Source organism: Nicotiana sylvestris, chromosome 2 (genome assembly GCF_000393655.2).
Source record: "Nicotiana sylvestris chromosome 2, ASM39365v2, whole genome shotgun sequence".
Lineage (NCBI taxonomy): Eukaryota > Viridiplantae > Streptophyta > Magnoliopsida > Solanales > Solanaceae > Nicotiana > Nicotiana sylvestris.
The window spans coordinates 22462473-22534561 of NC_091058.1; the positions used below are offsets into that span (position 1 = coordinate 22462473).

The following is a 72089-nucleotide window of genomic DNA, read 5'->3' on the forward strand; positions in this document are numbered from 1 at the left end:
ACAAAAATAGGCATCGTTTGCATTTTTAGCATTTAATGTCCAAATATACAATTTTACGCTTAATTAATACTTAATTGTGCGTTAATTGTTATTGGGAGTTAATTTGCGCTTTTATAACTTAATTTAATTCTTAATAATAGTTTAAGTATTTTTATAATTTAGTTTTAGAGAAATAAAAGAAGAAAAAAGAGCGAAAATATAAAGAAAGTCGGAATTGGGCCTCTTCTTCAATTTCAAGCCATAGGCCCAAAAAATGGCCCAATCTTCCCTACGACCCAGTCCATTTCGAACTGGGTCGACCCAGTCCATAACCCAACACCCCTATTATCTTACAAACAACACAAAACAAAAGAAAAAAAGGAGAAAAAACCCTAAAAATTCCTAACTAATCCGCCACCCCCCCCCCTTTCCTATCTTCTTCTTCTTCCTCAAGCTTCAAGCAAGCACCCATGGCAGCTACCCTTTCCCCCTCTGCCTCACCCTCATCGCCACGAACACCTCCTCATGTCGTCACCACCCTAGCTTCAACCACCAACGACCTTCCCCTTCCGCCATTGAAGCCCAACGTACAAACAACCATAGTTGCCATCACCATCGTCCCAAACGACCATGGTTGCTTTTCAGCTCGCGCTGCTGCTCCGTTCTCTTCTCCGACCAGCCCGACATGCTGCTGCTTCACCACTGCTTCAGCTGCGTTGCTGCTGCCTCAGTTTTGACTGCCATGTCCATGACGTTGCTGCGCCGCTGCTGCTGCCGTTCCGCCGCTGCTGGTGCTGTCGTTCCGTCGCTGTTGCTGCTGCCGTTCCGCCGCTGCTGTTGCTGCCTACTGCTGCCAGCTGCTGCCTGCGTTGACTACTACATCTTCTCTGCTGCTCGACGTTGTTGCTTCTCCATCAAGTTTAATCCGTCGAAGTTGTTGTGTGATGTTTTGAGTTCGTCAAAGGAAGGTGAGTTTATCGTTGAAGGCAAGATTTGTTAGGGCGTTGGTAGTTTTGATGCGATATTTGTTTCCGGGCAGATTTGTTTCCGTTCAAGTTCGTCATTATTTCGATCCGGTTAGTGTTTTTTTTTTAGTTTTATTTTTGTCCATATTTTTGTTTGATATTTTCCGGATCCAAAATCGTTAAAGAATTCAATTTTTGTTTTGTTTGTCCGTAGTTGAAATAATTTTAGTTTGTTCATATGTTTCGTTAAATTAATTTTCAGATTTCCAAATAGAAGTTTAATTAGTTGTTTTCATGTTTATTTCATGTTTGTATTATTGTTTAAGTAAGTATTTGTTAGTTTGTTGTTTGTTAGATTCAAATTGAAATTTAATCAACTATTTCTTCAATTTGTTTCATGTGTTTATGTATTGTTAGAAATTGTTAATATTGTTAAGTTCAAGTTTAAGTTCATAATTGTTTCTTCGTCGATCTTGTTATTTGTTTAAAGAATTTAGTTGTATTAAAGGAATATATTGTTTTAATCGTTTAATCCGTCATGTTTGTTGTCTTAAAATAGATTCATTCATGTTCATACTTTGTTTGGATGATCTTGAATCCGAATTTTGTATAGTTTGATTTCTTGTTTACCATTTATGATTATTGCTTGAATTGTTCTCATAATCTTGTTTAAAGTTTAATATAAGAATTGTTTGTTGTAATGTTGTTAGAGTTGATTTTAAGTTCAATATGATTGAATTTAGAAATCTTCATACTTTGTTTGTTGTTGTTGTTGAATCCGAAAATAGGATTGTTTGTTGCTATAATATTGTTCAATCAAATTTTAGTTGTTCTTGGTTGTTCAATTTGTGTTCATGTGATTTGTTGTTGAAATGTTGTTAAAATCATGTTCATGTGATATTGTTGTTATGATGTTCATCCGTGTTCATATTGTTGTTTGAACATTGTTAGAAATTGATCATATTGTCTATATTTTGGTTAAGTTTGATTAATTGATGTGTTATAGCTGATGGGTAGTTTGGTAAATTTGTAATACGTTCAGGGGTAGTTTGGTAATTTCAGTAAGGTCAGAAGGGGTAGTTTAGGAATTGTACATTTTGTAATTGTTTATTTGAAGCATGGGGGACAAAATGAAATGGGGTGGGTTGTGATATGATTATTTAATATAAAGGGGGGACAAGATTTAATTTAAAGGGGAATCTTGCATTATTTTAAATAAAGCATGGAGGACAAAATGAAATGGGGTGGTGTGATATGTTATTTAATGTAATGGGAATGAGTGGGAAGATAATGGGTTTGGTAGAGAAAATGGGTTGATTTTAATTAATGGAAAGATTTTATGAGAGGGGTTATAAGAAGTCTTGAAATCAGAATAAAAAGGGAGATAGAGAAAAATACACAGATACGAGAGAGAGAAACAAATCTGAAAATAAGAGAGAGAAAAGGGCTGAACATTTAAGAGATAGAAAATTCCGAAAAATATTTAAGCTTTCAAATAAAAAAAACTAAAAAAATATTCTGCTTTCTTTTGTTGTTTGAAATCAGAATTAATTGTTGTTTCATCAAAGCTGGAAGCTTTTGTTTTTTTGGATTACTACTCCACCGGTCCGTTACTGGGTTGTTACTGTTGCTGGGCTATTGTTGCTGTGTTGTACTGATTTTACTGCTGCTGCTGATTCTCATATTCATTTTCTTTTGCTTCCAATATCAGGTACACAACTGAAAAGCTGGTTATTGTAATCCGAAATATGAAGCGTGAATACATATGAAGAATGAAAATTTGAAGTTTTAATTTCGTTTTTTTTCTTTGTTCCTTTTGTTGATTGTATTTAAGCTATTTCATGAATTACTAAATAATAATTGGAATAAGAAAATAATATCATAAGTTAGTCTGTAATAAATCGGTTCGGCAAAATAGGTTAATTCACTAGTTATGAAGGCTTCAAGATTATAGGTTGATCATGAACAAGTAGCTAAATTTAGCTAAGACACGAATTTAAATTAAACATCGTAAATTAGGCATTAAGGCATGACTTGAGCTTAAGCAAGATTAGAAGAACGTTTAAGTCTAATAAACTTTCTAATAAGCTTTAGTAATTATGGTTAAATTTAGTTTCAAATGATTGTGAATAATTAATCTCAATAATATTTTTTTTAAAAATAACAATGCTAAGTTTTAATCTAGCTATATTTGTTTATTTTGAATATTAGTTGTTGAATTTTTATTTAATTTATAATTTTCGAAATTAAGAATAAAATCCCTTTTTCATCAATATTTGTATGAATCAAGCAATTAGCGTGTCATGTTTTCTTAAATAATAATAATAAAAAAACGTAATTAATTAGGATTTTCTTTATTCATTTTAGAGACTAATTTTAAATAGCAAAATGTAGTCGCTTTAAGATTTATCCATTTAGGAAAATAAATGAGATGAGCCTCGCTTAATAAAATGTATAGATTGCGGGGCCCTCAATAAATGTACATTTAATTGCTTAGAATTAAGGAGGAGTCGTTTTAGCAAATTTCACGGCCCTACCCCAAAGTAATAAATCGCTAATTGCTTTAGGCGCGATATAATAATAATACATTCTTAAACACGGGTATGCATTTATGCGACCCAAATCCAAATCCCAAAACATTGAATAAAAATACGTTCCGGATCGTGGATGCATTTTATGTGACCCAATCCAAAGACATGTTTTTTTAAACGATGTTCACATTCTTTAAAAAATATAATAATGAAAGCGGTAAAAAGATAAAACTTGCACATGAGTCCATATTTGTATAAAATCAGATAATCAAGCCAAATATAACAGTTGAGCGACCGTGCTAGAACCACGGAACTCGGGAATGCCTAACACCTTCTCCCGGGTTAACAGAATTCCTTATCCGGATTTCTGGTTCGCGGACTGTAATACAGAGTCATTTTTCCTCGGTTCGGGATTAAAATAGGTGACTTGGGACACCCTAAATCTCCCAAGTGGCGACTCTGAAATAAAGAAATAAATCCCGTTTCGACTGTCCTTTAATTGGAAAAACTCCCTACGCCCTTCGCGGGGTCGGAAAAAGGAGGTGTGACAGTCAAGTATGTTAAGAATCACCCTGGGCAAGGTGTACTTCTATCTAGTCAGAAGAGAAGTGTTATCTCAGCCTTCTGTGATGCTGATTGGGCAGCATACCCATTGACTAGAAAGTTTGTGTCTGAAAAATATGGGGACTCATTCATATCATGGAAATCAAAGAAGCAAAGCACTATCTCTAGAAGCTCTGCAAAGTCAGAGTACAGAAGCATTTCAACAACAGTGGCTGAACTAGTGTGGATATTTGGGTTACTCAAGGACATTGGAGTGGTGTTTGAATTGCCAGCTACTATCTTCACTGACAGTAAAGCAGCCATACGAATAGCTGCTAATCCCGTCTTTCATGAAAGAACCAAACACATAGAGATTGATTGTCATTTCATAAGACAAAAGATTCAGCAGGGACTAATCAAGACAGAGTATGTGGGAACCAAAGAACAGTTAGCAGATGTGCTGACTAAAGGGTTGCCTAGAGTTCAACATGAGTACTTAGTGTCCAAGCTAGGATTGCTGAATATCTTTACACCACCTAGCTTGAGGGGGAGTGTAGAAACTGATGCAGTATCTTAGCAAGAAGGAGGAAGTTGTTAGTTAGATAGTTAGTGTACAACTGTCATAGTTGTTTGAAATATAGTAGGGACCACTAACCTATTAGTGGAGGTTAATTATGTATATGTATATAAAGACAAAATGTACTATTACATTGAGATATACATAAACAATTTCCCTCATTCTCTTCTTCTTCTTCCTCAGCTCATTCCCTGCCCATGTTTCCTCCATGTCTAGGGTTCTTCATCTCACGCATGCACTGAGTTCTAACAGAAGAGTATGTAGGTAGCTAACCAGAATGGGAATTGGGATTTTGGATCCAGTTCACACAAGAGGATGGCCATTGGATCAGGTGTGACAATTATTACGAAATTGTTAAAAATCAAAAGAGGGGGCTGGTGCGTTTGGTACGGCAGATCACATTTTCCAAAAAATGTTTTCGCAGAATAAATCATTTTTTGAAAAATAAAAAAAGTTCTTGATAACGTCCTTTAATTTATTGCTTGGTTTGTGAGTGAAAAATAATTCTTCGAAAGACATTTCCTTAAATAAATGATACTGTTATAAAAAAAAGATTGTTTGGATGAGATTTTTGAGTATTAAATTTATTTTGTACCGAGAGTGTCTAATTATAATAGGAATTATATATATATATATATATATATATATATATATATAAAGAATCAAAATATTGTAAAGGAGAATAACTTTTATTGAAAATTTTATTTTGTGTCTCATACAACTGATACTAGTTATTTGAGGTATTTTTTTGTCTCACAATTTTGTGGACTTAGAAGTGTAAGATTGGGGTCCACAAATTTGTGAGACAAAAATGAGTCTTACACAACTAATGTCACCTGTGTGAGGCACACAATAAAACTTCTCAACTTTTATAATCAAGTACGAAAAGTCATTTTTCTTGGATGACAACTAATTATAACAAAAAAATATTTTTTTTTGAGAAAAATATTTCCTCCATATATATCAAGCACTTACACACCCTTAGGGCTTGTTTGGTTGTATGTAAGAATAAGGCGTTGCAATTCCTGCATAAAATCCAACACTAGCATTGTAGTGTTTGATTATCGATTGTGGTGCTTTCAACTTTACAATATATTGTTTGGTTGTCATTCTTGTTGACACCATAAATATTACATGCATAAGTTGGGTAAGATGTATTATTTTTATGTGAAATAAAAGGTGTAACAAGAATATAAGAATTAGTGATACTTATACTAAACCAAATAAAATAACCAAATTAATCCTTATGCATTAAACTTTTTATTTATTAAAAAAGGTAAACAAAATAATATTTTAATCCATGCATTATAAGTCATGTATTATCAATTATTGTATTACTAATCTCTACACTACAATCCTTGTATTAATAATTCTTGCATTGCAATCTCTATATTATTAATTCTGCATAGCGTATCTCTAAACAAACGACCCATAGTGTCGAGAAATATCAAGAAATGCTCTAATGAATTGGTGGAAGATGCGGAGGAATCTCTGGGGTATGGAGGAGCTAGAGTGTCAGGAGCGGATTCTGTCGAATCCAGTAATTTTTGTTTGAACCCTATATTTATTTTAAAAAGTACATTAAATATATATGAATTATTAATTTAGAATCAATAACTTAAAACGATTAGAATCTCGAACTCATAAACTTGAACTTCGCCGGAGGAGTTTTGTTATATAGTTTTAGTCACAACGCCCTCATTGATTTGGCGGTCAATCATTATGAGATTCGTCCTTTCCAATCTTAAGACAGATGTTATTACACTGTCCTTTGGTTTGGCCAAATATCCAATATATTTGCCCCTTTTATCATGCCAATGGTTATACCACTGTTTCTCTTCTTGATATATTCCATTTTAATTTCTGTATTGGTACTGTCTCCTTCGCTTTGTGGCCGTTATTTAACATCTTTGTTTGTTTTTTAGCCTTTCTTTTTGTAATTTCTCCTAAGAATATTTTACCAGCTTATATTAAAAATGAAAGTGAAGTTGCTCGACCACAGAGCTTATAACAGAGGTAAGGTGGGCTCTCAATATGCACAATATAATGATCGATGTCAGTAATAGCAATCATAGGCTAAGGTGGGCTCTCAATATAATGATTTGCTCATCAATACAAATAGCAACAGCCCCATACATATTACTCCTATATCATAAAAACCTGTCAAGGTTGGGACTACTCAATTTTCAGAAGTAATAGTAATAAGTAGGACAAAAATCTAAAGAATAAATATTTTTAATTATCCATCAAATTATTGTCCCTGGCTCTACTACAATGCCAAAACTTCAGTGGACTTCTGATCCATGCAACAATGAAGATAAACCGAACAAAAAATTATCATTACAACTTAATTATAATAATTATTCCAAATTGAGTTATGCTCTTTCATGTAATTAGTTTTACATGTATACCTGCTTTGGCTTCTCTCCCTTCAACTTTACAGGGAACAATAAATCTGAAAATGGTTAACCTGCACAGGTGGGCAAAGCTCTAACTTGCTAATAGTCTGATACACAATGTGTTTATTGACTAAGATAAAAAAAAGATCTTTAGTGAAAATAAAGGAATTTCTTCCATAATTCAGGTCCTTTTTGTGCTTCTTTCTTTTAGTTTTCTATGCTTCATTTTAGGAGAAACTTACACAAATGTCACAAATAAGTCCTAACTTACCAACCTCTAGCCATTAGTCATAGACTTAGCAAAACCAAATAAATAAGGTTCTTTCTCTCAAAGAATCACATGCAAAAATCATTTTCCATATTTTTAAGCGTGATTATCAACAGTAAATGCAAAACCGAAAGGAAATTTTATGGATGAGGTAGCAAATAAGGTGATGAAATACAAAAAAAAAAATACAATATTCCAAAAATCTAAGCAAAAAAAGGAAATTTTTAATGGGTATAGTTGAAATTTATTGAAAAAATATAGATAAGTCAATATACAAAATTTGAGGAAGATTGAAGGTGATTTGGACTGGTTTTGTATCAAAATTCGTATTTAAATCGAGTTCAAACAAATTCTTCTGCGACACATGTATCACGCATGTATCTCACACAAAGGTATACATGAATATACTTGTGATACACAATTGATACAAATATGATACATATGTGATATACAAATGATACACATATCAATTTTTTTTATGTTAAGTTTTTACTTCAAATTTTTAATTCAAACCACCTCAAAACTTCACTAAATGATCCCAAAACTGAGATTCAAGCTCCTTAAGATGTACCCAATCAATTCTAATAACACTCACTCAAAAGAAAGCAAAAATTTGATATTTTATTGCTACAAATATCTAATTGGCTAATATTAGTAATATTTGGCTAATATTAATAATATTTTATGAGTTGGCCAATTTTTGTAATGAGCTATTATTTTAGCCCCGTTGTTCAATTATTGGCCCGTACACGAACAACATATGTGTCTCCTGCACTATTTAAAAGGAAAAATAGAAAAATAGAAAATAGATTATTTATTTTTCTTCAATATGGGACCATATGTATACTTAGCTTGCCCTGGCAAAATATGAAACTGATTTTGAGGATCATTATTAAGAAAAGAGAAGAAGAAGCAATACAAAAGAAAATACGGAAGAATGACCCTAGTATAATATAGGTAACTGTCTGTGAAAATGAGTTGTTAACCTAGCGTGTAAATATACTTTTTAAACAATGTTAAAGTTTAGAACATATTTTTTCTTATTTATTTGGTGGGGAGTTATATTTGGGAAGGGGCAAATTAATTTTCTCTAGTTGTTTAAAAGATTAAAATGTACGGATACAAAACATTTTGCTTTTGTTTTATATTGGCTTCGTTTTTGTGAGTGTTTACTTTATCTTGGGTGTTGTGAGAGAAGCAATGTCAAGATTTATGGATAGAGTTGAACCAAAAAAAGCGATCAAATGAATAGATCAGAACTCTCCAGAAATTGGCATCAGAATGCAAGCTCAGAATAGACACATCCTGCAAAAATTAGACAGCCATCAATTCATTTGTCGTCGTCGATAATTGAAGCTGTAAATCCTGTTAATATGTCGTCTCTATGTGAATTATTTCACCACATGTCTATTCTTTGCACGTTGCAAAAAATAATACATAAAATATTGCCACTTTCTTTTGATATTTAAAAACCAGATAGACTAAAGAAATAGACATAAGGGAAAGAAGAGAGAGAGAGTGTCTGCGTTGGCTGTGTAGTTTTTTCACAAACTCTGTTAATCAGTATGAACTGTTATAGTCAATTGATGTTGATGTTTGACGATGGATCGGTTAGGTCTGACTACGTATAAGTATATAGCATACTGCGACAAAAATAGTACTTTCGTGTGTCCTAATTTACATGATTTTTTTTTGGTTGTTTAAAAAAGAAGGAACCCTTTCTAAATTTGAAAACAATTTAGCTTAAACTTTCAAGTCTACCTTTAATGAGAATCTTTATAACCACACAAATACTCTGACACCTTCTTAACTTGCTTAGGACCAAAAATTTCAATTTTTTTTTTTAAACTTTGTGTCCAATCAAACAAGTTTACATAAATTAAAATGTAGGGATTACTGACATGCGTTTCAACCATAAAATTGGTTGATGCTGTGGCCTGTGGATGACCATTTTTTCCCCTAGCTAAGAGATTATCTTTGGTGATATTGTATGTCACCGCCGGCAATTCTCCAATAGAAATCCCTAGCTAGAGTACTTTGCATCTTCGTTTCAAAAATCGAGAAAAATTAATTATGCTAATCTTTCACTAGGGGGATTTGCATTTATACCCACATTTTGTGTCACGTTTTAACTTGTATCCGCTTTGTAAAAAAAATCATAAGTGTACCCACTTTTTCGCATAACTTCAGCATACGGGGCTGAAGTAGCAAAGACTATCACGCAAAACTTCAGCATTCTAGTAGACGGGCCTGAAATAGCAAGTGTGCTGAAATTTTTGTTTGTAATTGCTGAACATAAGCATAGTAACTGAAATTTTGTTCTCTATTTGCATTGCTGAAGTTTTGTTTTGTAGAGCTGAAGTTCTTATTTTGTGACTGGTGAACTTCAGCTCTTTTGTTTTTTGTAACTGACGAACTTCAGCTCTAGAGCTGAAGTTTTTATTTTGTAATTGGCGAACTTCAGCTCTAGAGCTGAAGTTTTTGTTTTTGTAACTATCGAACTTCAGCTCTAGAGCTGAAGGTTTTAGTTCATTTGTAAAAATTTCAGCACTATATAAGCAATGAACATTTTATTTCTTATTGCATACAACTATACAAGTAACTTGGTGTTTCCTTGTCATGGGCAAGATGCTAAATTTGTGGTGAATTGCTTTCACTTCAGCCTGAAGTTAAGGGTGAAAAAGACATGGGGCCAAACAACGACCAGTTGCAGATCCATTCGTATTTCTTGAGTAGAATACAGCAGTGTAAGAAAATTTTCTTCTTGTTGAACCAGATATGTCTACACAAAATTTTAATAACTGAAGTTCCATAGCAGAAGCACCAACAGAAGAAGAAGAAGAAGAAGAAGAAGAAGAAGAAGAAGGAGAAGAAGGAGAAAGAGGAGGAGAAAGGGGGCTGGAGTTATTTCAAAAGTGGGTACAAGTTAAAAGTTTTAAAAAAAAATTGATATAGGTTAAATGAGGACGACCAAATAGGGCGCCCCGTGCAATTTTTTACTTTACTAGGTCACTATAACGTGGCAGCCATAAGTGAATGGGCTTAGCCCACTCATATTCATTTAATAAATAAATAAAGTCAACTATTTAAGTAGACTTAAAAAAAATTAGCCACTAACCACTCTCTTAGTACCATATCCTTCCACAAACTTAATATTGCCCCAATAGCTAAAATAAAATTAATTCCTTAATCTCACATTTAATTAGTATATAAATATATTTCGGGTTATTAACATGTATTTTCTACAGGATCTATGGAAATGTGCTTGTTGAAGTTCTAGAGCTGAAGTTCGTCAGTTACAAAACATCGTCGAATCTATACATTTTGTCGATCATCGAATCATTTTGTCGATGATCGAATCCCAGATTGTCGATCATCGTCGAATCTACACATTTTTAGTAGTTTAATTTCACATTCTATAATACGCTGTTAACGAGTAGCTGATGTCGTCATATGCATTATTGTTATCACTTGTCTATATCTAAACAATGGTGTTTGAATTTATTAGCGATTCTAAGTGAACGTCTTGTTGTTGTTGTAGTATTAGAGAATGGTACATTTGTTCCTTATCGATTATGTAAGGATTTATAGAGGGGTTTAAATAATCATGACCTTAAGGTTTTGAGTTGGATAATTTAATTAATTCTTTCTTATGTTACCAAAGCCAAACTTTAGTGAACCAACCTCTTCTCTTCATGTTTATTCGCTTTGACTCATTTCATGGAGCTGTTCTGAGTTGCTCTCTCTCATTTAACGCTATCATTTTTTAAGGCTCACCTTTTAGCCTATTGACTCTAATCTGTCTCCTTGTACTCTCGGCCACTCCTATTGAGTCTATTCTCTTAAACTTCACCCAAGAAAATGTAAATCCACATGTAAATTCAAGGATCCGATTACAAGTGTGGGAGAGTGTTAGACAATGTTAAATTTAATTGATTCTGTAAAGATTTTCAAATAGCTAGGTTTAAGTAATTATGGACAAGTACTCTACCCGTTGCAGTAAGATTTTGAATTGACTACTCAAAGTCTTTCACATAATCTTTAATGTGTATTCCAAATGCAAGCATAACTAATGTAGGAATCAAGCCCATGTTTGAAGGATCAAGCAGTAATGCATTTTAGCCATGAATTCTCATACTGCTATGGAGTCAGATATTTTTCTTTAATCATTCTCATGAGTAATTGTGATCCTTTTATAGAGTCAGATCCCATGCATATTCCTTCTAGTTTACTTAAAACTAACTAGAGTTAAACTTCTGTACATTGAGTATAAATATTTACATCAAGTTAACATGTAACCTTCCTTGTTCGAGCTGAAATCTTTTTAGGTTATATTGGAGCACTACATTCAAATAGTCATTGGGTGAGAAAGGCAAGAGATGGTATGTCTATAGAGCCTGGACTTTGATGAAAACTCATGTTCATGTATGTCCAAATTAATAGAGTTATACTGAATAAAAGAAACAAGAGAAAAATTTAATCATTTGATGCATACTGCATTATTGCTTGAAACTTCAAAATAATGCGTGAAATTAGTTCTTTAATTTTATTTCTACTCGAAGTTAAAGTACTTAATAATTGTATAAGGCTCATGTATTCAGTGTGTGTTTGGCACAGTACCATATCAATTATCACCAAATTTGATTACTATGGCTTATAGGTTAGAAAGTCAAGAGAGAAATGTTGATTTATATCCAATTTTTTATTATTTCAAATCCCACTGTTTGAATCTAGGATGACTAGATAAGTCGGAGTTTGAAAATGACCTAATGTATCTCATAGTCGGCAAACTTATTAGATTACATTATGCACGTGTTGAAAAGCAACTTATGTTGGTCAATAAGAAAAAATATAGCCCATGTTTGTGATGATAGGGTAAATCTGACCCCAATTATTATCGAAGGATAAATCAAGCCCCTTTCGCAAAGTTGAGAGGCAAATTTAAACCTTTAAAAATGAGTCTGTTAGCCGAGTATGCCACACAAATATAACAAAATTTAGTTGACCTAGCTGTAAAATACAAATGAACAAGGTGATAATTGGAAAAGAACGAACTAGTACATTATATTATACCTACTAATAACAAGGCTTCAAAATTAAGTAAAAGCTCACAATGGGCGAAAAACTCGCTACTTACAATCAATTTATGGAAAACCAATGGATCAACAGAATAAAACACAAATAAAGGGGAAAAACACAAAGGCACAAGAAGGACTTGCAAATCTATATATCTATATCTATATATATATTAAAAGGAGAGTAATATGCATTGTGGTTAAGCCAAATGGTAAGCTAAAATGAAGCCACTTGACAATTCTAGATAAGCTATGATTATTTGTACTTTGGAGCTATAAAATAAAACTTAAATTTACTTACGATATTAAAAATTTATTGAGTTTAAAAATTAAATAAATTCAAGCAGCAAATTAAGATCTTACATAAAGTATACAAATTATTTATAAGGTAAAAAAAATTAAATAATCAAGAAAAAATATTTTAATAACAAGAATAACAAAGTCATATTAATATTGATAAATCATGCAAACGAATATTTTATACATAAATATTACTGCAACATTTAGATATAATATGTTCAAATAATTAAGAAAATATTTTTCTATGATTAATATTTGAATTGAGTGCAGTTAGTTTAAATTTGAAAGCATAACATACTTTTAAAATGCGGTCCAAATTAGAAAATAGAATGATAAAAATTATTTGAATTTGAGATGAGAAAGTTTTTAAATTTTTATCAATATTATATTAGAATGAGTGTGGTAGAAATAGATATTAAATTCAAACAAGCTAATAAAAATTCACATGACAATGTAATAATATTAGTTATTGAATAATATAATATTAAAACAAAGAACAAATAGATAAAAAAATTGAAATTCAGATTTTTTATGGTATAGAAAAGGGTAAAACTTATTTAAATTTGAGATGAGAAAAAATTTATATTATGATAAGAAAAGTCATAATATGGATAAGTCCACATAAATCAAGTCTAATAGATAAAATCAAAAACTAAAATATTGAATAATAAAAATAAATTAGAGATAATGTGAGGAAATTTGTAAATCATAAGTTTAGAAAATAAAATAAATGTAAATATACAATACTTAAAATTTAAAATTTTCGAGAAATATTTTAAAAACAAAATAAATATTTATTTTATTATTAGAAAAATTTATATATATTAATAAATAGAGAAAAAAATAAAAATTTAGATTTTTTATCATAGAGAAAAGGGTAAAATTTATTTAAATTTGAGATGATAAAGTTTTTATATTATGATAAGAAAATTCATAATATGGATAAGTCCACATAACTCAAGTCTAATAGATAAATTAAAAAACTAAAATATTGAATAATAAAAATAAATTAGAGATAATGTGAGGAAATTTGTAAATCATAAGTTTAGAAAATAAAATAAATGTAAATATACAATACTTAAAAATATTATTAAAACTTAAAAAATTTAAAATTTTCGAGAAATATTTTTAAAACAAAATAAATATTTATTTTATGATTACAAAAATTTATATATATTTATCTATATTATATAAATATATATATATATATTAATAAATAGAGAATAAATAAAAATTCAGATTTTTTATTATAGAGAAAATGGTAAAACTTATTTAAATTTGAGATGAGAAATTTTTTTATATTATGATAAGAAAAATCATAATATGGATAAGTCCACATAACTCAAGTCTAATAGATAAAATCAAAAACTAAAATATTGAATAATAAAAATAAATTAGAGATAATGTGAGGAAATTTGTAAATCATAAGTTTATAAAATAAAATAAATGTAAATATAAAATACATTAAAATATTATCAAAACTTAAATTTTTTAAAATTTTCGAGAAATATTTTTAAAATAAAATAAATATTTATTTTATGATTACAAAAATTTATATATATTTATCTATATTATATAAAGAATTGTAGTGATAATGATATTAAAGAAAGTTACAAATTAATAAAAAGCCACATAAAACGTAATAAAATTATATATTAGATTAAAAAATAGAAAAATTAGATTAAATTATTAAAAATTTACTATTAGAAAGAAAGGGAAAGACTATTTGAATTTGAGATTATAAAGTTCTTGAAACTATGTTGAGAATGCTCAAACTATGGAGAATACCACGAAATTGAATTCTTATTTATGAAAAATAAAAAAACAAATACATATTTTAAAATACATAATATAGGTACTAATGAAAATTAGAAATTAAATTTGAATCTTAAAACTAAAAAAGAAAAAAAATTACGTAAAGAAATAAAATGACAGTGAAAATATTACTACAATATTTAGATATAATGTGTTCAAACAATTAAGAAAATATTTTCCTATCATTAATATCTGAATTTAGTGCAGTTAGTTTAAGTTTGAAAGCATAACATAATATTTGAAAATGTGGTCCAATTTACAACATAGAATGATAAGAATTATTTAAATTTAAGATGAGATTTTTTTTATTTCATATTTTTTTTTTGAAAATATCATGTAAAGAAATAAAACAGTAAAAATATTACTACAATATTTAGATATAATGTGTTCAAACAAGTAAGAAATATTTTTCTATGATTAAATTAAAATTTTAAAAATATAAATTAATTTCTAATATAGGCAATTTTACTAATGATAATTAAAAATTAAATTTGTATCTTAAAGCTAAAAAAAAAAAGAAAATTTAACTGCATCTAATACAAAAATAATTATAAGAGAACTCAATATATTTGGAACGTAATAATCAAATAATTTATGTATTAATATTTTAGACTAATTCAAAGTTACAATTTTTAAAATAAAATATGATATTATTTTGGTAATAGGTAAAATATTAATATAAAAAATATTTAAAATATAGTAGGGAAGAGATATATAAAAAAATAAAGGTAGTGTGATTTATACTTTAAATTAATTGAAAAATAAATAAATTAAATAATTAAATTATATTTAAAAATATTACTGATAAATTTAAATGATTAAAAAATTCCGAATAAGAGGATACAAGCATAAAAATATACCAAATTTTAAAAATAAAATATTTATATTTGTTAAAGATATTAAAAGATACTAAGCAAGATATTAATTAAATTATTAAGCTAATAAAAAATTATATGACAGTATAATAGTATTAAATAATAAATAATACAATAACTATAAGAAAAGAACAAAAATAAAAAAGAATTTGCAATAACTATAAGAAAAGAACAAAAATAAAAAAGAATTTGCATAAAATGATGTGATGAATAAGACATATTTGACTTTCAATCAAAAACAAAGTGATAATAAGAATTTTCTTAAAATAATATTATATAATGTGCTCAAACAACACAGATCACAACATGACATATTTAGTATTTTTTTAATATTGACACCGAAACGAAATTCAAGTACTAAAATCAAGGGATTAGGTTGCTACAAATAAAATAAAAGTTGTCTACTACGAGATTTGAATAATAATTTCATATCTTGCTTCAAAATTAATATCTAATGTTATATAATTTTTATATGAAAGGTTTATATTTTAATGTTATTTGCACATAATTCAAACAACATAGATTACAATTTGACATAATTTGTGTCCGCGTATCGTGCGGGTACTAATACTAGTATATATTAAAGCAAGAAAGTTAGCATTGTGGTTAAGCCCAACACATAAATATTTCAATTCAAACGAGAGGGTCATCTATATCTATATATATATATATATATATATATATATATATATATATATTACAACAAGAAAGTTGCATTGTGGTTAAGCCAAGTGGCAAGCTAATATAAAGTCACTTGGCAATTTAGGACAATATTTGTTATAGTATTTAATTTAAATTGAAAGATAGGATATTTCTTTTATTTAAATAGAAAGATAGTAAATAAGATTCTTTTGAATTTGAATGGAAAGAAAGTTAAATTTGAATTGATTGATTAATTTATTAAGAAAGCTAATCAACACATAAATATTTCAATTCAAACGAGAGGGTCATCTATATCTATCTATATATATATATATATATATATATATATTACAACAAGAAAGTTGCATTGTGGTTAAGCCAAGTGGCAAGCTAATATAAAGTCACTTGGCAATTTAGGACAATATTTGTTATAGTATTTAATTTAAATTGAAAGATAGGATATTTCTTTTATTTAAATAGAAAGATAGTAAATAAGATTCTTTTGAATCTGAATGGAAAGAAAGTTAAATTTGAATTGATTGATTAATTTATTAAGAAAGCTAATCAACACATAAATATTTCATTCAAACGAGAGGATCAATGAGTGAGGCGAATTGTTCTAAATAATGAGAACGAGTTTTTTGAAATTTGAGAGCACAACAAAAACAACAGAAAAAATAAAAACGGATTTGTTACTAGAAATAAGACTAAAAAATTTAGGTTCAAAATCGTAATCATAATTACCGAATTGTTGGATTAAAACATAAATTTTGTAACTACCTTAAGTGATCAATAATGTTCACTTCTCCGTGTGCCCTGCCCTAAGACGTTAATTCAATAAATTTAAGTATAACAAATGTGAAATTAAGATTTATATTATATTAGTAGTGATTACGGAAGAGAGAAAATATAAATTGAAGCATCAACTTGTACAGTGATTAATAAAGGAAATTTTGCTTTGGTGCTAGAGCATTTTCTTCCCCAATCAGTTAACTCAATGTTCAAATCAATCTCTCTCTATATATGGATCGATTTGACATTGAGTTAACTGATTGGTAAAGAAAATGCTCTAGCACCAAAGCAAATTGTGACTAAGTTAAGTGGGCAGTGGCACACTACTAAAAAGTTATTTTACAATTTAGGATAATATTTATAATAATATTTAATTAATTTAAAATTAAAAGATACTTTTTAATGTAAATGAAAAGATAGTAAATAAGATTATTGTGAATCTGAATGAAAAGAAAGAATAATAGTCTTATAATGATATAACCAACTACCATATATTAATTAATAAGGTTTTGAACTAAAAACAAATTGAATTGAAAGATAAAAATAATACCCCTATCTTAACTCATTATAAAGATAAATATGGAGGTATTATCAATACATACTACGAGTATGCAGTACTCCACTCAGCTAAAATATAATATAAAGATAATAAATAGACGATATTTAAAAATACTATTGATAAATTAAAATATTAATTTGAGCAGTACAACAAAAAATAGTGAATATAATTTTTATTACAAGATAAAAAAAAACTAAATTCATCTATTTGACGAGGCCAATGTGTATAGGATTTTCGTGCTCGTGCTTTGTCAAATTCTAGTATAGTTTGTGATATCGTCCCACAGAGATTGGAACATCTATGCTACAAACTTTTAATATTTCAACTACTATTTGAGAGAACAGATTGATGAAAAGTTTGTGGAATTAAAACTTGTTAAATACTTAACAAAATTAAACAACTTTTGAAAGATTTGTAATTTAAAAGAGTTGGGAATCGTTAAATTACTTGATAATATATTATAATAAAATCTCACTTTCTACATGTATTTCTCTAAAGGATAATTGCTTATTGCTAATACAGTTATATCTTATCTCATCAAGAATTAATCAACTAATATATAACACTCCGTGAGGTTATGTAATTAATTGAGTTAAAACTGGTGACAGTTAAATCGAAATATCTTTTGGTCTGAATTGTGCTAAAGATAGTAAAAATTTCGTGAGAATATTTTTACTAAATCAATACTCCTGTGATTACAATTCCTCCGTGAGAATTAAAATTGAGGTAAGCAAGATTACAGACTTTTATATTAGCTTATTAATAATTACTCTCACTTCACTATTTTATTCAATAGTTACTATATATTAATTTTGCTCCGTGAGAATTACAAAATTAATATAAGAGTAACTTAAAGATAAAATATATAGAAGTGATAACAATGATTAGTTAAAAACTATTATTATAGCATAGTATAAAATATAAATAGAAAGTTCCAAACATTAAAACTGAGATAATATGTGTGTATATATATATATATATATATATATATATCAAGCTTCATCAACTATCCCAACAAAAAAAGATTACTCCATGAAGTAAGAAAAAATAATTTAGGAACAAAGAATTTATGAAGAAATATTATTATTATAATAGAAATACAACTAGTAGAAAATACTAAAGAAAAGAGAGACCAAAGAATAGTTCTCTACCGTAAGACTCTATGTCTTCTCTTCAAAATTCACACTTTATTTATAGAGTTTTCTTGCCTAAGGTTCTCCATAGTTGCAACTATGGAAATTGTAATTGCAACTATGAAAATTGTAGGTGCAACTATAACTTTGCCAAATGAGTTTCATTCTGCAGAGGAAGAACCATAGTTTCAACTATACTTTGCTAGTTGCAACTATGTAATTTGCTTCATGAATTTCAATTGCCATTGTCGCAACTATGGTGCTATTTTTGCTTCTTCATTCTCGGTTGACTACTCAATTCTCACTCTTTTTTGCTTCTTTTCTTTAATTTTCATACGCTCTTCCTCCTGCGAAGTATGTTAGAAAATATGGGAGAACATGGTATATTTATTCATGTTTTATTTAAAATCTTTAATATTTAACATATAAAAATATATGAATAAATTATACCCATCACTATTAATGGGAGTTGTGGACAATACTATGAACAACTCTAAGTTATGGGAACAAGGAATCAAAAAAAAGAAGAAAAATATGTAATTAAATAACTTCAGTAGTAAATGTATACGTAATGATAAAACTTATTTGATCTTTGAGAAGAGAAAGTTTTTAAAATAATAACGAGCTAAGTCATGCTATATAAATAAGATACATGTATTTAATAGGTGTAAGAACTTCTCATTATAGGTAAAATGGATAAAATAAAAAATATAAAGTTATACTATTTTCAAATACAAAAATGTGTCATTCTTTTGGAACAGTCTAATAAGAAAAATATTTTATTAAATTGAAAGGGAAGGAGTATTTATTTTTGAATCATGTTGGATTTTATTTCTTTGTATCACCAACTATATATGAGGTTATAATATTTAAGTTTATGAGCAATAGTTTAACATATAATTTGTTCTTTTTAATTTATAAAATTTAGCAGGATCATAATAATATCCGCATATCGTGCGGGTACTAATACTAGTCTGCAATTGAAAAGGCATATTTTTTAGAAAATAATCATTCAATTGAATGCTAGTGATACAAGATTAAATGTTAGTAAATTCTTTTAGAAAGCTAAACAGTTTATTTTTCAACCAAATTTGAATATATATATATATATATATATATATATATGCGCACACCCATGTTAATTTTTGTATGTGTCTTATTGGTGTTTTTCTGTGCATGTATAGTATGTGTATAATATTTATAATATATGTATAAATGTTGTCATTGTATATGTGGGAGAAGTTGCAGATCCGTTTTTCATTTATCATTGTATTATGATTATATTGTTGTGTACAAATATTTTTTATGCCATGTATAATATGTGTATAAATGTATATATCTCATGTATAAATGCTATTGTTGTATATCCGATTAAAGTTTCAGAGGTATTTTGATTCATATGTATAAATTACGTATATGGATTATACACTGATTGATATGAAATCAAGAGGTATTCCCTTGTATGCGTCAAATTACGTCTACATTGAGAGGTTATTTCAGTGAATGAAAATGTATGTAGTACATGTTTACCTACAGTAGAAATGGCACTGCCAAACTCTTCGAAATGAGACTTGTACATTTGGTATAGAATGTTGAAGAAGGAAGAGAGAATAGATCTTTTTAATTTGGGTAACTGAAAAGAGAAGAAAGAGAATGAAACATAATATTTTCATTTAGGTAACCGGATAGGAAATCCCTAAACTGTAGCCTGATCAAAATGATCAATGTGTATTACGGTTAATTGGCTAGAAACAGTAAAATACGAATTCTAAATGTAAAATGAGGCTATTTAAAGGTTATATCCTAAATAGGCTGCTAGTCCAATTACTTGTTCTAAAAGGTACATGAGTTGAAAGTGTAGAATGACTGAGTAAAAGGGCCACGGAGTTAGGGGCCTGCACTATTTCAGAAGCCCACAACATTCGGATTAATAGCATGTTTGACCAGGCTTCTTTTGAGGTAAAAATATTTTTTTTGTCAAAAGTATTTTTTTCTAAATTAATATATTTGACCAAGCTTTTGGAAGGAAAAAAAATATTTTTGAGAATAAACAGAAGCAGTTTTTGAGAGGCAGAAAAAAGTAGTTTCTCTGCAAAAATACTTTTGAGAAAAAATACACTTAAAAATATTTTTTAAAAGTTTGGCCAAATACTAATTGCTACTCAAAAGTACTTTGCAAACTAACTAGTCAAACACAAACTGTTTCTCACCGAAAGTATTTTTTTCAAAAGTTCTTTTGAGAAAAACACTTCTCAAAATAAGCTGATTTTTAGAAGTTTGGCCAAACATGCTATAAGTTTGATCAAGTAAACATTCGTCTTCTTTAGTTATTCCGTTAAATTTTCTTTACTTTATAGATTTCCTTTTTCCAAACAGTATTATATTTTGGTTTTTGTTTGGAAAAAAGGTGAACAAATTTTTCTTCAATTTTTTTTCCAGCCAAATGTTTTTAGAGAAAAGCTCTTTCAGTTTTTACAGTAACTAAAAAGTTACTCCAGAGGCAAAAACAACTCAAACATCAGAACTTCGTTACCTTCTTGGAGCCGACATGAAACTACTAGTACTAGTTTGAGGAAAGAATTTTCTTTTAAAAGGTACCTATTACAGATTTTAAAGGAGATTTATAAAATTTTGGTGTTCGTTTTATGTGGTTCACTATAACAGTTAGTATTACTTCTTTTACAATTGTTCTTTCGCTAGAAACTAGAACGCGAAATGGCAATTTTTCTTTTTTTGTGTAGTTTATGTTGGGAAGCGTGTCAAGATAAAAGAAATAAAAGGATATTTAAGAGAGAAAAATAATAAATTGCACAATATAAGACAAGATTTACGTGATTCGGCAATTTTTGTCTATTCCACGGCCACACAAAGAATAACTCTTTATTAATTGAAGAGAGAAAGAAGAAGTTTTGGGATGATCTACAAATGAAAATGTAGACCCCTATTTATAGGCATTTGAATGCCCTGCCGATGTAAGCGCTTACATCATAAGAATGTCGATGTAAGCGCTTACATCATAAGAATGCCGAGGTAAGCGCTTACATCACAAGAATGTCGATGTAAGCGCTTAAATCATATTTTCATCTCTTTTTGATTTTTCTTTCTTTTGTTTTGTCTACTTTCACATACAATAATAGGTTTGGTCCTATCAATCTCTACCTCAAACCTATGTTACATCAAGAAAGAAAAAAAAAGATTTGCTATTCTCTGGTGGCGCCTTCACGCTATCAGTCGTGAATGCTAACTGAGGCAGTGCACAACCTCAGTTTGTCAACAACGACAACTTTGGTCAACATGTTTGACGGGTTCTTTGATCCTGGTATCTTCTGCATGGAAAGAATTCCTTCATTTATCAACTCTCGGATATGATGATACCTCAACTGGATATGCTTCGATCTTGCATGAAACACTGGATTCTTGGCAAGATGAATTGCACTCTGGCTAATGCTGAAAAGCTCACAATTGTCCTGCTCTTTACCTAGCTCTTTAAGAAAATTCTTGAGCCAAACCATCTCTTTTCCAGCTTCTGAGATGGCCATGTACTCTGCTTTAGTGGTAGATAGAGCAACACTTTTCTGAAGTCTGGACATCCAACTAACAGCGGTACCACCCAAGTTAAACATGTAGCCCGTGGTACTTTTTTCGACTATCCAGATCGCCGCCTAAATTTGCATCAGCAAAACCTTATAAGATAATATTGCTCTTTTTAAAATAAATTGTCATACCTAATGTGCCTTTGAGATATCGCAATATCCATTTTACACCTTCCCAATGCCCCTTTCCTGGATCTGACATGTATCTACTGACAACTCCAACTGCATGGGCTATGTCAGGTTTAGTGCAAATCATAGCATACATCAAACTTCCTACTGCTGAAGCATACAGAACTTTGGACATGTACTTCTTTTCTTCATCTGTCTTAGGTGATTGGTCCTTTGACAGATTTAGATGGCTTCCGAGTGGAGTGCTTCTGGTCTTTGCATCATGAAGACTAAACCTGCTTAGTACCTTCTGTATGTACTTTTCTTGAGACAACTTTAAGGTTCCTTCCGACCTGTTTCTACAAATCCTCATCCCAAGCATTTGCTTAGATGGTCCTAAGTCTTTCATTTCAAACTCCTCCGCTAGTTGTTGCTTGACCAAATTGACCTCATTTATGTTAGATCCTGCAATTAGCATATCATCAACGTACAACAGTAAAATGATATAGGATTCATCAAGATTTTTGATATAACAGCAATGGTCCATATCACATCGTGTGAAACCATTTTTATGCATGAATCCATCAAATTTCTTGTACCATTGTCGGGGAGCTTGTTTCAAACCATACAAACTCTTCTTTAACTTACACACAAGGTTTTCTTTACCAGAAACTTGAAAACCTTCAGGTTGCTTCATGTAGATGTCTTCTTCAAGGTCGCCATGCAAGAAAGCAGTTTTAACATCTAGCTGCTCCAAATGCAAATTTTCTGCAGCTACGATACTTAGCACCAACTTGATAGTAGTTAATTTGACAATAGGAGAGAAGATCTCGGTATAGTCAATTTCTTCCTTCTGCTAAAGCCTTTTACTACTAATCGTGCTTTGTATCTCTTCTTACCATTATGCTCTTCCTTGACTCTGTACACCTACTTGTTCTGCAATGCCTTCTTTCCTTTTGGTAACTCCAAAAGTATCCATATTTTATTCTTTTGAAGAGAATTCATCTCTTCTTTCATGGCTAGCTTCCACTTATCAGACTCTATCACCTGCATTGCTTCAACAAAATGCTCTGGTTCTCCAGCATCAGTTAGAAGTAAATAGTTAAGAGAGAGAGTTAACCTATCTGGAGCATTCATGACTCTTTTAGATCTCTTCAATGTAGGTTCATGAGTAAGAAAATCCGAATTTGATTCAGGTCATGATTCCAAATTTGGTTATGCATTTGATTCTATCTCTGGTTCCGGTTCTAGTTTTGATACAGGTTCGGCTTCTAGTTTTTCTTCAAATTCGGCTTCTGGTTCTTCATCTTCAATTTCAGAATCAGTTGTAATCCCTTTAGCCACTTCATTTTCTGAGATTTCTTCTAACTCAACTGTTTCAAACATTGTTTGTTTGCTGATGTTGGTTGGTTCTACTTCAAGCTTGTCCTTGTACATCACATTTTCATTAAATGTGACATTCTTGTGTCTTAGGATCTTTCTATTCCGATCATCCCAAAATCGATAACCAAAATTATCATCACCATAACCAATAAAGAAACATTTCTTTGCTTTAGGATCAAGCTTATCTCTATCATTAGAGTTTACATGCACATAAGCAACACAACCAAAAATTTTCAGATGTGAGAGAGTTACCTCCTTTCCTATCCATACCTCCTTAGGAATTTCAAAATTCAGCGGTACAGAGGGCCCCCTATTTATGAGGTAAGCTGCCGTGTTAATAGCCTCAACCCAAAAATACTTCGGCAATCCAGAATGTATTCTCATACTTCTGGCTCGTTCATTCAGGGTTCTGTTTATCCTCTCAGCAACACCATTTTGTTCTGGTGTTCCAGGAAATGTCTTGATCATTCTGATCCCATTCTCCGAGAAAAATGCTTTGAACTCTTGGCTATCATACTCTCCTCCATTATCAGATTTCAGATATTTTAACTTTAGACTTGTCTGATTTTCAACTTCAGCTTTCCATCTTTTAAAGGTAACAAACACATCAGATTTATTTTTCAGAAAATAAACCCATACCTTTCTTGTGGAATCATCAATGAAGGTGACATAATAGCGTGAGCCTCCTAGAGAAGTTACAGGAGCTGGTCCCCACACATCTGTATGCACTAGTTCTAGCTTCTCTTTCTTTGGCGTCCTTCCCACCTTTGAGAAACTAACTCTCTTTTGTTTCCCGTAAATGCAATCTTCGCACAAACCTAATTCAACATGTTTTAGGTTTGGCAACTTTTCTTTGGATGCCAAAAGCTTCATTCCCTTCTCACTCATATGCCCGAGCCTCCGGTGCCACAATGTTATATCACGACCATGATCAACTGTTGCTATAGTATCTGTTTGTATTGTAGTTGCATACAGTGTTCCCCTTTTGAAGCCTAGTGCCACAACCAAATTCCCTTTGGTTATCTTCCACGATCCGTTGCCGAATGTTGTTGTATATCCTTCACCGTCAATCTGACCCATAGATATCAGATTTTTCTTGAGGCCAGGAACATGTCGTACATTTTGCAATTTCCTAGCGTGCCTTGTGAAGTCTTTATATGAACTTCTCCTTTTCCGGCAATGTCGAGAGGTTCACCGTCTGCTAGATAAACTTTCCCAAATTTTCCAGCAATATAATTATGCAATAATTCTTTGCATGATGTAGAGGGAAAGGATGCACATAAGTCCAGAATTCAAGATTCGACTGGACTGTCTGCACAACAAATTAGTGCATCACCGACTTGTTCAACAATTACATTTGCTGAATTTTCTTCCTTCTTCTTCTTTGAATTCTACACTGGCTACTGTAGTGACCCTTTTTATCGCAATTCCAACAAGTAATGTCTTTGCGATTTTTGGATTGTCCTCTTCTCCTTGACTTTGATCTGCCACGACCATAACTCTGTCCTCTTTGGTTGATTCTCCCCTGCTTTCGATACTAAAAGCAGATCCTGGGGAATCCCTTGATTCTCTTTGGTGAATTTATTCGATTAGAACCAAGTCTCTGATATCATTCAATTTGAGTTTGGTACTTCCTGATGAACTGCTAACTGCAGTTACTGTCGCAGACTAACTCTCCGGTAGAGATGATAGTAGAATCAACGCCCTGATTTCGTCATCAATTGTTATATTAACAGAACTCATCTGAGTTAATATTATATTAAACTCATTGATATGTTCCGTGACTGATCCACCTTTTGTCATCTTTAAGTTGAACAATCGACGCATCAAATAGACTTTATTTGAAGCAGATGGCTTCTCGTACATATTAGATAACGCCTTCATCAGGCCTGCAGTGTCTCCTCGTTAATGATGTTAAATGCCAAATTTCGTGTTAGTGTCAAACGAATCACATCAAGAGCTTGGCGATCTAATAGATCCCAATCCACTTTGGACATAGTCTCTGGTTTCACCTCGGTCAGAGGTAAGTATAATTTTTTCTGGTACAAATAATCCTCTATTTGCATTTTCCAGAATCCAAAATCTTTGCCATTGAACTTGTCAATCTTAACATTCCCTTCTTCCAATACCATTTTTCACAAAAAATTTATGTGAATAGTGCCTATGAACAGTAGGATGATCAATAGTGTCGCACTATTCTTGTGAATAGTACCTGCACCAGTACTGTACTTTTCTACCAGAATTACACTGTCTGTGCTCTGTTAGCAGTTGTTGGGAAGCGTGTCAAGATAATAGAAAGAAAAGGATATTTAAGAGAGAAGCAATAAATTGCACAAGACAAGACAAGACAAGATTTCTGTGGTTCGACAATTTTACCTACTCCACGGCCACACAAAGAATAGCTCTTTATTAATTGAAGAGAGAAATAAGAAGTTTTGGGATGATCTATAAATGAAAATGTAGACCCCTATTTATAGGCATTTGAATGCCCTGCCGATGTAAGCGCTTACATCAGAAGAATGTCGAGGTAAATGCTTACATCACAATAATGTCGATGTAAGCGCTTACATCATATTTTCATCTCTTTTTTATTTTTCTTTCTTTTGTTTTGTCTACTTTCACATACAACAATAGGTTTGGTCCTATCAGGTTTATTGTGTTATAAATTGCATTTAAAGAATGCAACTAATAAAAACAAGGCTGAATACATGCGGAGACACTTAAAGTTGGCACGATTTTTCATTTACACACCTGAATTTAGGGGTGTACCTATTGAGCACTTATACTAACCGAAACTTATTTCAATTGAGCACTTCTTTGACAATCAGCCAAACTTACAAAGTTTGTGCAATGCACTCGCTGCTGACGTGGCGAATGACGAATAAAAAAAGACATATATTATTTTGAGTAAAAGAAAAAAGAAAAAAACTATGTTAAATCTATTTAATAAACAAAATAATCAGTGGTCTTGGTGTTCTTCACTATTTTCACGTGTGTTCTTGTTCTAAGCACGATTTTAATCCAAATTTTTAAGAGAAACTCCTCCAAATTTGTTATAACTTCAGCTAAAGATTCCCCACGACGATCCGAAGACAGCCCCAATATTAAGTTCTCAAACTTTCATCAAATCAAGTAACCCATTTTAAACCTTCAAGCTTTTTAAAAACCCCATTAATGGTGGCTTTCATTTAGTCGCAGTTCTCTGCAACAAGATTTCAACAATTTCTTGCTTGAACCCGGGAATCTCAAATCCCTCCAAAAGCTTCTCCTATGAAAGTGTGAACACAACTCCTATTTTTGAATGAGGATATTGATCTGATATTTTTATTATCTCAAGCCGCAGACATTTGCCTTTAGCATCAGCTCTTTTTTCTGCTTTACTTCATTGCTCCTCCTCTCTATTAGCTCTTAATGCATACAGTGAAGCAATAATTTGGCAAGTATTTGTTTCAAGTCTTTACTAAATAGATTGGTGTCATGCGCTTAGTATTACACGAGAGAAAGAAGGGGGTGCGACTGCTTCTCTTCGGCCAGCGATGTCATGGCAGATCTGTTTTGTTTTTGAGGGAGAAGAAGAAGCAAATAAAAAAGAAAAAAATAAAAAATCTGTTTTTTTGGGTCTTCACGCGCCTATATCGAGTGAAACTCACTTTATGTGTCAACTCAGCAAGAAGTGTTCAATTAGAATAAGTTTCGGGTAGTATAAGAGCTCAATAGGAACACCCTTGAGTTCAAGTGTCCAAATAAAAAATCATGCCAACTTTAAGTGTCTCAGTATAGATTAAGCCTAAAAACAATTAGTGAATGCGAGTTATATACAATGAATGCTATTTACATCAGTGAATATGTGATTTACAAAGAGATGCAAGAATCTTTATTACTGTAACACGTCTACCCGAGCGTACACATGCCAATCAAATGATATGGTATATGATTTGATTTAGAAGGCAACAAGATTAAAATTTCAGAAGTATAGCGTCTTTAAGTCCTGTCATTTAGAACTCGAACTCGAATTACATAATCTAAAGAATAGACCCATTAATTTACAAGGAGCACTGGGACATTGACATGCTAGTAGCAATTTCTAAACTTTAAATTGGTTCATTTTGAAATAAACCTACACATCTACTCCTCTGCGGTTAGCAATTTCATATTGCTCCTTCTTGCTAGTCATGAAGGGCTCTTGAATAGAGGTCCCATTGATGCAATGTGAAAACTGTATGTTTTCCTTCATCATATATTTCCTTGCAATTATTCATAACTATGAATTTATATTAAACGAATCCTTTAAGTCAAATAATGATGGATTAATCTATTAATAGCACGTGTCCTAGAAAAGTTCTGATTTTGTCAATTAATATGCTAGTTTGGCATATTTATTCTAAAAATTGGTATACAAACATTCTGCGCCATCCCATCATGCTCCACAAAGAGAATGTTTCATCAGTACTATTTAGAGCTTGAAGTTGCAGGAGTGGACATCAAAGTCATACTTTTTGTGCCCTGTTTCCTGCCCAACGCCAGCAGCAAAGAATCAATTGGCTTCCAACGCAAAAAGAACCAACTTGAGTGGGAGACACGGAGTTCCACAATATGTTTTAAATTATACATTAGTCATTGTTAAATCTGAGTTTCAATAATAACATAGCAAAACTAATCATATCTATTTCATTGCAGGAATCAAGGTACCACTTCAAGTAAAATCCTTATGGTAAGGACATCAACAAAAAGAAATGAGATCGAAGAGAATTTGACGATACTACGGGAAGTCAAGCCATCAAAAAGTAAACTAAAGAAGTCTCGCCATCTCAGTCTCGATCAAAAGACATCGAGAATGTCTAACAGAAGGAAACATATTAAGTGCAGCTCGAGAAAATCAGGCCTCTCCTCGAGGACTATATTAGAAGATTGACCAACCAAATCGAAGTCTCAAATCACTCCATGAAATGAGGACATGAAAGAGGAAGGACATAAACGAATCCAGCCCATCTCAAGTGCAGGATTCGGAGGCACCCCTTGAGTCAAATCTCTTAGAGGATTCAGTGCCTCAATCAAGATCAATCTGCAACGACTCCCAAAATCTCCTATAAGAAGTCTGCCAATCTCAAGAAGAAGATTTACGCAACTACTCAAACTATTTTCTAAGCCTTTCTAGTTCTTAGTACAAACACTTTATTCTTTAGTCTGCAAGTGTCACAAAAGAAAGAAAGAGTTAGAACACAAAAGAGAGTTGTGTGAACATTTTAAAATTACTGTTGCTGAATATCGTTGATGGTGAACGTTCAAAATCCATCACTATTGTAATCTTTTATCAAAAATCTAAGAGAGTCTTATGACCTAAGGGAACTGGACGTAGATACCATACCGGTACTGAACCATTATAAAAACTGTTGTGTCTTCTTTACCTTTCCGTTCGTTTATTTCATTCCCATTGAATGTTCACGGTGCAAAACTTAGTTGACTAAACTCACACTTAGTCAACTAGAATTTTAATTGGCTACAATTCACCCCCTCCCCCTTTTTGTACTTTCACTCATAACATTATAAAGATTTTTATACTATCCGATTAGTTATGGTATATATTTACTTGCTATTATCTTATAATTGACATAATTGTAAAAATATTTTTTATACTATTATTGCATAAACTTAAACGCTAAACAAAAAAGTGAGGAAGATAGCAAAAGGTAAACATGTGGTTCTCCACTAAACTCAGCCAAATGTTACAAAAAGAGAACCTAACAAAGAAAAGGTACTCAAGTCTTTCTGATCTCTGCCACTCATTGCTGTAGAATGATGCAAATCTTTGTCACAATGCTTTCTATTCTTGTCTTACAGCAAAAGGCAGCCTGATGAAAGTGATACATTCTGTCTTCTGAACCTCTGCTATAATGGAAGTTCTATCTGTAGTTTTAGCTCTTTTTGACTGCCCCCTTTATACTTCTTTCTCTGTTCCACCATCTTGTGATGTTTCTGCTAAACTCTGTTAAAATTCGTAATCAAATTATGTTGATTTTGTCTCTTCTGCATCTACATTACACAGGCTTCTGAGTTAGAACTAGTGCATTGTTCTTTCCATTCATTCATTGCTTCCTTTTTCCTTTCGTGTCTATATCATCCATTAAGAGCACTGTCTTCTCCATTGAGCTTGGCTATGGATAATGTAAAATAGATCAATAGTATTGTTCCCATACTTGACCTGTCAAATACAGGGCACTACCATATTAAATAAAATTTTAGTAGAAAATGTCAGAAGTTGTATTCTTTCCTCAAAGTCATAATTGACCATTTTACTATATTTTCTATCCCCTCTCTCCCAATTTAGGTGTCACTCTTTCTTCTTTGATCTATATAAAGAAACATGTCACCTTTCTATAATTAAAAGCAATTTAATTTTAAAATTTCTTTTTTATCCTTAATGATATGATTTATAATCATAAAAAATTTAATTAGTTTTAGATCACAAATTTCAAAAAAGTTCTTTCATTCTTAATTTCCTGTCTAGTCATCATAAATTAAAAGAAAGTGAGTATTTTTTAGTGTAAAACATTATACACGACAAATATAAAGAAGTTAAACAAGTCTTTAGTTGGTTAAGAGAAAACTCACAAGGTAGCAAAGAAGAGAAGGATCCTCCTAGGATCAATGGACCAATTAGAAGTGGAAGAAGTGCGTCGGAAACTGAATCTCCTCCCACTAATCTTGCTTTCGGTGGCGGTGGCGCCGCCATGGCCGGCCACTATAGTGATCTGATTATGGGTTTGTGGGGTAGGTTGATCAGTAGTTCCCACAATAGTCGATGCCATGGGCTTTTCTGGCGTGCTAATACCTCCTCCTAGCAATGAAGCTGCAATTTTTTCCATTTTAAAAATGACATTCAGAATATACCCAAAAATATGTGGTGGCTTGTTTCTTTATCACTCAATTATTATCATGCATGTGGGCAACCACCATTTTAGTTTATACTATGAATGCAAACAAAAAGGAATGACACTCTGTACGACCGTACTATTATTTTATTTCATCTACAAGATTAACAAATGCTCCAACCTTAATATTCATAAGAAAAGTTGATACCATAGGCTAATTGTCCGTTACATTCATTCTTATATGCTATCTTTTGGATTTTATTCATTCATGGTATATACAGCCTGGACCATATGAACTTTAATTGGACCCAGTACTTAAGGTAAATAAGTTATATGCAATCTCACCAATAAAATCTTGACATACCAGGATAGATAAACTTACGGGTATCCACTTGCTGCTTCTTACCTTGAACTTTATATTATGTGCCTAATGTAATGTATTCATGTCGAATTCTAAACCTATAGTCTAATTTACACCTAAAGTAGAAGAAAATGAAGGCTCTGATAGCACGTCTTTGCTTAGGGAAAAATAGGGGTAGATTGATTTGTCTCATTATTATACCAGAGGAAGAAACCTAGGCAGCTAGCTAATGTACTAAAATACTTAGTAAAGACAAAATCTGTATCTTGTAATACTGCCATATGAACAGACAAAAAACAGAGCAGATTTCCCCACATTGAGTGAGAATATGTTGTTACAGCTAGACAAGCGGGTTGCTCTGACGGTAAGTAACCTCCACCTCCAACTAAGAGATTGCTCTGAATGTTGTTGTTGTTGTTACTATGTTACATCAATGTGGTATTTAGTCACCGTCGTCGCTTAATTTCTTTATAATGGTAAACTTTATCCAAGTTAGTAGTGTTACATCATTACTCCAAACATTAGAGGAATCGAAATATAAGAATACAAATACGGCTGAATATTTGACAATGAGATTGCATTGGGCAGTACGTGATATGTTTCACGTGAAGCCAAATATGGCTGATCAGTTGATATTTTTGTTTTAAATGCTATAGATATTTTTAAATCCTTGGAAGTAGAGTATGAAAGGTAAACTCTTCCTCGGACAATAAATATTTACAAAATTGAGAAAAAGATATTCTCCCGTCTTCGTATTTTCATTTTTAATATGTTCTATGAAAGGTAAACTCGTCCTCGGACAATAAATATTTACAAAATTGAGAAAAAGATATTCTCCCGTCTACGTATTTTCATTTTTAATATGTTCTAAAGAGAATGACATACTTCTTTATTTAAAATAATTTAAATTTAGCTTTTTATTTTTAATATGTTCTAAAGAGAATGACATACTTCTTTATTTAAAATAATTTAAATTTAACTTTTTTTCCTTTAATGAGATAGATTTACCGCCATGGAATTGTATATGACTTCTTCGGACTACAATTTCAAAAGATTTTATTTTATTTATGCACAATCAAACATTGTCACATAAATTGAGATAGAAATAATAAACTATTGATATGTATAAAACGACTAAAACTAGTACAAAGAGTAATAAATAGTGAGAATAATCTGGTTCCTTTTACTCCCTTTGTTTCAAAAAGACCGGCCTTATTTCCTTATTAGTAGTGAGAATAATCTGGTTCCTTTTACTCCCTTTGTTTCAAAAAGACTGGCCTTATTTCCTTATTAGTCTTTTCCAAAAAATGGATACTTTTCAATATTATCATAATAGAAAGTATTTACAGCCACAGAAATACTATAGCAGATTTCGGACCACAAGTTTCAAAAGTTTTATAGCCACACAAATGCTATGAATTATTTAAAACCATATATTTTAAAAGTCTTTCCTTCTTTATTGTAAAATTTATACCAAGTTAAATTAAGACAATCTTTTTGAAACGGGGTGTAATTTGGAAGTTCTATGATTGAGAAAATATCGAAGGGGTCATAGTCTTTTCCTTTCATTGTTGTCCGTTAAATACCTTTAACGACAGAAACGCATGCAGACAAATACAAATTTGTTGATTGCTTTGTATCTAACACCTCTTGATTTTTTCTTTTTTTGGTAACATTGTGAATTACCATTAATAACAAACAATGTGTACATCTAGACCTCAGAAAGAAAAACACAACTCTTTATTTTTATTTATTATTAATTCAAATAAATGATAATATACCTCTAGGGGAACTTGCCGTGAAATTAGTGTCTTTCTCATTGGCAGCATTTGAATATGTTTTCCTCTCGCCGCTTCGAAATGATCCTTTCCTTGAAAGGTTTCTCTGCAACTTTTTCAATCAAAATCATATCAGAAACGTTAAAAAGCATATTTTCCCAGCTTTTGCAATATCATGTATTACAACTTTTTCGGCATTTTCCGAAGTCAAATTTACCATCTTATTCTTCGCCAGCGTCCATTTTCTTTCAAAATAAAATAAAATAAAGTAGTACTTAAGACTTAGTCTCAGTAAACAAAAATTGACCAATAATGAGTTCTGTTCTCACTACTTTAACAAAGTGGTTAGGATAAACATGAATTGTGAAATTGATTGATATTGAATTGAACCATGAAATAACTTGTGATGGGGTCAAGGGTTTCAGGAGAAACAAAGTATATGTGCAGAGGATAAACAAGTATTCAGGCAAAAGAGATTAAAAAAAGAAAAGGAAACTTACAGTAATTCTTGAATTGGAATTTATATCTTTCTCTATGATATGAGAAAAACGTTCCATGTCCACAACAAAGCTATCTGATTTTGTGCTTGCGTACTGCAATCCATTTATATGATCAGAAACACAAATTTCCTTAAACCCCTTTTCTTCACTCATATTCTCCTGTAAATTCATATCCAAAACTTAAGCACATGTACATACAGAAAACTGAACAAGATTAGTTCTTAGCTGGGAAATTTTAAAGAATAGAGTTCCAAGAATTCAATAAAACAGTTGCCAGAAAAAGAAAAAAAAAACGAAAACAGGGTTGAAACTGGAAACAAGACTCACCATTTTTGTATAATCCACGATTGTTGCAGAACTTGAAGAAAGAGAAGAAAATTTGATAAAGAAGTGTTTGGAGTTCTTCACCTTCTAACGTACCCAATTAGGAAACCACAGTTTACAACCTGATACATTTGACAACAAAAACAAACAGAGAACAGAACCGATTAAAGTCAACTTTCCACTGTATGAATAAAGTAAACAACTCTTGCCTAGTGTGTGTGTATATAGGTGAGAAATGACAGAAGCTTTATTTGCAAGACTCCTTTTTTATCTCAACTGCTACTTATAATATCGGTTTGAAAATAACTAGCTTACCAACCTCACAAACTTCAAGAAAAAACTAAGTACTATTCTTCTTCTTGTTGTTGAACTGGTAATTAATCTTCTTGTTCCTAACACATAGAAACATAACATGAATGTATATTCACATCACATATATATAGGGGCTACTTTTTTAAATATTTCTTGAAAAGTTTTACTTTTTGGTTTTTAGTTATAAAGAATGATGGGGATATTCAAGGAGTATTTGAGGGGTTTTCGGGGAAGTTAAACCATGTGTGGTGTTGTGTGGACACAAAAGAAACTCTTTTTTTTTTTTTTGGAAGTTGATGAGGTGTTTGGGTGTCTGTTTCTATTTAACTGAGTTGTTAATTGATAAAAAAATATGACCCATTTTTGTTAGTGCCGACCTCAGTTTTTGGCTAAAAATATTTTAGGGTTGGGTCCATTAGGTTGGGTGTACAATAAGCAACCTCGTGCCACTGCTTTATTTTTTAAAGGCAAAATAACTTCCTCGCCACTTAAACTTGTCGGGATTTTTAAAGCCGATACATAAACTTATAACTTTCCCATTTGAACATTCGAACTCGTTTTTTCCATAACTAATAAACACATTTGACCATTGACCATGCCCATGTGGCGTCAGTTGGTCCTAATCAGCAGCCCGCGTGAGGAACACGACACACAAGAGCGTGAAAACCCCCTTCCCAACGCCCAACAGTACAAAATACCCCCTTCCTCCATTTTTAAAAATTTGAAACTCCATTTTCATTTTTTTTTTCATTTTTCAGACCGTGAAAATGGTGGAAAGTTGTATATTTTGTCATTGTAGAGTTGAAACTAAGTTTTGAACTTCCCCATAACTTCCCCTTCCAAGTTCGTTGATTGAAACCCTTCAAAAGCTTTCCGTACTCCTTCTGGATGTTCAAGGTGATGGTAACAGCCCTGTGGAGGAACTTGGATGTATGGATTCTCTCTGAAATTCCAAGCTAGAAAGACGACACACAACGGCATGCCGACAGTGATCTTCAAAACAAGAGACTACTATGTCATCATGGCGGCTCAATGTAAGAGGATAATTGTTGGTCGATTTTTGAAGACCCGACCCCGAATTATAGGTCAAGATTCTCTAAAAAATTCCCTTTGAAGGGATCTGCAAAAATTGGAGTTTATGGTAAATTAAATGTGTTTCTCAGCTTCACTAATGATGAAGATTACAATTTTGTTCTATATAAGTGGGTGATTGAAATTGAATGTCTGCAAATGTGGTTGCAGAAGTGGAATCCATATTTTAAGCCTGAAGAAGACCTACCTACCAATAGATCCTGTCTGAGTCCTGCTGCTCGGATTACCATTTCATATGCATAACTAGTCTTATGTCAAACATATTCTTGAAGAAGTAGGGACTCCATTGGAGCTTGATGTGGCGACCAAACTATGAACATACCTAGTATGGCTAAGGTAAGCGTGGAAATTGATTTACTCAAACCTTTAATCGCCAATGTTTGGGTTGGAGATGAAGATGATGATTTGCCTCTTAAAGATTCGTTCAACGCATTGAATATTAAAACATACCCAAATTCTGCAAACATTGTAGGAAATTAGGGCACTATCTTGTTAACTATTGAATCCTTGAAATAAAAAAGCTGGAAGAAAAGAAGGAAGAGGAACGAAAGAGTAACATGGAAAAGGATCAAGCTGAGCCACCTGTGAAACAAAATAATGAAAAGCAGATAGCCATTGTTGATGAAGAAGAACGCTAAAGAAGCCAAAGAGAAGGAGTTGTTGCTTGACTTTTCGCGCCCTTACGTGTAAGACATCCATTGGTCATTTGCTGACTGGATGGACACGTATGTGTATGTGTAATACACGCGCACATGGTCAATGGTCAGATGTGTTTATTAGTTATGGAAAAATGAGTTCGAGTGTTCAAATGGGAAAGTTATAAGTTTATGTGTTGGCTTTAAAAAACCCAACAAGTTTAAGTGGGTAGGAAGCCATTTCACCTTTTTTAAATCAGTTCAATCATTCCATTTCTGAAACCGCCCCCGCTTATTAAGTTTCGAGCCGGATAAATCCACTAAATAAGGTTAGACCGTTTCCTAGTTCTAATTTTTTATTTTATTTTTAAGGCTCAAATCTAGAACTTCTTATTAAGAAACCAAAAAAGTAACTTTACTTTATTTGTCGGGATAGTCTCTCTCTAAAAGACCAACGACTATCTTCTAAATACCACTGTCTTTCCGTCACGCACCCCCGATGGAACTGCCGGACGGCGCCGCTCTGACGCGTCTGGAAGGCCATTCCACTCCTTCTCTCATGGCAAACCAACCCCTAGAGTCAATTGATACAAAACTGACATATGCCACCAAAGTAATTTCATCTTCGAACAATCCGAATTCTCCAAATCTCCATGGCAGAGACTCTGTCATTGCGACGCATACTACGCACAATGGAATTTCGGCGGTTCTCTTGAAAGCTTCAGACTATTATGGTGTTATGGCTGAAGAGTGTAAACTCGCCATAGTTGGCCGATTTTTAAAACCAAGGCACCAACTTGAAAAAATCATATTAAAATTCAAGGAAATAATTTCGATAAAGGGCTCTGTCAAGATTGAGGTTTTTGACAATTACAATGTTTTTCTTGATTTCACCAATGAAGAAGACTTAAATTTTGTTTGGTTTAAATGAGTGATTGAAATTGAAGGGCAGCAGATGTGGCTTCAGAAATGGTCGCCGGATTTTAAGCCAGAGGAGGACCTGCCAATTGCTCCGGTATGGGTTCTCCTTCATGGTTTACCTTTTCATATACACACTTGAAATTATGTTAAACAAGTGGTGAGTGCAATTGATACTCCCCTTGAAATGGATTTGGCTACTAGAGGAAGAACAAGGCCTAGTATGGCCAAAGTAAGAGTTGAAATTGACTTGCTTAAGGGCCAACCTAATTCTGTTTATGTTGGACAAATATTTGACGATGCTCCTCACAAAGGATTTGTACAAAAAATTGAATTCGAAGGAGTCCCTAAATATTGCAAATTCTGCCAAAAACTTGGTCACAATATGATCAATTGTAGAGCTTTAGAGAGGAAAAAGGCTGCTGAAAATAGAGTTTTAGATGATAAAAAATGTAACGACCCGACCAGCCATTTTGAGCTCTAGTGCGTCATTCAGTAGTTTGAGGCCATGAACAGTTTCACTTCATGTATTATGACTTGAGCGCACCGTCGGAATTGAATTCCGGGAAGTTCGGAGTTGATTTGGAAAGAAAATTCTCATTTTAGAAGCTTTAAGTTGAAAGAATTGGCTAAGGTTAGTTTTTTGGGTAAACGACCTCGGAATCGGGATTCAAAGGTTCCAGCAGGTTTGTATGATAATTTCGGACTTAGGCGTATATCCGGACTGGGTTTTGGAAGACCCGAGAACGTTTTATCACCTATTATGGAAGTTAGCATTTTGGAAGAAATTTCATAAGTTTGGGTTGAAGTGCATTTCAATGTTATCGATGTCCGTTTGGGATTTAGAGTCTAGGAGTAGCTCCGTATAGTGATTTTGGAGTTGGGAGCATGATCGAAAGTGAATTCGGAAGTCCGTAGGTCATTTTGGAGTCATTTGGCTAAAGATAGAAATTTGAAGGTTTTTGAGAAGTTTGACCGGAAGTGGACTTTTTGATATCGGGGTCGGAATCCAATTCCGAAAGTTGGAGTAGGTCAGTAATGTCAAATACGACTTGTGTGCAAAATTTGAGGTCAATCGGACGTGATTTGACGGGTTTCGGCATTGAATGTAGAAGTTTGAAATTTTAAAGTTCATTAAGCTTGGATTGGAGGTTGATTCATGATTTTAGCATTGGTTGATATGATTTGAGGCCTCGAGCAAGTCCGTAATGTGTTTTGGGACTGGTTGATATGATTGTTTGGTGTCCCGGGGGCCTCGGGTGGATTCCGGGTGGTTAACGGATCGAAAATGGAATTTTGAAAAGGGCTGAGGTTGCTGGTGTAACCGCACCTGCGAGACTAGGGCCGAAGGTGCAGAGCCGCAGAAGTGGAAATTGACGGCTAGGCTAGGACCGCAGATGCGGTCGTTTTGCCACATATATGGGACCACATATATGGGACCACATCTGCGGAGGAGGGGACGCAGAAGCGGAATGGGTTGGGAGCCCTGGACCGCAGAAGCGGCGTTTGGTTCGCACCTGCGAGACCGCAGAAGCAATCAAGAGACCGCAGGTGCGAAAAGTGCTGGAGGCAGTGGGTTGTTTTAAAGTCGGGATTTGGCCATTTTCTTTCATCTTTCTCTTGGCTTGGGCGATTCTTGGAGGGTTTCAAGAGGGGATTTTCATCATCAACGACAAGGTAAGCTATCCCCACCTATCTTGAGTTAAATACATTGATTATGTAAGGAATTGCGCATAAAATTGGTAGAAATTTGGGGTTTTGGTGGAAAGACCTAGAAAGAGTATTTTCGGATTTTGGCCACGATTTTGGGTAGGAAATTGAGAATAAATTATATATTTGAGTTTGTAAGGTTGTGCGTAAACTTATTCTTCGAAAAATTTCGGAATCTGGGCACGTGGGCCTGAGGGCGTATTGGTCAACTTTTCAATCGGGGTTAGGAATTGTTATAAATTGGATCATTAGGGGTAATTGAGCATATATTAATGTATTTGTATTATTATTGGCTAGCTTTGGAGCTTTGTACATCGATTCGAGTTTTCGGAAGGACGAGGAATGTCGATTATGGACCTTTGGAGTGAGGTGAGTCTCCTTTCTAACCTTGTAAGAGGGAACTGTCCCCATAGGTGAAATTATTGGTTATGTGCTCCTATTTGTGGGGGCTACGTATGCACGAGGTGATGAGAGTCCGTGCGTAGCTACTATTATGTGTAAGTCCGGGTAGACTAGGACCCAAAAACATGCTATACTTGGAATATTTATAACCCTGTTGACAGTTTGAATTGCTTAATTCACGTCGAATTAGTAAATAAATTTCTAAAAAGATTAAACTTCATTTTCTTAAATTGTTAAAAGAGAATTGACTTTCTTTGGATAATTGTTACATGTTGACTCCTTGGTTGACTGTCTGTGTGTGTTTAATTTCGGAACGGGCCGAATGCCTCGACAGATTAAATAGATGCATCTATGGTTCGCACCATTCAACCCTCTGGTAGTGCACAATTTAAATATTATTGGATCAGGCCATACGACCTCAACATGTTTTGCGCATGCTTGTATTACTTGCCTTGAAAGTTATTGAAGTTATTATTGCCTCTTCCCGGTTTGAGAATATTTGTATAAACGATGTAAAGGAATTTGGAAATTTTCGATAAAAGAAAGAATTGCTTACTTGCTTCATCCCATTGAATTACAATCATGTTTATAAAAAAAAATCCCTGATTTACTATATTATTGAGATAACATCATTGGACCACTAGTAAGTGTCGAAGTCGACCTCTCGTCTCTAATTCTTCGAGATTAGATGGGATACTCATTAGATACACGTTGTTTTCGTACTCATACTACACTTCTGTGCATCATTGTTGCACAGGCACATGCATCTCTAGTGGCCTAGTGGGCATAGCAGCATGGTTGACACGGAGACTTAGGTGAGCTGCACTTCTCGAGACGATCCGCGGCCAACAGAGTCATTTCCAGATTATTGTATTTATTTTCTGTCCAATTTGTATTTCGGACGGTTGTTGTATTGTATTGCTTCCTAGAAAGAGCTCATGCACTTGTGACACCGGGTTCTGGGATGTCTATGGAAGTAGTCAGTATTTTGAAATTGTTAAAGATATCATTATTCATTTAGTGGAAATCCATTCCTTATTGTTTAAATGTATAAAAGAAGTGATTTCAGAAATATTTAAAACAAGAAGTTACTAGTTATTTGTTGTTGGCTTGCCTGACAATGATGTCCGGCGCCATCACGACCCTTAGTGGATTTTCGATCGTGACAAAAAACCTGTTGATAAGCAGGGTGGAGAAAATAGAACTTTGGACTCTCAAAGACCTGAAGAAAATCGGATGAATACTGTTGCAAATCAGAATGGTGAAAACATTGAATTAGACTGCCAAAAAGTTGATAAAACTAGAAAGACTAATGATGAACATCAGAAGCTTGATGCAAAGCAGACTGGACGAAAGAATGATGGACCAAGCTTAGCTAGAAAGAATTCTGTCTCAAAACAGAATGAGGAAAACAGAATTCTCGTACATCAAAATTCTGTATCAAAACAGAATGAGGAAAACAAAGGCATGATAGAGTGTACCGGCCCAAGTCAATTGAAGCAAAAGAATGGATATGAATCTGAAAATTACCAGCAACAATGTCCCAGCAACATTAGAGTCAGATCCAACAGGAATTCTAAGAAAACCAAACATGGGAAACTTCCTAAGAAGAAAGCAAAATTTACTTTCAAGCCTATGTTCAATCTATCTTATGACTCTAATGGGAGAAAGATGCATAACAAGGAGAGAACCTTGGCTTTAAAAAGTCTCAACGAAGATAGCAATCCGGATATGACTGTGAATGTGCAAAAGCAGTCAACTGAATTGAATAAGGAAGATCAAATTGGAGCTTTTACTAATAAGGCTCAATCAAATACTAACTCAAACAAGCAGGAAAAACTCATAACAATGAGATATCCTTGTCTGCCCAAAATCTGAGCCAAGAAAGTATTGTTGGTGTAACTGTGAGTGCTCAAGGGCAATCGACTAACTATAGAAAGGGGGATCAAGGTGGAGTTGTGTGTAACAAGGCTCCCTCGAATTCAAACACAAACATGCATGAATAGAATGGTTACAACAGTGTTAGGGATACCAAAGAAGATCAGCAAGAGTCTATTCAAGATAATGATAGTACAAATAAAAAGGAGGATCTGAAAAAAAAAAAAAGAAAGCTCTTTGTATGAATGACATGTCAATGAGTCAACTAGTGTGCCTTTAGAAATTATAAACCTCCCTAGGATTGATTTTGTTGTTGATCTGAACATGGAATCCAAATCAAAACAAGACAAATATGTTACTTTCCAACAAATTGAAGTAACCTCCCCCAATAGGGTGACAACTATGGTCCTTGAGGAGCAGCTTCAAACAGACTCGGAGGAGGAATCCTTTGAGATCATAAGTGGCAAAGATAAAAGGAAAAAAGAACAAAAGCAAAGATACTACATGATGACTATAAAATATTCATATATTAAATACTTAAAAATAAATTATTATTATTATTATATATATATATATATATATATAATCTATCAATTATTTTTATTTTCTAATAGTATTTTGCAGGAAATAAAAATATCATGATAAAGCAAATAAAGAAATAAAAAGAGATCACGACGCATCATAGCAAAAGAACCACGAGGTATCATGGCAATAAAAGCACAACGCATCATGACAAAAGAACCACGAGGCATCGTGGCACCTTATGAGATTTGATTTCTATAAATAGGATGTCATGCTTGTGTTGAAGTGGGGGAGGGGGGATATCATACATGTCTAATTAGCAACTTTTCTCTAGCTTTGGTCTTTACTTCTTTCTTTATCTCTTTCACTTTCCTCTTGTAGTTTTTGAATTTTCTAAGAGTGTTGATAGTATTTTAAGAATTTCTTTATTTGTGAGACTTAAAGACTCCATAATGGAGTAATCTCTTTTGTTGGGATAGTTGATGAAGCTCGATATCGTTATAATATTAATCTTAATTTTATTACATGTTTGACCTGAAACGTTCTAATTATATTTCTATATTGTGCTGGAATATTAATTTTAATTAATTATTATCACTTCTATCTATTTGTTCTCCAAAGTTAATTGTATGTCAATTTTATAATTCTCACGAAGCAAAATTAATATACGATAACTATTGGGTAAAATAATAGAGTGAGAGTAATTCTTTTTAAGCTATCATTCCAAGTCTGTAATCTTGCTTACTTCCATTCTAATTCTCACGGAGGAGTTGTAGTTGAAAATATTATTGATTTTTAGTAAAAAGTAACCACAAGAGGTTTTTGCTATTAACACAATTCAGGCAAGTAAATTATTTCAGTTTAATCGTTACAAGTCATATATCAATTGATTTACATAACCTCGCACAGTGTTATTAATTGATTATTTCTTAGTGAGCAAAATATAATTGTATTAGCAATAAACAGTTATTCCTAAGAGAAATACATGTAGAAGCTAAAATTTTATTATTATCACGCTATCGAGTGAATTCAAATGATTCCCAACTCTCTTTAAATATAAATATTTCGAAAGTTATTTTATTTCAACTTAAGCAATTTAAATTTTCAATAAACAAAATTTCATCAATTTAATTCTCTCAAATAGTAGTCGGAATATTATAAGTTTGTAGCTAGATTCTCCAATCTCTGTGGGACGATATCATAAACTATACCAGAATTTGACAGAGTACAGGTAGCAAGATCTTATACGCATTGGCCTCGTCAAATTTTTGGCGCCGTTGCCGGGAATTGGCATCCATCTACTTCAGATTAAATATTTTATTACTAATTTGAGAACTTATTATAATATTTTTTTCTTCTCATTATAATTACTACCAACTATTTTTATTGAATCCCTTAGTATATCTAATACAATTAGACCATTATCAGTACTTTACTAACCAAAAATAAATATACTATAATCAACATTTTCACAGTCTCGCGTACTATTAACTACCCTTTTATATATTATCGTTGTAATTTTAGATACTATTACAAGTATTAATACTAATACTTTTAATAATATTATATTTTCTTGTCACAGTTTACTTGCTGCGTAATTTTTATATATCTATTTTATTTTAAGTGAGGTATAATATTACTATTATCTATAAATAATAAAATTATTGTACTAATACTTTTTCTCCCTTAATGCCTCTTTTTTTTAATCATCTTTGCAATCTTTTATTATTATTGTTATTATTACTATTAATAATGGAGTATTCGAGAACTAGTTGAAACTGCTAAGTATAATGGAGTATCCCCTGAAGCAATTAATTTAAGGCTATTTCTTTTTTCTTTAAAAGGAGATGCTAAGACTTGGTTGCGAAGTTTGCCTCAAGAATCAATTACAACATGGTACCAAATGACTCAGAAATTTTTAAATAAATACTTTTCACCTGCTAAAACCACAAAGTTAAGACAAGACATATCTAATTTCTTGCAGACTCACACAGATTCAGTTTATCAAGCTTGGAAAAGGTTAAAAGTAATGTTAAGAAAATGTCCACACCACGATATTCCTTAACATATGCAATTGTATATTTTTTATCACGGGCTAAAACCCTCGTCCAGAAATGTGATAGATGCACCTGCAGGAGGTTCAGTAATGGGAAAAACCACAGAAGAAGCATTGCAATTGTTGAATGAAATTTCAGAGAATGCCATCCGATAGCCATCTGAGCGTATAATTATCAAGAATTCTGCTACAGTAAATCAGGCAGATGCTTTAAATACACTAACATAACAGATTGTTTCTTTGGCACAAATTCAATCTTTTCAGGTGAATACACAACAACCAAGCAAGTCGGAAATTTGCGACATGTATGGAGGAAATCATCTAAACCATGAATGCCAAGCAATCCATCAAAATGATGAACAAGTCAATGTTATCAGCTACAAAATGTCACGGCTCCGGTTTGCCCTCCGTGGACTATTACAACGGCACCTAGTCACTACGACTATGAAAGTGTGATGACCCAAAGGGTAATCACGTGTTTTCTTACCCATTATGTGCTTCCGAGGCCTTAAAAACCTCATTTAGAGTCACTTCGAGTTGCGTGCACAGTCGGGGCACGTAGCCGGAAAGCTTAAATATGAAATTTTGTGAAAAATGTTAAATCTTGACTTTAAAATGAATAAATTTGACTTCAGTCAATATTTTGGGTAAACGAATCCGGACCTATGATTTGACGGTCCCGGAGGGTCCGTAGGAAAATATTGGACTTGGGCGTATGCTCGGAATTGGAATTCGAGGTCCCTAGCCTGAGAAATGAATTTTTAAGTAAAATTGTTTACAGAAACTGTTTAAGGAAATTTGAAGTAAAAACTGATTAGAAAGCAAGGGTATCGGGCCATTATTTTGGTTCCGGCGCCTGGTACAGGTCTTATATATGACTTGAGTCATTTCTGTGAAATTTGGTTAAAAACGGACGTCGTTTGACGTGATCCGGACCTTAATTAAGAAATTTGATGTTTAAAAGAGTTTTGAGAGATTTTAATGATCTCGACGTTTAATTCGATGCTAGTGATGTTATTTTGGTAATTTGAGTACACGAATATGTCCGTAGGATATTTTTGAGGTTGTGTGTATACTTAGGTTGGAGTTTCGAGGGCTCGAGTGAGTTTCGAGTAGGTTCCGGGATGCCTTAGGCTTAGAAAGTCAAGTGTTGCAGGTTTAGGAAGCCACAATCTCTGAACCCTCTAGTGCGGTTCGCGAGAAATCGCGTGCGACCGCGGAGGGGCGAGCGCGACCACGGTCGCCTTTGTGCGGTCCGCGGTGGAAGCTGTGAGGCCGCAGTCGCCTTTGTGCGGTCCGCACAGGGTGCTCAACTGCAGGTCTTCAGGGAGGGGCTAGCGCAGCCGCGGTCGCCTTTGTGCAGTCCGCGGTAGAGGCTGTGTGGACGCGGTCCATTTGATGCGGTCCGCCCCTGGGGTCTGAGAGGGGTATAAATAAACGGGAATTTCACTCCTTAACATCTTTTAACATGATTTCAACTTTAAATCAAAGATTTTCATGGGGAAATGGGTGTTTTGGGTAGAACCTAGGTTTTTCTAAAATTGGGGAATTGGACCTCAATTTAAGGTCCGATTTCAAAACAAATTATAAATTTGGATTCGTGGGGGAATGGGTAATCGGGTTTCGGTTCGGACCTCGGGTTTCGACCACATGGGGGGGGGGTGATTTCTGACTTTTGGGTAAAACTTTAGAAAACTCATTTTCATGCATTGCGGTTGATTCATTTAGCACTTATTGATGTAATTAAGTAACTTGTGACTAGATTCGAGCGGATTGGTGGTGGAATCAAGGGGTAAAGCTATAGTTGAGACTTGAGTGGTGATCAAGGCATCGAGGTAAGTGTTTGGTCTAACCCTAGCTTGAGGGATTAGGAGTTGAGTCATACTTGCTACTTGCTTCTTGTTGAGTACGACGTATAGACATGGTTACGATTATCTATACGTTGTGTCAAGCATGATCGTGAGTCTTAAATTGAAAGTTGTTGTGTTCTTAAATGACACTTGGGTGCTTTATTTAATGATCTTCTATGATTGAGCATTTTCAATGATTGAACTAAGTACAAGTTGAGTGGAGGTTGGTTATAGCTGATTCTCCCTTGCCAGGATGACTAATTCAATATTGTTGTTCCTTTGCCGGGAAAATTATAACATTGTTGTGTTCCCTTGTCGGAAAGTTATTATATTATTTATGTTCCCTTGCCGGGATTTCTTGTGATTGTGTGATGAAATGTATATGGGAGCGGATGATATGCCTATCACAAGATATAATGAAATGGGAGCGGGTGATACGCCTATCACATGATATAATAAAATGGGAGTGGGTGGTACGCCTACCACAAGATATAATGAAATAAGAGCGGGTGGTACGCCTACCACAAGAAATAATGAAATGGGAGCGAGTGGTACGCCTACCACAAGATATAATGAAATGAGAGCGGGTGGTATGCCTACCACAAGATATAATGAAATGGGAGCGGGTGGTACGCCTACCACAAGATATAATGAAATGGGAGCGGGTGGTACGCCTACCACAAGATATAATGAAATAGGAGCGGGTGGTACGCCTACCACGAGATATAATGAAATAGGAGCGGGTGGTACGCCTACCACGAGATATAATGAAATGGGAGCGGGTGGTACGCCTACAACGAGATATAATGAAATGGGAGCGGGTGGTACACCTACCAGAATATATAATGAAATGGGATCGGGTTGTACAAATGCAACAAGATGAAACTGAAAGTGAAAGTTTCCTTATTTCTCTTTATCCGTGTTAAGTTAAATTGTAGTTTCCTTACTATTCTTTAATATTCTGTTTTATCTGCTACCCCCGGAGCATGTTTCCCCTTTCCCAGATTTGATTGCTTATTACCTGTTTACGTTTCCGCCATATAGTACATAACTACACAGGTTTATCTGGAGTCTGGTCCTAGCCTCATCACTACCTCGCCGGGGTTAGGCCAGACACTTACCAGCACATGGGGTCGGTTGTGCTGATACTACACTATGTGTTCTTTTGCACAGATCCAGGTCTTGGACAGCAGCAGTAGCGCGGGAGCCAGCTTTCAGTCCAGTGAGACACCGAGGTAGCCTTGCAAGCGTCCGCAGACCCGACGTCTCCTTTATCTTTATTTCAGTCTGTTATCTCATGTATTCGAGATAAACATTTTATATTGTTCTTTCAAACGGTTGTATTTAGTACTCTTAGAAGTTCGTGAGTAATGTGACACCAGTTCTTGGGTAAAGACATATGTTGATTTCCGTATTATTGTTCAGTTTCTTTAATTTAAGTCTTTCGTATATTCATTAAATTCCGCTGTTTTCATGCTATCACTGATAATCGTTAAAGGAAGTGATTTGTTAATGAAGTAAGCTGTTAAGGATTAGCTTGTATAGCTCACATTAGTAGGCGCCATCACGACTCCCAAGGGTGGGAATTCCGAGTCATGATAAGTTGGTATCGGAGATCTAGGTTACATAGGTCTCACAACTCACGGACAAGCTTAGTTGAGTCTGAGGGATCGGTACAAAGTCGTTTGTATTTATCCTCCAGAGGCTTCAGAGTTAGGAAAATCTCACATTTGTTCTTTCTTGTCGTGTGGATTTGTTCCTTAAATGCTAATTAGATTTCTACTCTGTTCTTTCGCATATTGTGCGCTTCCTTATCTACCTCTCAGCAGCCCAAGCCCCCAGCAGCAGCTTCCATTAGGGGTAGAGGCCGAGGTAGGGGCAGAGTTCAGGCCTGAGCAGCAGCACCAGTGGTAGAGCCTCAGGTTGATTTTGAGGAGGAGGTTCTGGCCCCAGCAGTTTCGGTGGGCCCAGCTTAGGTCCTAGAGTGGTTTATTGCTACCCCAGTTCTTCAGGACGCTCTGGTCTGATTGGTGGGCCTCATGAAGAGTGTCACTCGAGCAGGTTTGCTTTCTGTAGCACCAGCCACTTCTTAGGATGAAGGAGGGGATCAGACTCCTGCTACACGCACTCCGGAGCAGGTAGCTCCTCAAATTTAGACTCCAGTGGTTCAGCCAGTTGGAGCAGTTCAGCCAGGTGTAGTAGCTCAGACCGGTGATGGGGCGGCTATGTCTGCCGATGCTTTGTGGAGGCTGGATAGGTTCACCTAGCTCTTCACTACTACTTTCAGCAGTGCTTCTTCTGAGGATCCCCAGGATTTTCTATATAGCTGTCATGAGGTTCTCAGGAACATGGGTATTGTTGAGACCAATGGGGTCAATTTTGCTACATTCCGCTTGTCTAGATCCGCCAAGACTTGGTGGAGGGATTATTGCTTGGCCAAGCCAGTCGGGTCGCCATCTTTGACTTGGGAGAAGTTTATAGTGTTGTTCCTGGAGAAGTTTCTCCCCGTTACCCAGAGAGAGGCCTATCGGAGGCAGTTTGAGCGCCTCTAGTAGGGTTCTATGACAGTCACCCAGTATGAGACCAGGTTCATCGACTTAGCTCTCCACGCTCTTGTCATACTTCCTACCGAGAGAGGGTGAGGAGGTTTATCAATGGTCTTATTCAGCCGATTCGTCTTTAGATGACCAAGGAGGCCGGTAGTGAGATCACTTTTCAGGAGGCAGCCAATGTGGCCCGCAGAGTTGAGATGGTTCTATCGCAGAGAGGTGGTCAGGGGTCGGATAAGAGGCCCCGTCATTCAAGCAGATTCAGTGGTACCTCATATGGAGGTAGAGATTTATATGGTAGAGGCGATCCTCGTAGGCCCTTTCAGTGAACTGTTTAGCCTTTTCACAGTGCTTCAGGTGGGTGGTCGTGGTCCTCCGATTCAGTATTCTGATCAGCAGTCCTTTAGTGCATACCAGCACCTATCAGTGCACCGCCGCTTCAGAGTTTTTAGGGTCTTCAGCCCCAGCAGTCGAGGGCTTGTTTTACTTGTGGCGACACGAGGCACATTGCTAGGTATTGCCCTCGGGCTTCGAGCAGTTCTCCGCATCAGGGTTCCCGTGCTATGGTTTAGGCACCAGATGTTCCACAGCCCGCCCAACCAGATATAGGTGGGGGTAGAGGTGCTAGAGGTGGAGGTAGAGGTGGAGGCCAGCCAGTTGCAGGCCATCCCAGAGAGGTAGTTTAGGTTTGTGGGGCCCATCCCCGATGTTGCCCTCCCAGCCAGGCCCGAGGCTGAGGTTTCAGATGCAGTTATTACAGGTACGATTCTGGTTTGTGATAGATATGCTTCAGTGTTATTTGATCCAGGGTATATATACTCGTATGTGTCATCTTATTTTACACCGTATCTGGTCATACCTAGTGATTTGTTGAGTATTCCTATTTATGTGTCTACACCGGTGGGTGATTCTATTATGGTAGATCGAGTCCATCACTCTTGTGTAGTTGTGATTGGGGGTCTTGAGACTCGTGTGGATTTGTTGCTTCTAGACATGGTCGATTTCGATGTCATATTGGGGATGGACTGGATATTATCTTACCACGCTATCTTGGACTGTCACGCCAAGACTATGACCTTAGCTTTACCGAGTATGCCTCATTTCGAGTGGAGAGGGACTCCTGGTCATTCTACCCGTAGTGTTATTTCTTATGTGAAGGCTCGGTGTATGGTCGAGAAGGGGTGCTTGGCCTATTTAGCTTATGTTTGTGATTCTAGTGTAGATTTCCTCTGTTGATTCTATGCTCGTGGTTCGTGAGTTTCCTGAGGTATTCCCTTCAGACCTGCCGAGTATGCCGCCCGACAGGGATATTGACTTTTGCATTGATTTGGATCCGGGCACTTAGCCCATTTCAATTTCGCCGTATCGCATGGCCCCGCCTGAATTGAAAGAGTTGAAGGAGAAGTTGCAAGACTTGCTTGAGAAGGGTTTCATTAGACCCAGCATTTCGCCTTGGGGTGCGCCGGTGTTGTTTGTAAAGAAAAAGGATGGTTCGATGAGAATGTGAATTGATTACCGGCAATTGAACAAGGTCACCATCAAGAATAAGTATCCACTACCGAGGATCGATGATTTGTTCGATCAGCTTCAGGGTGCCAAGGTATTTTCAAAGATCGACTTGAGATCTGGCTACCATCAGTTAAGGATTAGGGCATCCGATGTCCCTAAGATAGCTTTTTGCACTCGGTACGGGCATTATGAGTTCTTGGTCATATCATTTGGGTTGACAAATTCCCCAACAGCTTTTATGGATTTGATGAACCGAGTGTTCAGGCCTTATTTGGACTCGTTCGTGATAGTCTTCATTTATGATATTTTGATATATTCCTGCAGCCAGGAGAAGCACGAGCAGCATCTCAGAGTGGTTCTTCAGACTCTGAAGGATAGTCAGTTATATGCTAAGTTCTCGAAGTGTGAGCTCTGGCTGAGTTTAGTTGCATTTCTGTGTCATGTTGTATTAGCAGAGGGTATTCAGGTTGATCCGAAGAAGATTGAGGCAGTCAAGAACTGGCCTAGACCAATATCAGCTACAGAGAATCAGAGTTTCTTGGGATTGGTAGGCTACTATCGTCGGTTTGTAGAGGGGTTCTCATCTATTGCAGCCCCGATGACCAGGTTGACCCAGAAGGGTGCCCAGTTCAGATGGTCGGACGGGTGTGAGGAGAGCTTTCAGAAGCTCAAGATAACTCTGACTACCACATCGGTGTTGGTTTTGCCCACAGGTTCAGGGCCTTACACAGTTTATTGCGATACTTCCCGTATTGGGCTTGGTGTAGTATTGATGCAGGATGTCAAGGTCATTGACTATGCTTCGAGGAAGTTGAAGATTCATGAGAAGAACTATCCGGTCCATGATTTAGAGTTGGCAGCCATTGTTCACGCATTGAAGATTTGGAGGCATTATCTGTATGGCGTGGCATGTGAGGTGTTCACTGATCACAAGAGTCTTCAGTATTTGTTCAAGCAAAAGGAGTTGCATTTGAGGCAGAGGAGATGGTTGGAGTTGTTGAAGGATTATGATATCACCATCTTATATCACCCGGGAAAGTCCAACGTGGTGGTCGATGCTCTGAGTAGAAAGTCAGCCAGCATGGGCAGTCTTGCTTATATTCTTGTCGGTGAGAGGCCACTTGCATTGGATATTCAGGATTTGGCCAATCGATTTGTGAGATTGGATATCTCTGAGCCTAGCCGAGTATTAGCTTGCACGGTCGCTTGATATTTATTATTGGAGCGTATCCGTGATCGACAGTTTGATGATCCCTATTTGTGTGTCCTTAGAGACACGGTGCAGCGTGGGAGTGCCAAGTAGGTTACCTTAGGTGATGATGGAGTTTTGAGATTGCAGGGGCGAGTGTGTGTGCCTAATATGGATGGGCTTTGAGAGTTGATTTAGAGGAGGCCCATAGTTCCCGGTACTTTATTCATCCAGTCGCCGCGAAGATGTAGCAGGATTTGCAACATCATTATTGGTGGCGTAGAATGATGAAGGATATTGTTGCATATGTGGCTCGATGTTTGAATTGTCAGCAGGTTAAGTACGAGCATCAAAGGCCTGGTGGACTGTTTCAGAGGATTGAGCTTCCCGAGTAGAAGTGGGAGCGGATTACTATGGACTTCGTTACTGAACTTCCGATGACTCGGAAGAAGTTTGACGCAGTTTGGGTCATTGTTGATAGGCTGACCAAGTCGGCGCATTTCATTCCTGTGGCAGTCTCCTATTCATCCGAGAGTTTAGCTGAGATCTATATTCGGGAGATTGTTCGCCTTCATAGTGTGCCTGTGTCTATCATTTCGGACCGAGGTACGTAGTTTACTTCGCATTTTTGGAGAGCAGTTCAGCGAGAGTTGGGCACCCAGCTTGAGTTGAGTACAACATTTCATCCTTAGACGAACGGGCAGTCCGAGCGGACTATTCAGATTTTGGAGGATATGCTTCAAGCTTGTGTCATCGATTTTGGAGGTTCGTGGGATCAGTTTTTGCCTTTAGCAGAGTTTGCCTACAACAACAGCTACCAGTCGAGTATCCAGATGGCTCCTTATGAGGCTTTGTATGGAAGGCGATGTCGATCTCCGGTTGGGTGGTTTGAGCTGGGAGAGGCTCGGTTGTTCGGTACAGATCTGGTTAAAGAGGCCTTGGACAAGGTCAGGATCATTCAGGAGAGGCTTCATATGGCTCAGTCCAGGAAAAAGAGTTATGCAGATCACAAATTTCGGGATGTGGCTTTTATGGTTGGTGAGCGGGTATTGCTCTGAGTGTCGCCTATGAAGGGCGTAATGAGATTTGGGAAGAAGGGCAAGCTTAGGCCTAGGTTCATTAGTCCATTTGAGATTCTTGATCGAGTGGGAGAGGTGGCTTATAGACTTGCATTTCCACCTAGCTTATCAGTCGTGCATCCAGTATTTCATGTGTCCATGCTTCGGAAGTATCACGACGATCCATCCCACGTGTTAGATTTCAGTACTGTCCAGTTGGACAAGGATTTGTCTTATGAGGAGGAGCCGGTGGCTATTCTAGACCGGCAGGTCCGTCAGTTGAGATCGAAGAGTTTTCCTCTAGTTCATGTTCACTAGAGAGGTTAGCCTCCTGAGGCATCGACCTGGAAGTCCGAGTTCGATATGCGGAGCCGTTATCCTCATTTATTTCCCGACTCAGGTACTTCCTTCTTCTATCCATTTGAGGACGAACAGTTGTTTAGAGGTGGAGAATGTGACGACCCAAAGGGTCATCACCTATTTTATTACCCATTATGTGCTTCTGAGGCCTTGAAAACCTCATTTAAAGTCGCTTCGATTTGCGTGCACAGTCCGGGCGCAAAGTCGGAAAGCTTAAATATGAAATTCTGTGAAAAATGTTAAGTTTTGACTTTAAAATGAATAAATTTGACTTCGATCAATATTTTGGGTAAACGGACCCGGACCCATGATTTGACGGTCCCGAAGGGTCTGTAGGAAAATATGGGACTTGGGCGTATGCCCGGAATCCGAGGTCCCTAGCTCGAGAAATGAATTTTTAAGTGAAATTGTTTTCAGAAATTATTTAAGGAAATTTGAAGTGAAAACTGATTAGAAAGCAATGGTATCGGGCCCATATTTTGGTTTCGGCTCTCGGTACATGTCTTATATATGACTTGAGTCATTCCTGTGAAGTTTGGTTAAAAATGGACGTCGTTTGACGTGATCCGAACCTTAATTGAGAAATTTGATGTTTAAAAGAGTTTTGAGAAATTTTATTGATCTCGACGTTACATTCGATGCTCGTGATGTTATTTTGGTAATTTGAGTACACGAATATGTCCGTAGGATATTTTTGAGGTTGTGTGTATACTTGGGTTGGAGTTTCGAGGGCTCGGGTGAGTTTCGAGTAGGTTCCGGGATGCCTTAGGCTTAGAAAGTCAGGTGTTGCAGGTTCAGGAAGCTATAGTCTCTGAACCCTCTAGTGCGGTCCATGAGAAATCGAGTGCCTTTGTGCGGTTCGCATAGGGTGCTCAACTGCAGGTCTTCAGGGAGGGGCCAGCGCAGCCGTGGTCACCTTTGTGCGGTCCACGGTGGAGGCTGTGCGGCTGCGGTCCATTTGATGCGGTCCGCACTAAAGGTCTTAGAGGGGTATAAGTAAATGGGAATATCAGCTATTTTTTCACTTTTCAAACCCCCAAAAACATAAGAGACGATTTTTTTCAAACAACCTTTGTTCTCCAAAACGTTGGTAAGTGATTTCTAACTCATTTTCTTCACTCCTTAACATCTTTTAACATGATTGAAACTTCAAATCAAAGATTTTCATGGGGGAAATTGGGTGTTTTGGGTAGAACCTAGGTTTTTCTAAAATTGGGAATTTGGACCTCAATTTGAGGTCCGATTTCAAAACAAATTATAAATTTGGATTCGTGGGGAAATGGGTAATCGGGTTTCGATCCGGACCTCGGGTTTCGACCACATGGGCCCGAGTGGTGATTTCTGACTTTTGGGTAAAACTTTAGTAAACTCATTTTCATGCATTGCGGTTGATTCATTTAGCACTTATTGATGTAATTAAGTAACTTGTGACTAGATTCGAGCGGATTGGTGGTGGAATCAAGGGGTAAAACTATAGTTGAAACTTGAGTGGTGATCAAGGCATCGAGGTAAGTGTTTGGTCTAACCCTAGCTTGAGGAATTAGGAGTTGAGTCATACTTGCTACTTGCTTCTTGTTGAGTACGACGTATAGGCATGGTGACGAGTATCTATACGTTGTGTCAAGCATGACCGTGAGTCTTAAATTGAAAGTTATTGTGTTCTTAAATGACACTTGGGTGCTTTACTTAATGATGTTCTATGATTGAGCATTTTCAATAATTGAACTGAGTACAAGTTGAGTGGAGGTTGGTTATAGCTAATTCTCCCTTGCCAGGATGACTAATTCAATATTGTTGTTCCCTTGCCGGGAAAATTATAACATTGTTGTGTTCCCTTGCCGGAAAGTTATTATATTATTTATGTTCCCTTCCCAGGATTTCTTGTGATTGTGTGATGAAATGTAAATGGGAGCGGGTGATACGCCTATCACAAGATATAATGAAATGAGAGTGGGTGGTATGCCTACCACAAGATATAATGAAATGGGAGCGGGTGGTACGCCTACCACAAGATATAATGAAATGGGAGCGGGTGGTACGCCTACCACAAGATATAATAAAATAGGAGCGGGTGGTACGCCTACCACGAGATATAATGAAATAGGAGCGGGTGGTACGCCTACCACGAGATATAATGAAATGGGAGCGGGTGGTACGCCTACAACGAGATATAATGAAATGGGAGCGGGTGGTACACCTACCAGAATATATAATGAAATGGGATCGGGTTGTACAAATGCAACAAGATGAAACTGAAAGTGAAAGTTTCCTTATTTCTCTTTATCCGTGTTAAGTTAAATTGTAGTTTCCTTACTATTCTTTAATATTCTGTTTTATCTGCTACCCCCGGAGCATGTTTCCCCTTTCCCAGATTTGATTGCTTATTACCTGTTTACGTTTCCGCCATATAGTACATAACTACACAGGTTTATCTGGAGTCTGGTCCTAGCCTCATCACTACCTCGCCGGGGTTAGGCCAGACACTTACCAGCACATGGGGTCGGTTGTGCTGATACTACACTATGTGTTCTTTTGCACAGATCCAGGTCTTGGACAGCAGCAGTAGCGCGGGAGCCAGCTTTCAGTCCAGTGAGACACCGAGGTAGCCTTGCAAGCGTCCGCAGGCCCGACGTCTCCTTTATCTTTATTTCAGTCTGTTATCTCATGTATTCGAGATAAACAGTTTATATTGTTCTTTCAAACGGTTGTATTTAGTACTCTTAGAAGTTCGTGAGTAATGTGACACCAGTTCTTGGGTAAAGACATATGTTGATTTCCGTATTATTGTTCAGTTTCTTTAATTTAAGTCTATCGTATATTCATTAAATTCTGCTGTTTTCATGCTCTCACTGATAATCGTTAAAGGAAGTGATTTGTTAATGAAGTAAGCTGTTAAGGATTGGCTTGCCTAGCTCACATTAGTAGGCGCCATTACGACTCCCAAGGGTGGGAATTCCGTGTCGTGACAGTAAGCCTAACAAATACAGAAATAAATAATTTGCGGAAGAAATAATCAAAAACCAGAATAAACAAATAAAACAATACTTAAGATGCCGCTCGGCATATACGATACAACTCTCGAAAACTAACAACATTTCCCAAAATCTGGAATCTCATTAAAACACAAGACTTTGAATGTCTACAAGTATCTAACTCCAAAATGTCTAACAAAAGAAAGTACAGAAGGGCTAATACTTAGAGAGAGAATAGAAAGGGACACCTCGGCCTGCGGATGAGGTAGATATAACTCGAAGTCTCTACAGAAGCGCCTCGCCTCAAGGATGATAAAACTGAGTGAAAGTACCTGGATCTGCACATGAAATACATGCGTATAAAGGGAATGAGTACACCACAACTGTACTCAATAAGTGCCAAGCCTAACCTCGGTCGGGTAGTGACAGGGAAAATCAGGGCCCTACTAAGATTAAATGAAATATAAGGTATAACAGTGACGAATAAGACAAAATAATTAAGTGCAACAGTAAAGAGTAACACAGGATAGTAAGGGCAACAACAACACACAGAGGCAAAATAATCACAGAAGGAACACAGCTCAACACAGAGGTATCAACCGGGGATCTACCAGGATACCGTCCTGTAGCCCCCAAATGTAAATGTCCAGCAAACCGGGGATCTACCAGGATGCCGTCCTGTAGCCTCCAAATGTAAATGTCCATAATCTCCCGGGTGTCGTCCCGTAGTCCAACTCATAGTATGTCGGGGATCTACCGGAATCCCATTCCGTAGTCCCCAAATATAAATACACAGTACTAGAGGAATCTACCGGGTGCAGTCCCGTAGGTCCGTATAACTGTGCAGGGGGATTTACCGGAATCCCACATTCGTAGTCCCAAATAAATAGACAAGAGGGATCTACCAGAATCCCACATCCGTAGTCCCAAATGTAAATACACATCAACAACATGAAAAATATCAAATGTCAATTTCATATTAAGGAAAATAGGTAATTCTAGCCTAACATGCTGCACAAAATACAGATAAAGCAGTTTGAGCAAATAAAGCAATTAAATCACTTAGACATGCTTTCATAAGCTAACAACAGGCTAAAATTTGCAAATAGTAATAACAGGAGGAGAAACACAATTTTAATTACTTAGTGAAAATCGGATTTTCAACAATTAGCACTAGTACGCACTCGTCACCTTACATACAAGGTATTTCAAGTATCAACAATACCAAATCCTAAGGGTAAGTCCCCCATACAAGGTTAGGCAAATCACTTACCTCGAACCGGCTCAAAATCAACTTGAAACCACGTTCTTGCCACGAGTATTTGACTCCAAATGGCCCAAATCTATTCAATTCAACTGCATAATATAAACAACACTTCAAGTAACTGGTTCTACAAATAAATTCTTGGCTACTACGCGAAATTAGGTAAAATGACCAAAACGCCCTCTGGACCATGTCTCGGAATCGGGTAAAATTTACATTTTCAGAATCTTATACTCTCACGAGTCTAACCATACCAAAATTATCCAAATCCAATGTCAATTCCACAATCAAAACTTGAATTTTTGGTCTAAAAACTTTCCCCCAATTTTCATACAAATTCTGAAATTAAATGATGAATTCATGTTTAGATTAATAGGTTATAAGCAAAAAGGAGTTAAGAATCCTTACCAGCAAACTCCCTCCGAAAATCTCTCCAAAATTCGTCTCCTACCGAGCTCCCAATTCAATTTTGTGAAATGAACTCAAAACCCTCAATTTTGAACTTTATGTTCTGCTCGGACACGTCCTTAATCGCGATCGCAGAAACTCCCACGCGATCGCAAAGAGAAACTTCGCTGACCCCCAAAATAAACCTATGCGAACGCGATAAACCTTACACGATCGTGATGTTGCACTGCTCAACTCTACGCGATCGCGGTTGACCTCATGCGATCGAGAAGAGAAAACCTTCTACTCCTCAGCTGCCTCACTCTTCCTCTTCGTGAACGTCGCGTAGCCCACGCGTTCGCTATTCAACTTTTGCTAATACTATGCGTTCACACTCCTCTTTCTGTGATCGCATTGAACAAAATCCCCTCTGCCTCATCCAAGCCTTCGCAATTGCGAACCTCCTCACGCGATCGTGATGAAGAAAAGTCTGCAACAAAAACCAGCAAAAATCAGATCCTTCTCCAAGTCCAAAAATGGTCCGTTGAGCATTCGAAACACACCCAAACCCCCGAGACCTCAACCAAATATGCCAACCAATCCTAAAACATCATTCAAACTTGTTTCAACCATCAGAACGCTCAAAACAACATCAAAACACCAACTTAACATTGGATTCAAGCCTAAGAACTCCAAAAACTCTCAAATTACGCTTTCGATCAAAAAGTCTATCAAACCTCGTCCGAATGACCTAAAATTTTGCACACACGTCATATTCAACATTACAGAGCTACTCCAACTTTCGAAATTCCGTTACGACCCTTTGATCAAATCTCAGTATCGAACCAGAAACTTTAAAAATTCAACTTTCGGCATTTCAAGCATAAATAAGCTACGAACCTCCAAAACACAATCCAAACACGCCCCTAAGTCCAAAATCACCCAACGGAGCTAACAGAATTGACAGAATTCCATTCTAAGGCCGTATTCACACTGCTCCAACTACGGTTCAAATTCTAAAGCTTAATCTCTCATTTAGGGACTAAGTGTCCCAAAACACTCCGAAACTCAAAACCAAACATCCCGGCGAATCAAAATAGTAGAAACAAAAACGGGAAAAGAAGTTAATAGGGGATCGGGGCATAAATTCTTATAACGACCGTCCAGGTCATTACATCCTCCTACACTTAACATTCGTTCATCCTCGAATGAGCATAGAGACATACCTGAAGTAGTGAAAAGATGAGGGTAACAACTACGCATATACTGCTCGGTCTCCCAGGTCGCCTCCTCAACCGGCTGACCCCTCGCCTCCTCAACCGGCTGACCCTGCTATTGAACCTTCACTGATGCAATGCTCTTTGACCTTAGCTTTCGAACCTGCCTGTCTAATATTTCCACTGGTTCCTTAACATAAGATAGATCCTTGTCCAACTGGACTGAACTGAAATCTAACACGTGTGACAGATCGTCATGATACCTCCAGAGCATCGAAACATGAAATACCGGATGAACTCCTGCCAAGCTGGGAGGTAAGGCAAGCTCATAAACAACCTCCCCAATACCTCAAAAGGGCCAATAAACCTCGGACTCGAATTCCCTTTCTTCCCAAATCTCATAACGCCTTTCATAAGTGAAACCCGAAGCAGAACCCGCTATGCAACCATATAAGAAACATCACGAACCTTCCGGTCAACTCTTCTGTCTGGACTAGGTTGTACGGAGTCTATCCTGAATCACCTTAACCTTCTCCAAAGCATCCTGAACCAAGTCTGTGCCCAATAATCTAGCCTCACCCGGCTCAAACCAACCCACTGGGGATCTACACCACCTACCATTTAAAGCCTCATACTGTTCCATCTGAATGCTGGACTGATATCGGTTGTTGTAGGCAAATTCCACCAATGGCAAGAACTGATCCCAAGACCCTCCAAACTTAATCACATATGCACAGAGCATATCCTCAAGAATCTGAATAGTGCGCTCGGACTGTCCGTCCGTTTGAGGGTGAAATGTTGTACTCAACTCCATCCGCTTACCCAACTCACGCTGTACGGCCCTCCAGAACCATGATGTGAATTGAGTGTCTCTATCTGAAATAATGGATACTGGAATACCATGCATACGAACAATCTCCCGGATATAAATCTCTGCCAACCACTCCAAAGAATAGGTAGCACACACAGAAATGAAGTGTGCGGACTTGGTCAGCTGATCCACAATCACTCAAATAGCATCGAACTTTCTCAAAGTCCATGAGAGCCCAACTACAAAGTCCATGGTGATCCGCTCCCATTTCCACTCAGGAATCTCTATCTGCTGAAGCAACCCACCCGGTCTTTGGTGCTCATACTTCACCTACTAACAATTGAGACACCGAGCTACAAACCCAACTATGTCTTTCTTCATCCGTGCTGTCTCAAATCCTGATACATCTTTGCGGCACCCGGATGAATGGAATACTATGAACTATGGGACTCTTCTAAAATCAACTCCCGAAGCCCATCAACATTGGGTACACAAACCTGACCCCACATCCTCAATACCCCATTATCACCAATAGTCACATCTCTGGCATCACCGTGCTAAACCTTATCCTTGAAATGAGGGTCATCAAATTGACACTCCCTGATACGATCAAATAAGGAAGACCGAGAAACCACGCAAGCTAGAACCCGACTAGTCTCCGAAAGACCCAATCTCACAAACTGGCTGGCTAAGACCTGAATATCCATCGCCATAGGCCTCTCCGATGATGGTAAATAAGCCAAACTCCCCAAACTCTCTGCCCGACGACTTAAAACATCGACCACCATATTGGCCTTGCCCGGGTGATACAAAATAATGATATCATAGTCCTCCAACAACTCTAACCACCTCCTCTGGCACAAATTTAGATCCTTTTGCTTGAATAGGTGCTGCAAACTCCGGTGATTAGTATAAATCTTACAAGGAACAACGTACAAATAATGACGCCAGATCTTTAAGGCGTGAACAATAGCAGCTAGCTCGAGATCATGAACAGGGTAATTCTTTTCATGTACCTTCAACTATTTGGACGTGTAGGCAATCACCCTACCGTCCTACATCAAAAATGCTCCAAGGATAATCCTCGAGGCATCACAATAGACAGTATAACACCCCGAACCTATAGGCAATATCAAAACCGGGGATGTAGTCAAAGCTGTATTGAGCTTCTCAAAGCTCACCTCACACTCTTCCATCCACTAGAACGGAGCACCCTTCTGGGTCAGCTTAGTTATAGGGCTGCAATTGATGAAAACCCCTCAATAAAACGATGGTAATGACCCGCCATGCCAAGAAAACTGTGTATCTCTGTAGCTGAAGATGGTCTGGGCCAACTCTGCACTGCTTAAACTTTTTTTGGATCCACTTGAATACCCTCACTCGATACCATGTGGCCTAAGAATGCCACGGAATCTAACCAAAACTCATATTTTGAGAACTTAGCAGATAACTTCTTCTCTATCAAAGTCTGGAGCACTGTCCCTAGGTGTTGCTCATGATCTTCCTGACTCCGGGAATGCACCAGAATATTATCAATAAAGACAATGACAAACGTGTTAAGATACGACCATAACACACTGTGAATCAAATGCATAAAGGCTGCGAGGGCATTGGTCAGTCCAAATGACATAACAAAGAACTCGTAATAACCACACCGAGTCCTGAAAGCAGTCTTCGGGATATCTGGCTCTGGAATCTTCAACTGATGGTAACCTGAGCGCAAGTCAATCTTAGAAAACACTCGTGCGCCCTGAAGCTGGTCAAACAGATCATTAATATGAGGCAAATGATAACGGTTCTCCATTGTAACTTTGTTCAACTGGCGATAATCAATACATATACGCATAGAACAATCCTTTTTCTTCACAAACAGGACAAAAGCACCCCAAGATGATACACTGGGTTAAATAAAACCCTTATTAAACAATTCTTGAAACTGATCCTTCGACTCCTTCAACTCAGGAGGGGACATACGATACAGAGGAATAGAAATGGGCTGAGTGACCTGTCACACCTCCTTTTTCCGCCCCCGCAAGGAGGTGAAGGAGTTTTTTCAATTAAAGGACAATCGAAACGGGATTTGTTTATTTATTTCAGAGTCACCACTTGGAATATTTAGGGTGTCCCAAGTCACCAATTTAATCCCGAATCGAGGAAAAGAATGACTCTGTATTACAGTCTGCAAACTAGAAATCCGGATAAAGAATTCTGTTAACCCGGGAGAAGGTGTTAGGCATTCCCGAGTTCCGTGGTTCTTGCACGGTCGCTCAATTGTCATATTCGGCTTGATTATCTGATTTAATACATATTGAACCTATGTGAGAATTTTAACTTTTAACCGCTTTGTCATTATTATTATTTTTATCAAGAATTGCAATATCGTGGAAACACATCTCGAACCACGTCACATCAATGCACCCGTGGTGGTAGGCATATTTCAACTCTGTTGAGATTTGGATTTGGGTCACATAAATGTACACCCGAGTTTAGGAAGTTAACATTATTAAATACACGCCTAAAGCAACTAGCATATCATTATTTTGGGTGGGGCCGTGAAATTCGCTAAACGGCCCGTCCCGAAATCTAAGCAATCTTAAAGCAAATATTTACTGAGGGCCCCGCAATTTTGGTGTTTTTTATTCGGCGAGGCTCATCTCATTCTTATTTTTTAAAAAAGGATTTGCAACGTCATGGACACGCATCTCGAACCATGTCACAATCAATGTACCCGTGATTAGAGACACATTTCGACTCCGTTGAGATTTGGATTTGAGTCACGTAAATGTGCACCCGAGTTTAAGGATGTAATTTAATTAAATCGCGTCTAAAGAGTCTAGCGCGTTATTATCTTTGGGGAAGGCAGTGAAATTCACTAAACAGTCCGTCCCAAATTCTAAGTATTTATTATGATCAATTGTTGAGGGCCCTGCAATTTGCATTTTTTTTTGGTGAGGCTCACCTCATTTATTTTAAAAGGACGATCCTATAGTGACTATGTTTTCTATTGAATTTGTCTCGAATAATGAAAGGAGAAGAATGGTCCAACTTTACTTATATACTTACAAGTTAGTTATAGTTGGGTTCCGAATATGATTTGCAAAATCCGAAACATGAACACGTATATGAGCAGTTGTTTAGATATCACAGGCCCAGGCCCAATATGCATAAAGTTAAACTCGGCCTGGGCCACCCTTATTCCAATTGGGCTTATTCAATGTGTTTGATATATGTTTGGCATTATAAACAATGTGGGGGGGGGGGACTAAAATGAAACATACTATTTGCCTTAATCAAGCTATATTCCCACCGACTTAAAACATGCCATTTGTTTAAAGCAGGAACTATTGGGTACCTAACATGCTTCTTGACAAAACGATAAGGAACTAATAGAACATGGCTACTACAACATTAATCACTTTCAATTATAAGCAACACACAGGGTCTTCCAACTAAATGATATGCATAAAAGTTCAGTTACATCACAGCTAACTACATAGTTCTATTAGGGAAAGTAAATTATTGTGCTGATAAACTATTTTCAGTACATTTCTAAGCTAATTCAGAATAACTTCAACTCTTGCAATTTTCTTTGTATTCAAGCTTCAAATTTCAGCTTACATTGAAGTGTATCAGTCATGTACCTGGTATAGGAAAGCAAAAGAAAAGAGGAATGATCAGCAGGGCAGTATGCACCAACACAGCAACAACAACAACAGGGATAGCCCAATAAAGACCAAAACTCAGTGGCAACTTAAGTGACAACCCAGCAGAAATTTCAGAAAACCCAACAACAACAACCAGTGGACTTTCAGTCCAAACAGAGAACCAAGACACTTAACTGAAACAGTTTTTAGCAAGTAAAGAACCCAGGGAAGCTAACTGAAACCCAGAAGTATGCCCAACCAAACCAGACCAAAGCAGAGAAAGAAAACAGGTGCAGAAACACAGTGACTTCTGATTTTTCTCCCCTTAAACTCTAATGTGTAACTTTTTGTGTGAAAAATCCAGCCTATCTCTGAAAATCAACTGACCTTCTAAAGGTTGGAAGACCAGCCCCCTCTTTGTCAAAAATGACTTTATTTATAGCCTAAAACAGGCCTGCTAAAACCTGCCTTGAGATTCCTAGATTCATTCTGCCCATACCCTCTACTTCCCCCACTCCTAAGTGTCTAGCCAAAGTCTTTCTTGATGTAAACTATTTGGTCCCCCATGCTAGCATGCATTGTCCCTATTTGTTTTAATCAAGAGTTATGGGAGGGATTATAGTATTAAAATAAACCCATGCTCTCATGTTGTGTACCCCACTGACAATTAAACAAATGACCCCTAGGCAGACCTTATCTTTACAACCTGTTAAAATCCTATTAAACTCCCAAAATTACCCCTTAACCCTTGCATATTACTGTATTACCCTAAGCCTTACTTGTTTGAACTTACCAACCATATAAGCTTAACACTGATTTCTGATTGATCTCCTAGATTTCTACAGCTATATCCAATACTCAGCCTAAGTTCAACTTAAAATCAGATTACAAAGGGGTGTCAATCAGGTGAAATAAGTTGATCAAATTGGGAACCAATCCTGATCAACTTAAATCAAACAAACAATAGGGAGCAAATGATGAAGCAGTGACAATCAGGTTTCCATGGCCAACTATGAAGAACATGGGATTACTGAATGAACGAGCAGTCTAGTTCAAAGATAAAACTGAACATATTCAACGGGTTCATTACAAATTAGCATAGCAGATGCTGAACTGGTAAACATACATGGAGAACATCAATGAACTACTATCATGTATCCTCTGATTTTAAACAAATTAATTGACGACACTTACTTAAGCGACTATACAAGCTATAATATACAGCAACCAATCAAATAAAACATCAAAACAAACTAAACACTATCTCAAGGTTCACAGATTTGAAAGAAAAAATCAGAAACAAAACAAACCAAACATGGAAGGCAGATTGGATTCTATAGGAGAACAAAAGAAAAGGGAAAATTACCTCAGGGATTTGAAATTAAAACTGACCCAGGCTCGGACTTGGGATCGACCATTTTGGGGTCGAATGGACTTTAATCGAACTGTTCTCAACTGAGAACACCACGGTTAAAGTCTATTAAACCCCGATCCTTTTGTTGATTTGGACAGAACCCAATAAATCTGAGTCTTAGGGTTCTTGGGGCTCGAATTAGGGCTTGATCCTTTCTGGTTAGATTCGAACGGAACCAAGGTCACTCAGGGGATGAGGAAGGTCAGGATGTGTTTTGGTGTGAGTTTGGGGTCAGTGGGTGTAGATCTGGTTTTTACTCGAATCTTCGATTGAAGATACGAGAAGCTGCATGGTGATTCGAGGTAAACGGTTGGTGGATTCGTGTTCAGGGTGGTTGGATGCATCAGGGGTGTTGTTTTGGTAGCCATCGAAGTCCGGGTGGCTGGGTTAATGGTGGGGGAAACCTAAGGCGGCTAGGGTTTGAGAGGGGGGGCTCTGGGGACGAAGGTGAATAATGTGTGAGGGGGGGGGGGTTGGTTTGGGGCGTGGGGTGTGATGGGAAGCTTATATACGGAACGGGGCAATTGATTTGATCTGTTAGATCAAATGATCTCAATGGCTTGGATTAACTAGTGAGGGTCAGGACGGGGTCATTTGGTATAGAAACGGGGTCATTTGGTTTTAATAAAGGGCCGGGTTGATTCGGGTAAGTAGGTCGGGTTTGGAATGGGTATGGAGATGGAATCCTGGCCGTTGGATTGATTTAAACCAACGGTTTTGATTAAAAGGAGCAAAACGACGCCGTTTAAAGCGTCAGGAAGCTTGACCAAACTGGACCGGGCATGGGTTGCTTTGGGCCTGGATTTGGGTCCACCTAGGGTGGCCCAATCTCGATTTTCCTTCATTTTCACCTATTTTCCTTCTTTTCATATAATTAACAAAATTAAACAAAAATCCCAAATAATTTATACAATCAAAAATTACATATATGTTATTTAACACCTATAATTAAAACTAAAATCACACAACGACGAGAAATATGTGTGCATGTTTTTTTGTGATTTTCTGTTAACCAAATTATGGTTAATTAATTTGTAAATGCACCACTAATTCCAAAATGCATGCAACATATGTTTTTTTTGTATTTTTACTATAACGAGGCGAGCATTTACGGACAAAAAAATTATCAAAATATCACGCAAATTCTCAAAAAATTGTACACAGATGAAATTTGTTTTATTTTTTGATTTCTTTTGGAGTAGTTTTCCGTGAAGCAAAAATCACGTGCTCACAGCTGTCCCTCTTTGGCCGAAAACACAAAGAGTTTTCGTGCAAAGATAAAGTAAGCGGATACGATCGATTTTTGCCTGTTGGAATACTCCACGTGAAGCATTATTTTGGAAAAAGATTTAACCGAACCTTTGCTTCAAAGGTTTCCTACATATCCCTGGCTAAAGGGGAATCAGGTTAATGTAGTTCGGGAAGTTTTGGTAGCTGGGACTACCATGGGACTGCAATGCTGCTGTTGCTGCATGCTGTTATCACTGCTTACCGATCTCCTTGTTACACCGTGCTTAAAAGAAAAATCAAGAAGCTAGGCTAGACTACGGATCATAAGATCTCATCTATCTTCAACTCGTTCTTGTCGCCTTGCTTTCTTGTCGGCTTGTGTTTCTTCCGGCGCTTTTTTTCGTGAATTTTGGGGATGACACTGGCCTTTTGCTTTTCTGGGTACCAGTTTTCATCATTTTGTCCAGTCCGCTGGGGATATGGCTTCCTTCATTAAGCTTTTCGGTGGTTCCTCTGGGGATACGGCTTTCTTCATCAGATTTGTTATGCTGGGCATAATTTGATGTTCACAGGTCGCTTCTTTCAAGACACGTTTTTTCTTCCTTTTGACTCTTGCGCTTGAATTTGCACTAGGATCTCTTGTTGCAACCTTCTGCTTTCCGGTGCTGGGAATTTTTATTGTTTCCTGATAGAGATTCCTGTTGTAACCTTCTGCCTTCCGGTGGGTTACTGATTTCAACATCTGAAGTATAAGACTGAAAAGTATTCCTCCTATTATATAGGTGGGCGCCTGAATGCAAAAATATGAAATGTATTCCTTCGTTATACTGGTGGGCGACCTAGGGCATGAAACAAAAAATAGAAATGTATACCCTCATTATACTGGTGGGCGACCTAGGACATGAAATGTAAAGACTGAAATGTATACCCTCATTATATTGGTGGACGACCTAGGACATGAAATGTAAAGACTGAAATGTATACCCTCATTATACTGGTGGGCGACCTAGGACAGGAGATGAAAACAAAATACATACCCACATTATACTGGTGAGCGACCTAGGACATGAAATGTAAAGACTGAAATGTATACCCTCATTATACTGGTGGGCGACCTAGGACATGAAATATAAAGACTGAAATGTATACCCTCATTATACTGGTGGGCGACCTAGGACATGAAATGTAAAGACTGAAAGGTATACCCTCATTATACTGGTGGGCAACCTAGGACAGGAGATGAAAACAAAAATACATACCCTCATTATACTGGTGGGCGACCTAGGACATGAAATGTATACCCTCATTATACTGGTGGGCGACCTAGGACAGGAGATGAAAACAAAATACATACCCTCATTATACTGGTGGGCGACCTAGGACATGAAATGTAAAGAGAAAAAAGGTATTTGGATTTGCTCCCTCGTTTCCCCGGGAAAGTTTTGACAATGGCAGAAAATTTTCTGCCCCGGTTTTGGTGACCTTCTTTGTGGCGTGTCTTTCTGCCATCCTCAACCTTTATTTTCCTGTAGAAATCAAAGGAAATTTGGTTAGTTTTAACATGTTGAGTGATCGTGTCACTCCTGCTGCGCAAATGATCTTTCCTCTCCCTTTCCGTTGCTCTTTTCTCCCGCAACTGGTTGGGGATAAAGTTGTTTGCTGGGGATGACATGTCTGCTGGGGATGGTATTTTTGCTGGGGATGGTTTTCCATTTATCCCTTCCCCGCTCTGTGCTCCAGAAATTGGTTGGGGATAAAGTTGCTTGTTGGGGATGACATGTCTGCTGGGGATGATATTTTTGCTGGGGATGGTTTTCCATTTACCCCTTCCCCAATCTTTTGTTTCACAACATGCTATGGGAGTCCACTTCAAATTTAAAACTACTCCCTTAAACGTTTATTTTCTCCCAGCCCTGCAGGGCATAACATGTTATCACCCGGGGATAACATTATTAAGGATAGGACTGTTAGGGTTATCTTGTTGTGGATTAATTCTCTCTTCCTACTTCCCCCTTTCTGTGGTGTCTGACCACCTTGGGCCTTGGTCCGTGATTTATCGCAGTTCTTGCTGGGGATCTTCTTGGAACTTGTTCCACAAGTCCTTCAAACGTCGTTTTCCGCTTTTCTTCATGTTCCCCTTAACTTTCTAGGTCAGTTTGTCATTTGGTTTTGCAACAGACGCCCTTTGTCCTATTGCCTTGGCTTTGGCCCGTGCCCTTCGCATTTTGCTTTGTACCATTTTGGCCCTTGGTAGTATACTCTGAAAAGTCCTTCTCAAAACAAATTTCTGGAAAAGTCTTTTTTAGACAAAGAAATGAAAAAGCTAGAAAAGAGAAAAATCTTTCTGAACAAATGTTGGGGGGGAAGAAAAGGAAAGAACTTATCTGGATGGTATGACTGGTCCCTACGATCATATCTTGCATTACGGATTACCCGACCCAGTCTATTTGTATCAATCAATCTTCCTGATGGCCTTATTTGCTGGGGATGAATAGGTGCCCACCTCTTCGCAAATGCGGATCCTTTTGCCAATTTGTCTTGTCGCCTTATAGTGCCCTTCAAGGGGTTTTCACTAATAAGACTCTCTCTTTTCTCTCAGCTCCCGTCGCCTTATGGTGCCTGTGAAGGTTTTCACCGATAAGACTCTCTCGTTTTATCTCTCTCATTTTTCGTTGCCTTATGGTGCCTGTGAAGGTTTTCACCGATAAGACTCTCTCATTTTATCTTTCAACGGGGGATTGGAGTGTTGCCTATATGACTCTCTCTTTCGGATATTCTTTTCGGTCATCAATTCATTTCCAGTTTATGATCCCCTTCCTTGCTGGGGTTTAGCGTATTATTCTCGACTTTCATTTGCCTGACTTGGCACTTCTTTGATATTGATCGGGAGGTCTTTTTTGGACATCGATGTTGGTTTTGTGTGGGTTTAAATAAAGGCTATAAAAAAAAATAAAAAAATTGAAAAATAACTTCGACGAGTGAGACACTACAACTCTTGGAATCAACCCTTTTTGAAACTTCCAAAACACAACTCCTGCCCCAGTTTTCTTGCTTGGGGATTTTTATATTTACGCTGTGTGGAGCTATGCACATTATGCACATTATGGTGCACTATGCACACTATGCACACTATGCACTATGACCGAGCCGTGAGGCGCCTACGTATCATCTTTGAGGAATCAGGTCAAACGTAGTTCCCACGGTTCCTCTATTTTCTTATGACCTTTATCTTGTTTTTATTTTTCTTTTAATTTCTTTTCTCTTTTTTCTTCTTCTTTTTTTCATATATCTTTCCCATTAGTGATTCCAAAAGAGGGGTATGAAGGAATAAATAAGGCTAAAAAAGGGGGAGCAAAGGCCAAAAGTGTTTGGATAGAAGAAAGAATTGCCTCCGTCATTTCATTATCCAATAAGTACCAAATACAAACAAACAAACCAATAACTATCATAATCAAAGAAATTACGCATAATATCTTTTGACTGCATCAGAATTGATAGCCATGTCGACACATCTTCCTTCGATATCTGTTAGACATAAAGCACCGTTGGACAACACCCTGGTCACGACATAAGGCCCTTGCCAATTTGGGGCGAATTTGCCTTTTGCTTCGATCTGACGTGGGAGGATCCGTTTCAATACTTGTTGCCCTACTTCAAATTTTCTGGGGCGCACCTTCATATTGTATGCTCTTGCCATTCTTTTCTGATACAACTGGCCATGACACACTGCTGCCAATCTTTTTTCATCTATTAAGTTCAACTGCTCCAGTCGAGTTTTGATCATTCATCGTCGTCAATCTCGGCTTCAGCAACAATTCAAAGGGATGGAATTTCGACCTCTGCTGGTATTACTGCTTCAGTTCCGTATACCAACAAATAAGGAGTTGCACCTATGGAAGTCCGAACTGTAGTGCGATAACCCAACAAGGCAAAGGGTAATTTCTCATGCCATTGTCTAGATCCTTCTACAATCTTTCTCAGTATCTTCTTGATGTTCTTATTGGCTGCTTCGACTGCTCCATTCGCCTTGGGATGATATGGGGTGGAATTGCGGTGTGTAATCTTAAATTGTTGGCATACCTCTCTCATCAAATTGCTGTTAAGATTTGCACCATTTTCCGTGATGATCACTTTTGGGACCCCAAATCTGTAGATGACATGGGAGTGAACAAAATCCACCACTGCCTTCTTGGTTACCGACTTCAAAGTTTTAGCTTCAACCCACTTGGTGAAGTAGTCGATGGTCACCAGAATGAACCTATGGCCGTTGGCTGCTGCCGGCTCGATAGGCCTAATGACATCCATGCCCCATGCAACAAATGGCCAGGGCGCTGACATCGTATGCAACTCTGCCGGTGGAGAATGGATCAGATCTCCGTGTATCTGACATTGATGGCACTTTCTAATGAAATTGATGCAATCATGCTCCATAGTGAGACAATAGTACCCTGCTCGAAGAATCTTCTTTGCCAATACATATCCGCTCATATGTGGCCCAAAGACTCAAGCATGCACCTCTGCCATAACTACCGTGGCTTGACCGACGTCTATACATCTTAGCAATCCCAAGTCTGGGGTTCTTCTGTACAACACTCCTCCACTGAGGAAGAAACCATTTGACAAATGCCGGATGGCTCTTTTTTGGTCTCCGGTGGCCTGCTCCGGATATATCCCCATCTTGAGGTACTCCTTTATGTCATAAAACCATGGCTTGCCATCTACCTCCTCCTCTACCACATTGCAATAAGCATGCTAATCACGAACCTGAATGTGCAATGGGTCAACATACATTTTGTCGGGGTGATGTAACATTGATGCTAAAGTGGCCAATGCATCGACAACCTCATTATGAACTCTCGGGATATGTCTGAATTCCACTGATCGAAATTGCTTGCTCAGATCGTGCAAACATTGTCGATATGGTATGAGTTTCAAATCCCGTGTTTCCCACTCACCCTGAATCTGATGCACCAGGAGGTCCGAGTCTCCCAAGACTAAAACGTCCTGGACATCCATGTCTGCAGCTAGTCGCAGACCCAAAATGCATGCTTCATACTCTACCATGTTGTTGGTACAATAGAAACGTAGCTGAGCTGTAACTGGATAGTGCAGTCCTGTTTCAGAAATGAGTGCTGCTCCTCTTCCAACCCCTTTTGCGTTTGCGGCTCCATCAAAGAAAAGCTTCCAGCTTGGTTCCTCGGGTAATTCCAGCTCATCTGTATGCATTACTTCCTCGTCTGGGAAATATGTCCTCAAAGGCTCGTATTCTTCATCAATGGGATTCTCAGCTAAGTGATCGGCCAGCGCTTGGGCTTTCATGGTCGTCCTCATCACATAGACGATATCAAACTCTGTGAGCAAAATTTGCCATTTTGCTAACTTTCCTGTAGGCATAGGTTTCTGGAAAATGTACTTTAATGGGTCCAAACGGGATATGAGATAAGTAGTATATGAGGACAAGTAGTGTTTCAACTTCTGAGCAACCCAGGTTAGGGTGCAACATGTCCTCTCGAGTTGAGTGTACTTGACCTCATACATTGTAAACTTCTTGCTAAGATAATAAATGGCCTGATCCTTCCTTCCTGTAATGTCGTGTTGCCCAGCACGCAGCCAAACGAATTCTCCAGGACCGTCAGATAAAGAATTAATGGCCTCCCCGGCTCAGGTGGAACCAACACAGGTGGATTGGACAGATACCCTTTGATCTGGTCGAAAGCCTCTTGACACTCCACCGTCCAGTCTACTGCAACATCTTTCTTCAACAACCGAAATATGGGTTCACAAATTGCCGTGAGTTGAGCGATGAACCTGATGATATAATTTAGTCTTTCTAATAGACTCGTACCTCCGTTTTGTTCTTTGGCGGTGGCAAATCTTGGATGGATTTGATCTTGGATGGGTCCAACTCAATACCCCGTCGACTGACGATGAATCCTAACAGCTTTCCTGATGGAACCCCGAAGGCGCATTTGGCCGGGTTGAGCTTAATATCATACCTTCGATGTCTTTGAAAGAATCTCCTTGGGTCTGCTACATGGTCTTCCTGACGCCAAGACTTTATGATCACATCATCTACATACACTTCAATTTCTTTGTGTATCATGTCGTGAAACACAGTAGTCATTGCTCGCATGTACGTTGCCCTAACATTCTTTAGTCCGAATGGAATTACCCGGTAGCAGTAAGTTCCCCATGGTGTAATGAAAGTTGTCTTTTCCGCATCTTCTTCGTCCATTAAGATCTGATGATATCCTGCATAGCAGTCCACAAAGGATCCGATCTCTCGCCCGACGCAATTATCGATCAGGATATGGATGTTGGGTAATGGAAAATTATCCTTAGGACTTGCTTTGTTGAGATTGCGGTAGTCGACACATACCCTGATTTTTCCATCCTTCTTCGGCACTGGTACCACATTGGCCAACCAATCGGGATATCGAGTGACCCGAATAACCTTCGCCTGCAGCTGTTTAGTCACCTCTTCTTTGATCTTCACACTCATCTCTGTTTTAAACTTCCTCAGTTTTTGCTTGACCGGAGGGTATACCGGGTCAGTGGGCAATTTATGAACCACTAGATCGGTGCTTAACCCCGGCATATCGTCATATGACCATGCAAAGACATCTTTAAACTCAATGAGGGTTTTGATTAATTCCTCCCTGGCGTTTGGCTCAATGTGGATGCTGATTTTGATTTCTCTGACATTGTCTGCATCCCCTAGATTTACAGCCTCGGTGTCATTCAGATTAGGCTTGGGTTTCTCTTCAAATTGGCACAGGTCTCAGTTTATTTCTTTGAAGGCTTCATCCTCGTCATATTCAGACTCACCGTCACAATCGATCTCTTGTATCATTAAGTCGGAGTCAGATTGATTTATTAGACTAGGTCGAAGATCCGCTGTGCATGCCATGTCATTAGAACCAGTAAAAAGAGAACTGTTCAGAAAGAGGAAAGAACAAAACAAAATTAAAATGAGACAAGAAAAGAGAATTTTATTAAAAATGCGGGATAATAGGGTTAACACTTGTACAAAATAAAATGAGATTTGGGATTACACCCTGGAATAATCCGAAAAACAAGAAAGAAAAATCAAAGCCTACTACCAGGGCTCCCCCGGATAGGAAGAGGAGTAACCGTCCAATTGTTGGTTTTGGCCTCAGGCCCCACAAACTATATGTCTGCTCCGCTGGAACCCTCTCCAACTTCTACCATATTGACATCAGCAAACAGCCTTTCGAAGCTCTGATTCAAATCCCCGTCCATCCCAATTAATGGTCCGAGAATTTTCGGGACCGGTGACCCCTTGGCACTTGCTTTAATAAAGGATCTCGAGAGACGCGGAACGGGTTTGGGAAGAAACCAAACTCTCTTCTTCATTTTCCGCGCTCGTTTTACATCTGCCGCAGTCGGTTTAAACCCCAATCCAAAGGTCTCCAAATTCTTGGGCAAGGAGATAGGTTGAACAATCCCCTGAAGCTCAGCCCCCAGGCCTTTTCCTGGCAAAAACCCATTACCCAACATCTTTGAAACCATTATGACCATTGCGGAAGCTACCCTAGGGTGTAGAATGCTTTCACCCTCGGGAATCTTGTCTACTGACACTGCGTCGAAAATCTGGTAAACCCAGGGACCTTTGTCATCATTGGTCTCTATGAAGGGCACAATGGCGGCTCCCATGGTGCAAGCAGTGTCCTCCCCATGCAGCACGACATCTTGTCTACCCCACTCAAACTTGACCATT

The 72089-nt window shown here is 36.7% G+C and overlaps 1 protein-coding gene and 1 non-coding gene across 3 annotated transcripts; both read right to left on the minus strand.

The window, feature by feature from the left end:
• Nucleotides 1-29215: 29215 nt before the first annotated feature.
• LOC104230381 (uncharacterized) lies at nt 29216-33849 on the minus strand. 2 transcript variants are annotated; one of them, XM_009783169.2, is made up of 6 exons: nt 33689-33849; nt 33373-33491; nt 33046-33204; nt 32549-32651; nt 30147-30384; nt 29216-29736 (listed from the first exon to the last, which is right to left on the minus strand). In XM_009783169.2, the coding sequence occupies exons 2-6, from the start codon at nt 33373-33375 to the stop codon at nt 29652-29654; spliced, it is 588 nt and encodes a 195-aa protein (XP_009781471.1). In that variant the 5' UTR covers nt 33376-33491; nt 33689-33849; the 3' UTR covers nt 29216-29651. The 2 variants fall into 2 exon arrangements, with proteins under 2 accessions (XP_009781471.1, XP_009781470.1); XM_009783168.2 differs by having other exon boundaries at nt 32549-32657; nt 33689-33807.
• An 8940-nt stretch (nt 33850-42789) lies between these two features.
• Nucleotides 42790-42896, minus strand: LOC138886607 (small nucleolar RNA R71). Its single transcript, XR_011405657.1, has one exon. It is a non-coding gene; the product is annotated as a small nucleolar RNA R71 (small nucleolar RNA).
• Nucleotides 42897-72089: the final 29193 nt, after the last annotated feature.

Excerpts from the sequence above, each read along its gene's own strand:
- LOC104230381 (XM_009783168.2), bottom strand. Across the intron at positions 32,658-33,045 it reads ATTCCAATTCAAGAATTACT|TTGCAGAGAAACCTTTCAAG; the intron begins GTAAGTTTCCTT and ends TGATTGAAAAAG. Across the intron at positions 30,385-32,548 it reads CACGGCAAGTTCCCCTAGAG|CTTCATTGCTAGGAGGAGGT; the intron begins GTATATTATCAT and ends AAAAAATTGCAG.